At 42.9% G+C, this 72,089-nt stretch overlaps 1 long non-coding RNA gene across 3 annotated transcripts; it reads right to left on the reverse strand.

The window, feature by feature from the left end:
* Positions 1-20,131: 20,131 nt before the first annotated feature.
* On the reverse strand, positions 20,132-33,693 carry LOC103170254. 3 transcript variants are annotated; one of them, XR_003761636.2, is made up of 6 exons: positions 33,527-33,693; positions 32,368-32,501; positions 26,815-26,968; positions 20,945-21,029; positions 20,532-20,639; positions 20,132-20,231 (listed from the first exon to the last, which is right to left on the reverse strand). It is a non-coding gene; the product is annotated as an uncharacterized LOC103170254 (long non-coding RNA). The 3 variants fall into 3 exon arrangements; XR_003761635.2 differs by having other exon boundaries at positions 33,210-33,693; XR_003761637.2 differs by lacking the exon at positions 20,532-20,639 and having other exon boundaries at positions 33,210-33,693.
* Between the last annotated feature and the right edge of the window lie 38,396 nt (positions 33,694-72,089).

Below are 72,089 nucleotides of genomic sequence, written 5' to 3' on the forward strand. Positions count from 1 at the left end.
GACTCATAACCTCTTTTGGGTTTAGTGCCCTGGTGGCTGACTGGGAGGTTTGTTTGAAAAGTTCCAAGTCTGCCAATAATGTCTCAAGCCACCAGTATGAAGTGTGGAAGGATAAAGTACCGGTTGGAATACAGAGTGACCAAAGGTCCAGGTGCTCACTGTTGAGGGGTGATGACATTCTAACCAGGAGAAAAGATTCTAAAAGAATAAGTTGTTCTTTTTCTGTTTCTGTAGACTGTAAGCTCATTATGGGCAGGGAATAAGTCTACCAATTCTATTGTACTCTCCCAAGCATTTAGTACAGTAAGCGCTCAATAAATACGATTGATTTTCTAATCATACATGGTAAAAATTATCTTCTGCCACATCACACACCTTCTCATAGTGCACTCCCCCATCCCCCCAGAAAAGATAAAAATCCATAAAACATTTATTCTTGGGGATCAATATATCCAACCAACTTACAAAAGGACTCGGAAAGAAACTAGTGAACAGGCTTGTGCCACTATGGTCGTGTTTACATGTACTGTGGCATGTTTATGTTTCTTTTAAGTTGGAGGTCAGTGAATGGGTCTTCTTAACATCAGATTGAAATAGTTTTTGTTATTTTACCATGCATATAACCAGGTGAAAGAAAACACTAGGTAGAAACACAGAAGAACTCCCTTTTCAGAATAGAAGGCACATCTTTCTTTTTCTAATCACTTTGGCAATGTGGTATTTATTTGGAAACTTAGACATTTACATAAAAGCCTCACTCAGGAGTCCCTTCACAACTACTTGCACATGCGCAAGCCATGAAAGAGGGCTCATAAAATGCATATCACATCATTATTTTATGTTTAAACATTTTTATTTCTCCAGAGAATTTAAAATATACAAACATGTGACTCCATGAGGAAATGATCCAAAAAAGATTATAAATGCAGCTATAAATGTCAAAGTTCCTAAAACATTTCACTGGCTCTATCTTCAGAAGCAACTGTTTATAGAGAAAGCACACGCCAGTGTGTTTTATTATTGTTATTGTGTGCATTAAATGTTATAAATGCAATCTGTCTGACTAGCACATAAACCATAGTCTCCAAAATTCTTTAAGAATCACCTCTAATACTAAGAGGTTGAGTTGAACGCAGTCACCTCTCTGAGTAGAAAGGAGTGCCAGGCTCCAGTAGACAAGGATTAGTAATCACTGACCCTTTTTTTTAAAAAAAAAAAAATAAACCTTGATGCCCTTTCCAGGTGGAGCCTCTAGTATTGAGCAAGAAGTGGTTTATCAGCACATACATTCTTGTGTCCTACAGGCTGCCCAGTCGGAGGGTTCCCCAGGCCTGGTTCACATTCGCTTGGAAGAATTAAAAGGTCCGTTAAATGTGGGTACCATGGGAAGTCTCACTGTTTGCTTCCTTCGTTCTTGTAGAGATAGTTCACAGAGCTGAGCCAAGCACAATAAATGCTACATTTCCAGTCATCTGCAGACTTCCCTAGTGCTGTGTTGGACTAGTTTTGTTCAGTTTTTGGGCCTCTGGAGATCCTATTTTCCTATATTTTGTGTCCTCCTCTCTATTATATTCAATTAGTATATATACTGGCAGAAACTCTTGACCATTTGCTTTAAGGCCTAGGGCCTTCAGTCAGTCCTCCCTCTCTCATATTTGTCCACTCTCATTTTCCACTATACCCCAGCTCACATGCTTCATTCCTCTCAAGGCCCTATTCACTGTACCTCATTCTTGTCTCTCCTATTACTGACCTCTTGCTCAGTCTCTCCATCTTGCCTGGAATGCTCCCCCCCACCCCGGCTTCCGTATCTGGCGGAACAGTGCTCTTCCCATTTTCAAAGCCTTTCTGAAAACCCACCTCTTCTAGTCTGCCTTCCCTGATATATTTCTCATCTCCTTATGCTTTACTGCTCCTCCTCCCCCACCCCCACAGGGTGCACTCTTGGCATTTTTGCAGCACCTAGCACTCAGATTCTCAACTCCCACCCCCACCATTGCACTTATCTACCTATCTTCATACTGTAGTACCACCTCCTATATATAATTTATTGTAGTGTCTACTTCCTCTTTTAGACTCTAAGCTCCTTGAGGGTGGGGATGATGTTTACTAATTACCAAGCCTTAAGTGCAGTGCTCTGCACACAGTAGGAACTCAAAAAATAGTAAAAATAGTGTTTGTGAAGTAGTTACTATGTGCCTAACACTGTACTAAGTGCTGGGGAAGGTAGGTACAGTGTAATCAGAGACAGTCCCTGGCTCACATGGGGTTCACAGAGTAAGAAGAAGGCAGAACAGATATTTAATCCCCATTTTGCAGGTGAGGGAATTGGCACTGAGGAGTGAAGTGATTTGCTCAAGTTGACAAACAACAGAACTGAGTTCAGAACCTGTGTCTCCTCACTCGCAGACCTACTGCTGTCTCCACGAGGCCTTGCTGCGTCTTGATAAATAGTGTTGATTGATTGGATTGTTAACTCTCTAGGGCAGAAACAATGTCTTCTATTTCTACCGTAGGCCCCCAATAATTTAATACAGTAAATCTGATGATGATTTGGACTACAAACAGGTTCAGTGTAGTAGTTTGCAGATGATTCAGAGAGATATTTAACCATACCTTTTGAAACCGTTAGTATTAAACTGATGTTCTAGGTTGGCTGATGATTCAATTTTACAAATTTAAACCCCAAACCAAATTGTCACCTTAATTAAAGCCATTTGCTAGATTTAGCTTCCTTAATCGCCAGCATCCAAAACATTATTCTGCATCAGAACACAAATGCGCATTAACTTTGGAGGCACTTTTGATCATCTCCTAGACAGCACTGTGGAAGAGAAAAAGGCAAGTGCAGTTTGCTATATTTGAGGGACTATCACTTAACCTGTCAGGTTTCAGTTTTCCCACCTAGTAGCCACATGGATTCATTTATGCCAAACACAGCAGTTTGATGACTGATCCTTTATCCTTTAGCCATCTTCATAATATTACAAGATGAAGATCTTTGTTTAGCAAAACTGATCATAAAACAGTAATGATATTGTTATTTCTAGAATTGTTTACTGTAATTTTACACAGCTTTTAGTCTTCTGGTTCATGTTGTCCACAGCATGAGAAGGTGCTGAACCTTGCCCTCATAGTATTAATAAGGTCCAGGACGTCTGACTATTTTAGGTATTTGGGATTACTTCACAACTTTCACCTGGCCCTCAAGCAGTTTGGGGCCTTGGAGTCACTTGACATCAAGTCCAAATATATTTCATTTTTCACACCTCTGATATCACAATCTATTCCTTTCAAACACCCACATTTTTGTCTGGAAAATCAAATCTCAGTTTTCATATAAAAATTTAGAAGTTATTTTATAGATAACACTTGACTATAGAAAATCATAGACTGGAAGCTGGAAGAGAAATGAGAAGCATCTACCTTTAGTTGGAGGGCATTATAATTGTCATTATTATTACTATATTAATAATAATAAGCATTTAATTTATGCCAGAGCCTGGGTTAGGTACAAGATTATGAGATCAGACACAGTTCCCTCCCCCTGGAGAGTTCATGGTCTTATTCCCATTTTACTGAAAAGACTACTGAGGTTCAGAGAGGTTAAGTGACTTGCAAGGTCACACAGAGGACAATAATGGAGCTGGGACTCAAATCTAGGTCTCCTTACTCTGTCCCTTGCTCTGTCCTCTTGGCTATGCTGCCTCCCTCAGCATTGAAAAATGTTGGAGACCTTTTTGTCTGAACAAGTCTAGCTATTTTACCTTTGCTTAAGCATCTTCTCAAGCAGTTCTGTTTGATCTTTTAAAAAGAAATAACCAAATTTAACGCAGGAGACAAGGTTGTTTTTAAGGGCTACATTTAAAAAAACCAAAAAACCCCTCTCCTTTTTTCTGCTCTGTATTCTCTTCCTAAATGGTTCTAAAATGAATTTCTGAAAAACATTGTCATGATTAGTCAGGGAAAAATCTTGTTTTCCCATTGGTGGGGAATGACAATAACTGTTTCTACCAGACTAGATATGTGACTCCCCCTGTTCTTCGTTTCTAGGCTGATTTTCTCAATAATCAATCAGTGGTATTTATTAAGACTTATCTTAGTACGTTAAGAACTGTCAGCAATGTTTAAATAGGCAGCTTTTAGTATCTTGTTCAATTTGTGGCTTTACTGCAATTTGGGTAAGATTATAGAATAATAATAATAATATTCATTAAATGTTTACTACATGCCAAACACTGTACTAAGTTCTGGGACAGATGCAAGATCACATGAGCTCACATTCTAAAAAACGAGGGGAATGAGTACTTTTTCTCTGTTTTACAGATCAGAAAACTGAGGCAGAGTATTAACTGACTTTCCCCGAGTCACACGGCCAGATGTCCTGACTCCCAGTTCTATCTTTCCTCTAAGCCATTTTGCATAGTGGAAACCCAGGTGCAGAATCTAAATCTAGGGGAGCACAGCTAAAGAGGCAATGTTGAAAAAACACTTGATGGCTTGATTTAGAACAGAATAAGAATCCCAGATCTTCAGCCAAACCTGATCTAAATTGACCCAGTCTAGGAGATCATCCTGAGATATTCAGGTCTTTCCCTGAAATATCTCATAGAAAAAATGGGAAATTTCACAGGGAATAGATTTTCTTTGAGTCACTCTCCATACGTACTCTTTCATACCTGCTGACAACTGCTGATAATCAAGTCTGCCCCCTGATTTGTATCTTCAAATTTTTGATCCTAGTTTGGTCTTGGACCACCATTTGAACAAGTAGGAAAATGGAAAACAGTCATCATAATTGTATTTATTGAGTGATTACTGTGTGCAGAGCACTGCACTAAACTTTGGAGAGTACAATATAGTAGAGTTGATAGGAGATGCCTTCTCTGCTCACAACAAGCCCACATTCTAGAGGGGGAAACAGACAAATAAATAATTTATGTGAATATAAGAAACAGCATGGCCTAGTGAAAAGAATACAGCCTTGGGAATCAGAGAACCTGGTTTCTAATCCTGAATCTTCCACATGCCTCCTGTGTGACCTTGGGAAAATCACTTAACTTTTCTTAACTTTTAAAAAACTGAGACACAGAAGCATCATGGCCTAGTGGCAAGATCATGGGCTTGGGAGTCAGAGGACGTGTGTTCTAATCCTAGCTCTGCCACTTGTCTGCTATGTGACCTTGGGCAAGTCACTTTACTTCTCTGCACCTCAGTTACCTCATCTGTAAAATGGGCATTAAGACCGTGAGCCTGTGTGGGACAACCTGATTATCTCATATCTACCCCAGTGCTTAGAACAGTGCTCAGCACAGAATAAGTGCTTCACAAACACCATTATCATCATCACCATTAACCTGCAAAAGGGGGCTTCAGTATCTGTTCTCCCTTCCTTCCGAGACTGAGAGCCCTTTGAGGGTCAGGGGTTGTTTCCAGTCTGACTTTCTTGTATTTATCTATCCCCGCACTTAGAAGAGTGCTTGGCACATAGTAAGTACTTTACAGATACTATTATTATTATTGCCATTATTATCAGCAATACTACTACTAATTGTTATTGAAGAGACCCTTTCAGAGATAATGGCTCTTAAGCTCTGGTCTACCAAATACGAATAATAATTCTCGGAGATTTTTCCTGTTGACATTCTAAAGGTCCTTAAGGACAGTTGGCTGGATCTTCAGGAAAAAGAAAAAAGAAGTCATTTCATCAGGGAAAAAGGGATCCAATAAAATGCACATCTCTAGGGTGTCCCTTGAGAAGAGAAATAGGAGCAACAGAATATATCAACTGAGGGACTAGAGGTAGGAATAGCAATTTTTTTAAATGGACCAGTGTTTATAGCTTTTACCACATCTCTTTGAGAAAATATTTGCCCACAAGGAAGAGAAACTTAAATATCTCTATTTTATTTTATCCAACTCTAATGTTGAACATATTCCATTTTCTACTCTGTACTTCAATTTGTAAAAATCTGAAATGCGATTTGCAGCAATTATTTTCCTCTCTTCCATTCACGTCTCAAATAGTGTCAAAAACATAATGGATAACTTTATTCATTGAATAAACAACCCACAAATGCAACTTTATAAGGGACATTCCCATGTAACAGATCTATAAACCTGGTAAATGCACAAAGACCCTGTCAGGGATGTTCCAACTAAATCTTAATTTGTCATTCATGAACACTTCACATGCCCCTGTAAATGAGTTACGTCCTGCATCATTGACAGGAAATGTAACAGACTACACATTGGAGATACAAAACAGGGCTTGTGGGATTGTTTTATTGAACAATTTCACAGGTGTTAACAATAGAGAAGGGTTGAAGAGCTTCAACCAGACAAGGTAACTCTGACGTTAAGAGTTGTTCAAACACCTGTTGGCAAGTTTCAAACTTCATATCTTCCTGGCCTATTTAAGAACTGCTGGGCATCAAGTCTTCATCTGTCCTGGTTTCTGAAAACATCCCTGAAAGAGATAGGGCTAGAATATTTGTTGGAATCCTGCAGTGAGCAGACTTTGGGATTATGTTAGCAGATAAGACAGAATTGGGAAGGTAGGGGAGGCCTCAGAAATTATGGAGAAATCACCCCAGGGTTTTTTTTAGGGATGAAGTGGTGAGGGATGTAAATGAGTAGTCTTGCAGACTCTGTTTCGGGCTCCCAGCAAAGCGTAAGCACCTTGTAGAACAGTGGGCCTCCTAGAAAGAGCATGGACTTGGGAATCAATAGATCTGGCCCTTGCCTGCTGTGTGCCCTTGGCAAGTCACTTAATTTTTCTGTGCCTCAGTTTCCTCAACTGTAAAATGGGAATTTATAACTTTTCTCCCTCCTCTCTAGTCTCTGAGCCCCATGTGGGATGGGGACTCTGTCCGATCTGTGTTGCATCTACCCCAGACCTCAGTGCAGGGTTTGATACACAGTAAGGGCTTAGCAAATACCACGACTATTATTACTATTTTTGTGGGCCGGAAATCCATCTCATGCTTCTGTTGTGTTTTCCCAAGCTTGTAGTACTCTGAATTGCAATCGATCGTATTTTTTTTAGCACCTACTGTGTTTAGAGTACAGTACTGAGCACTTAGAAGCCAACAGAATTGCTCTCAAGGAGCTTCCAGTTGCATCCAGTGAATACTCAATAGTTACTCTTACCCCTACCACTATTAATAATAAGGTCAGAGAGAAGGTAGAAATGCTTCTTGTTAATTAAGAAAAACCAAAACTCTGCCATTATGTTAGCTTCAAATAATCTTTTTGACGCATCTCTCGTAGTACATAAGAATCCCTACGCCACCTAAGACCGTTCAGAAGAAGTGGAAAGTTAAGGGGGCTGACCGGGACTCTACCAAGATCAATAGCCTGTTTGTAAGCTTTTTGAGAATCCATAAAGCTCTTCGTAAACATGTTAGAATTGAACAAAAACAAATAATTTACTCAGATGATTGATATTCAGAAGGAAAGCTTAAATAGTCAATTCTCTAGACAAAAATCCAGGCTTGTGTTCTTCTGGGCTCACGGATAACCTTAGTTCATACTACCTTCCCTGAGAAGCATCTAGAATGCGAGGAATTCAAAATTAGATCTTCCTTGACACTATCCATTTATCCCATGGTGGAACCAAGTGTGCATTTAAATGAATGGCCCATTTGGGGAGCCCTGGTACCTGCTGGGATGCCTCTGAGGGTGCTAACTCCCAGGAAGTGGAGAAATCAGAGCCAACATCTGCCAGAAGAGTGAATGAAATTAAAGATTAAAGCACCAGAATTTGGCTTTACTCACACAGTGTGACTAACTCTCTGTAGCTAGCTGGAATACTTACTTTCATAGCTGTACTGAATCCTCAGTCTTCCATGTTTCTGTGGAAGCAACGTGGCCTAGTGGATAGAGCACGGGTCAGGGAGTCAGAAGGACCTGGGTTCTAATCCAGGCTCCTCCACTTGTCTGTTGTGTGACCTTGGGCTAAGTCACTTAACTTTTCTTTGCCTCAGTTACCTCATCTGTAAAATGGGGATTAAGAGTGTGAGCTCTTTGTGAGGCAGGGACTATGTCTAAACTGATTATCTTGAATCTACTCCAAGACTTAGAACAATACATGGCACACAGTAGGGGCTTAACAAATACTGTTATTATTATCATCATTCAAAATAATAATTATGGTATTTATTAAGTGCTTACTATATGCCAGGCACTATACTAAGCGCTGGGGTGGATATAAGCAAATTGGGTTGGACACAGATCCTGTCCCACATGGGGCTCACAGTCTTAACCACCATTTTACAGACAAGGGTACTGAGGCACAGAGAAGTGAAGGTCACACAGCAGGCAAGGGGCATAACCAGGATTCAAACCCAAGACCTTCTGACTCCCAGAGAAAGGGAAGGAGCAAGGGCCTTCGAGTCAGGTTCTGGGCTCTATTGTCAACTTTACCACTTGCCTATTATGTAACCTGGGCAAGTCATTTAACTTCTAATGGCTCTGTTTCCTCATCTGTAAAATGGGTAAGCTTGTTTATTGTTATATTGTATTCTCTCAAGCACTTAGTACAGTGCTCTGCACACAGTAAGTGCTCAAAAAATATGATTGAATGAATGAATGAAATACTGGTTCTTTTTCTCCCTTAATCAGTGAATTCATGCAGGGCAGACTGTGTCGCAAGTGATTATCTTGTATCTAACCTAGCACTTAATACAGTGCTTGGTACATAGTAAGCGCTTACTGAGTACCACAATTATCATTATACTCAAAAATCTAATCACACTCATGCATGCATAGATTCTGCCTCTTTGAGATAGGAAGTCATAAATGGAGAAGCTTCCCAATGAAGGGAAAGAGATCTCTAGATTATATAAATCTCTCTTGGATGGGATTTATGGGTAAAAATTATTGCTCACTCTGGTGGCAGATAGCCTAGAACCTATATACTTCTTTCAGCGTCCCCTATCTCTCTCTTCTTCAGAATATCTCTCTCCAAAAATATTTGGCCCTATCTAACTTGCAATTTTGCAGTTATGTGTGTGTGTGTGTTTAAGAAAAAAAAAACACTCTTCAAGATGCTACTTTGTTTACACCAGTTAATTATTTAAGAGGATTCTTTAAGCCCTCACCACTCAACCTTTACAATTCCACACAGAAACAAAGATAATTTAGTAGGCTAAGAATCTTTATGCAAATCAAGTTTTCTAGTGCGGAAAAGGGCACATCACAGCTTCAGCCTAGTGAGATTTGGACACCAGAGCATAATAGTGTACAGTACTGCACATCGTGAGAGTTAATGGGCAAAAATGGGTAGCAATTTGTTGAACATGTGCAGCAATATTAATAATACAGCATTAATTTATAGCTTCTGCAGATGATTTCTAATAGACATACCAACATGTGTATGTATAATACATAAATACATACATTAAAGTTTAATGCATCCACAGCACTGCATTCACCCACAACACTTCCTGTTGACACGTTTTATTATCTTTAATGCTGATTGTTGTGGTGGTTCATATGCTGCTGAGGTGACAGGACTAAGGATGACAGGGGGTGCTGAAAGAGAAAAATAACTCTGTAATCTTTTTCTGGCTTGTTTACCGCTTTAGACGGTCTTTCCAAAACAGAGGACTAATCACTAATGTCCTTTATATCCCGTTGGAAACAGGATCCCACTGTACTAACATGAGCTGTAAAGAGCCAGTTTTGTTCTTGTGGCTAATTATACTGGATTTATAAATGCCATTATGGAGGTCATCCCCGGTAGGGAAATGTTTTTTCTTCATTTTGTTTTTTTGGTGGGGGTGGGAGGGTATATTTTCATCAGTTTTAAGAAGTGAGACCTGTTTCCAACTTGAATGAACTAAAAGTTCATTAACTAAAATGATATGAGTAGAATCCCTAATTTGAATCTTGGCAGTAGTGTCTGTGGGAAAAATTAATCAGTGAATGGTATTTGAGCACTTAGTGAATGCAGAGCGCTGTACTAGGTGCTTGGCAAAATACAGTTCAGTAGAGTTGGTGGTCATGATCACAGGTCAGCTAGAGACTAGAGGGGGAGACAGACATTAAAATAAATTACAGATGGATATGTACCTAAGTGCTGTGGGGGTGGGGTAAAAATCAAAGTGCATAAGGGCTTCAGACCCAAGTGCATAAGTGACGCAGAAGGGAGGATAGATAGGGGAAGTGAGAAGCAGAGCGGTCTAGCAAAAAAAGAAACGGGCTTGAGAGTCAGAGGAACTGGGTTCTAATCCCGGCTCTGCCGCTTATCTGCTATGTGACCTTGGACAAGTCACTTAACTTCTCTGTGCCTCACTTCCCTCATCTGTTAAATGGGGATTAAGACCGTGAGCCTCATGTGGGACACGGACTGTGTCCAACTTAGTTATTGTATATGTACCCCAGTGCTTACTACAGTGCCTGGCACATAATAAGCACTTAACAAATGCCATTAAAAAAATAGTGGGGCCTTAGTGAAAGAATGGCTCTTAGAGGAGATGTGATTTGAGGGAGATTTGAAGATAGGGAGCATGGTGGTTTGTTGGATTTAAGGGAAGGAATTCTAGGCCAGAGGAAGGATGGGGGAAAGGGTTCAGCCTCAAGAAAGGGCCGTGGGGTGCAGAGTGGAAAAAAGCACAGACCTGGGAATCAGACGATCTGGGTTCTAATTTCAGCTCTATCAGTAGCCTGCCGGGTGACTGGGCAAGTCACTTAACTCATCTGCAAAATGGGGATTTAATACCTGTTCTCCCTCCTCCTTAGACTGGGCTATGTCCAACCAATTAACTACAGTGAGTAGGTTGGTGTCGGTGGAGTGAAATTCGTGGGTTGAGTTATAGGAGATCAGTGAGGTAAGGTAGGAGAGGACAAGCTGATTGAGTGCCTTGAAGCTGATAGACATTTCTGTTTGATGCAGCGATGGATGGGCAATTATTAGAGGTTTTTGAGTAGAGGGAAGATGTGGACTGAAAATGATCTGGGTAGCAGAGTGAAGTATCGATCGAGAGGGAAGAGGAAAGTCGTGGCCAAATCTAAGCGCTTGGGTTGGCGCGGTAGTGAGGGAAGAAGAGATGGATTCTAGAGATGTGAAGGTATATCTAACAAGATTTTGATAACAGACCAAATATGATATGCTGGCTGAGAGAAATGAGTTGGGAGGCTGGCACTGGAGAAATAGATTTGGGAATCATTCATGTAGGGATGTTAGGTGAAGCTTTGGGAGCAAATGAGCATCTGGAGAGCTCTGAATATTTCCCTGAAAGACCATTTTAATGGCTGTAACTGATGGAGCAGGGTGAAAAAATATTAAAAATAATTTCCTCCTTACCTTCTCAGGATCTTGAGGAGCTAGTCCCACCACCTACTTTTTTCTTCTACTTTTATGAGTTTGAAGATTTCTTATTCAGGGTCTTTTTTGTCCATTACAGGGGCAGAAGTTCAAAGTAGAGGTTTCTAACTTCTACCCGGAAATTACAGCTGTTTTTGTTGTTTCTCTTTTTTTAGCCAATGTGCTCAGTTCAACTCTGTCGTCTCTGCTGTGGGCCTGTGGCTTTTTTGATAATGCATATTTGCAGCCTGCCATAGACTTGGCAGCAATAACTATTTCACTATGGGACACAAAAGGGCAACAATATGGACAGAAGATGTGGGATCTCTAGCATAGCAAGGAGCAATAAGATGCCTCCACATATGGCAAGTTGGGGCTTCTGGGATTGCTGGTCTCTTTCCTCTGCAGCAGGACAGAAATAGAGGGAATCATATTTTTATTAAGAGCCAGTCACCCAAGTCTACCCATATCTTGTATCTTCACTATGCATTTTGACTAGAAAGTTGTTTAGGAATTAGAGAGCACTTGTCCACCAATGTAGACCTGTCTGGTTACAACTTGTTTGGTGCCTGAAGAAGTAATGTGTGAGCATGTGAGAAGCACTGGGATGAGTGAGCACTATATTCCATAATGTGGGGTTGGTAGGAATGCAGTCGTTGCATTATGGGATCACTGAGTGTAGCCCAAGGCATATTATAACCATTTGCTCATCCCTAGAGCACATGGAGATAAATTCATACAGGAACCTGTGTCACCTCACCAGCCTGTTCCAGGATCCGTCAGTGTGAGTTCTTTTCCTGCTGTGAGAAAGTTGATACCAAGTGAGATTTCCCTGGGGAGAAACGCCAAATACAACAGTTTTACTGGCCCAGCCATCAACATCACTGGGGAAGGGGTTGGGCTTTTTCAGAGGGAACCTAATCCTGGCCTTTATGTTTGTGCCATGCAGGCAAACTGGCCTCTATAGCCCACTAACTGGTCCCTACTGAAGAAAGACCGGATGGACATATTGTGTTTGCCAGGCAAAAGGAATCGAACGCTTGACTCAGGGCTTTTCTCCAGAGGGCCCTGATGGATTTCTCTCTCTCTCTCTCTCTCTCTCTCTCTCTCTCTCTTTGTTTAGTGGTGTTTATTAAGCACTTACTATGTGTCAGGCACTATACTCAGTGCTGGGGTAGACACAGGATAATCAGGTTAGACACCGTCCCTGTCCCACATGGAGCTCACAGTCTTAATCTCCATTTTACAGATGAGGTAACTGAGACACAGAGAAGTAAAGTGACTTGTTCAAGGTCACACACAGATGAGCGGCAGAGTGGGATTAGGTCCTCTGACTCCCAGGCCTGTGATCTTTCCACTGGACCACACTGCCTCCCTTCTTTGCTTGGGTGGAATAGGCATGGCTCCATTCCACATGGAATTACTGATCTATCATACAGCCTAAACACTTGTCAGTGAGATACTGGGGAGGACCAGACAGGAGCTGAAAGGGTTGCCCTACTCTTCGTTATTGCCATGAATCCGGTTAACCTGGGCTCTGCAGGATTCTCTTGGGAAGGACAACAGTGCTGTGTTCTAGCTTCTGAAGTAACAACTAGGCAGTAAAGAAGGCAAGTGGCTTTTTATCATTTTGTCGACTGTGTTGGAAAGAGATTCTGTTGGATGGAATACAGTGGAATATACTGTGCTACTGTTACTCAAATGGTGAGGGAAGGAAAGGTTTGGAATCACATCATTCATGCAAAGTTCCAGACACTTGTAGATGTGCAAGACATTTCTCCCAGGCTGAGCATGGTCAGCTTAAAAGAAAATTCTGCACACAGTTGAGGCTCAATAAACCCTAAGGATTGCACAGAGCACAGTAGCTTTCCAGAGGAGAACCCCAAATCTCTGGATAGCTCAAATAATAAATACAGATCAAACTTGATGAGTCGTCATACAAAAAAACTAAATAGCCCCTGACAGTGAGAGAGAGTCTGCATTTCTGAGGTTTCTTAAGGTCCTTTAAGCACTTGACTTTCACCCCAGCCTCAACCCCACAGTACTTGTGTGCATGGCCATAATTTATTTTAATTTCTGTTTCCCCTTCTTGCTTATAAGCTTCTTGTGCAGAGGAAACATATCTACCAACTCTAGTATTTTCCCAAGTGCTTAGTACAGTTCTCTGCGCACAGTAAGTGCTCAGCAAGTACCACTGGTACCTTAGTGTACCACTTGTACATACAAACTGAAAGACAATTCAGTATCTGGTTGTTGCCAGCTTTACTCTTATGCTACCTGGTGCCCTTACTAGAAGCTGTGGGATATCAATATCTAGGTAGCAGGCTTTGTACACATCAAAATAAGATTCACTCTAGCAGGCTTATTGTCAGAGAATTAGCTCCCACACTGCTACAGATAGGCTAATTCTGAGAGGAATAGCTTAAAATAAATCCTCACTGGCATGCTGGTTTTAGGTCAGAGCCTTGGGATAACATTTGGCTAAAATCATGTTCCGTACACATGTTCTGGAACCCTGAAATAGTTATCTCAGAAAAAATAGTGTCTGAGAATAAAGCAGAAAGAGGGATTGAAAATTATCTGGAGTGAAAAGCCAACTTTTGGGCTGGTGTTAGATTTCAGAAGACACCAGCATGATGTAACATGCATAGTGTAGATCTGTAATTGTTCTTGTCCTGTAAGTAAATGAAAACTTCTAATGCTTTTAGCTGCTTCTTTGGGAGCCCCAAATTTCACATTCTCTGTATTGGAAGGCGTTGACTAAATGGTCAGGCAATTGCGATTCCTGGCTCTCTTAAATAACCGTAAAAACTACCTATGAATAATCCTTGAGCCTCAATGCCATTTTAACATAATAAACACCTTCTGGGACTACCTTAGTAATTACAGCAAGAAAAATAATTCTCATCTTGTAGCTATGGTGGATTTGAAGCCAGTGCCTAGATTATCCTTAAATACCTCTTACTTCAGGGAAATCTAAATCTAACATTATGACATTGCATTTGCCAGTTTCAAATTATTACCACTATTATTTCAGCATCCACACGAATGGCAGTTAATGGATGGTGATCCAGTAAGGGAGTGGTCCGAGGGCTGGGGAAAGGGCCAGGGCAAGAGCTTGGCTGTCTGAATTGGAAATGTGCAAATGTTAGAATGAACCCAACTGTTCGAATCCAGATCTCAGCCTAGTTTTTTTTCCTTACAGAAAAGACGTTACATAATCATGGCTTTTATTAAGCAGTTACTACATGCCTATGGCACTGAAAGTAACCCGGGATGAGTTGGGACTCAATTTTAGTTAAAAGAAGTTCTGGAGGGGCTGTGGTGACGGTCTTCTCAGTGGCGGGGGTGGGGGGTGGGCAGGGGGGATCCACTCCGCCAGGAGGGCCCGAGCTCGGGGAGCGGTACCGCTCCCTTAGGAAGGAGTTTTAATCTGTGTAACCAGAGCTGATAATCAAATGTATCTCTTAAAACTGGTGACTGGTTTTAGTTTCTCAATAAAACTGAATTAGCTCTGTGTAACCTATGAAAAAACACTTTTCATCCCTATATGCTTTGTTTGGAAATTTCTTACCATTCTTTGATTCTTACAAACCCCCTCATTCTCCTCCCAAGCACTTAGTACTGTGCTCTGCACACAGTAAGTGCTCAATAAATACGATCCAGCCCCATCGTCACTGCAATGTTTATGGTAGCCGCTGCTGCCACAGCACTCCGATGCCTGTTCCTGGGCTCTTGCCGCATCTCTCACTCCCATCTGCGTCTCCCTGACTTGGTCCCTTTATTCATCCCCTCTCCCATCCCCACAGGACTTATGTACGTATCTGTAATCTATTTCTTTATATTAATGTTTTTCTTCCCCTCTAGAGTGTAAATTCATTGTCAGGGCAGGGAAAGTGTCTGTTTATTATTACTTTGTACTCTCCCAAGTGCCTAGTACAGTGCTCTGCACACAGTAAGCGCTCAGTAAATACGATTGATGAATGAATGAGCGAATGGGTTTCCTCCCTAGCCCGCTGCAGTCTTCTCTTGCCAATCCTGGATGATGGTGGTGCTGACGATGTATCCGTGTCACAAGCCAACGGTCGAACCGACTTTTCCAAATCCTTTCCCTCCCCCGACAATTTTCAGCTGGAAGGGCTGCCCTCTGCCATCCCAGCCACAAATAAAAAGACTAGGTTGTGGGATTGGGACAGGCAGTGCTGTTCATCAGAATGCTGTGGACCTGTGTTGTGCTGCCAAACCAAGTAGCTTCCAGAGTGCCAAACGTAAGCTTTCTGCTCTGATGGCCAGTCATTAATGAGCGAGAATAATAATAAAGTAATGACAATAATAATAATTGTGGAATTCGTTAAGCCCTTACTGTGTGCCGGACACTGGGGTGAATGCAAGCAAATTGGATTGGACACAGTCCCTGTCCTGCATAAGGATCACAGCCTTAATCCCCATTTTACAGATGAGGTAACCGAGGCATAGAGAAGTGAAGTGACTTGCCCAAGGCCACACAACAGATGAGTGGCGGAGCCGGAATTAGAACCCACGACCTTTGACTCCCTGACCCGTGCTCCATCCACAAACTGTTCTTGCCGGCTGGAGACGTGGACCTGCGGGGAGGAGAGGGCTGCTCTTGGGGAAGGGCTCTGGGGCTGAACCCGTCACATGTGACTAAGCAATGTGCCAGCTGTTTGCATGGGCAGCGACAACTGGTTGAGCTGCCTGGGAGTCAGGTCCCAGGTTTGGCAATCCAAATGCACCTTTCTGCCACTCAGCAGTATTTCCACACATGGAATTGTTTTTTTCGTACTGTCCATAGGGTCCAAAATGGTTTGAGGTGTTTATTTTTAAAATTTCTAAACATTTCCACGTTTCCAAACTTTAGAATCATAGTTACCACTAGTGTGCTCTGGAGTCTTCTGTGGTTTAGGGGCTCAATTAAAGGCATGTTAACCCAGTTTCTTCGCCACTGTGCTTTCTGGATTTTGACTATTTGCCTCTGTTAACTACTCATTACATCACTTGATATACGTGAATATTAATGCTAAGAATCACGATACGAGGTCTGTGAACTTTGCGTGTTTGAACTAGCCTGAAACAAATGGCTGTTCAAGTTATTTTCTAAGCTGTTGTGTACCACATCATCTCCTTCCACTTACTGGAGTATTGCTAGTTCTTCTTTGTCTTCCTTGTATATGACCCTGGAAAACCTTATGTGGTTGATTTCTCCTACTACTAGGCCCAGATAATAGAATGACTTTTTAGGAGAACCCAAATTATCCCCAGAAGACCTTTTTATCACTAGCTTTTGTTCCCTGTGGATAGAAGAGTTTCAGTTTCAGTCTAATTCAAATATTTAAGAGACAGGGGCAACCTGGATCGAGTGAGGAGTTGGGAAAGCTTGATTATTGGACATAATTCCCAGTACTGAACTCTATTCCACTCTCTCCTGCTTTTCCTTCCCACCATTTCCTAAGTGCCTTACCTTTCTTTTATCAGTTAGACAATCATCGCTATTTGTTTAAAGTGTTATTTATTATTCCTGCGATAGTTGTTTATGATAATTCCTGTAATAACTGAAAGCAAATGAAGCTGTAGTTGCTTTTGTTTGAACAGGGTAGTGACTCTAGTGGATAGAGCCAAGCTGGTGGTACTAGTTAGGAGAAGGATGCCGGGGCAGATTCCTGAGAACCTTTTACCAGCAACAATATTTTACTTGGGTCAAAAGGTTTTGTTTTGGGGGGCCACAGAACTGTCTCAGGACTTAAATCATTCAAAAGAAATGACTCATGGGTGCCATCTCCTGTTCCCTGCCCCTTGTCAAATGAGAATGCCTTTGATGCAGCTGCTGTTGAGTTTGTGTATACACACACACACACATATGCGCACGCACACAAAATCACTTCTGCTTTCTAGGAGCTCACATTCTTCCCAAGCTCACCAAAAACAAGCCCAAATCAAAAAGTAAATGCCAGATTTAAGTGAAATCCTACCAGATTTTAATCCTGCCCCTTTCTTTCTCACAGTAGAGATTCTGTAAAGCATCTTAGGCTCCTTGAGAAAATATATAATTGTTTTCCACAAGTAAACAGCAATTATTCTTACGTTTCCCAAGGCAAACAGCTTTGGCTTCTCCTTCATTTGTCCCTCTGAGGCCCTCCCTACCTCTCTGATGTGCCTGGGTAATTTTTGTATTTCTCACCCTTCCCCCCCTAAAGCATATAGTGAGATAGAATGTTGCTGACTTGTCAGCTTGCTTATCATGAGCAACATTACAACTGCTTTCTATATTTGTGTTTTCCCTTCTGAAGGAAACTATAGGGCCTATATACAAAACACAAGAAGTGGTGGGCTTGTTTCTCCCAATGCAGCACTACAGGCAAAGCTAGGCAGTCTTAGGGCTGTCAGGGAACAGGTTGCCCAAATGTACGCCCCCCTCCCTCCCCCGCCCTTGCCATTCTCCAAGTGAAGCAACCTATGTCACTGGGGAGTCTTCTGAGGTTAGAAATGGAGTGACAATGGGGCATCCGTGCTTGCAAAGTTGGGTACCTCAGGTCATCAGTTGGGTGGGCTGGAGTAGCTGACAATCCCTAAGTGATCCAGGCTGGCCCAGGTGAGGCTCTGATTTGTGGGGAATCCCTTGGAGAGGTTGGGCTGATTCCCCAGAACTAATACCAACTACAGGGCTAGGTTCATTGGAAAGACTATCTGCTGGAGTGCAGGCTGCAAGATCACTTCCCTCACCCAAAAACTGCCCGCTCTGTTCGTCTTCCAGGCTGCCTTCAAGATGGGTGCAGATGCATACTGAGTGGGATGCTGTGTGGCAACCCTAGCCAGGAATCGGGGAAGGAGCACCAATTCCCTTCCTGCCCCCACCCCCATAATCTACAGGTTTTCACTGCATGGAGGTGGGGGGTCAGGGCTCAGGATTTGTAGCTCAAATCCAAACTCAAAATATGAAGTAGAACAAAATAGTTTTCACCATACCAAACACCGTTAAGTAGTTCTGATTTGGAATCTGTATAAAATGGAACTCAAATTTTAAAGATCTGTGTTTTTTCGGAGTGAGGAGGGAGGTTGTTATTAGGCACTTACTATGTGTCAAACACTGTTCTAAGCTCTGGGGTAGATATAAGTAAATTAGGTCACTCACGTCTGTGTGTCACATGTACTTGATGTATGCACAGGTTCCTCAGGAAGAATCCAAATTTGAGGGAAAGAGCAGGAAAACCGAAGTTTTTGTTTACAATTCTGATATTTCAGTTTGTGGTTGCCGAGGGCAGCCATTGGTAGGCTATCAATAGTTTTGCCATTTCTCAGACCTTAATGAGCAAAGCAAGTTGCCTATTAATGCGCTCCTCTGGGATCTCTTTATTCACTATAGGAGTGGAAAAGACTGGACTTTAGAGTCCAACCACTTCTGCAGAAATATTATTCAGCCACCCAGGATTTGATGCTCCTATAGTTGAGAGTTCTGTCATTTGTTCTTATGAGTGTGGAAGGAAAAATAAGTGCAAAAGAAGTTTATCTGAAAATACCAAGGTGCTGCACAGCCATGAACTACTAGTTAAAGTTTGCGACTTGATGATTGTTGAATGTCGTGACCATTTTCCACTTTGGGTGAGTGGTTATACTTACTTATTTCAGGTAATTTGGAGAAGTCTCCTCCAGGCAAGAATTCTGCTCTCCAGGTCATTTTTCTAGTGCGTAGACTTCAGTCTTGCTGCACTGTTCCTAATCTTAGTTAGCCAGATTTCTGTTACCCCAGAACACAAGGGGGTGAGCCTAGCTCCTGGTGGGCATCGAACATCACTATCAATTCCATTCCATTGTACTGTCCCAAGTGCTTAGTATAGTGTTCTGCACTCAGAAAGCCCTTGATAAATACCACTGACTGATAAGATCACAAAAGTTTGTGAAAGCAATACGGAGAGAGGAAAAAAGAGACTGAAAAGGAGAGAGAGACTGAGAAAGAAGGAAAAGGGTGACAGGCAGAAGGGGGAAGAATAGGGAAAAGGAGGAGATGAGTCATTGAGCTATCCTTCACTCAGTCTTTCTTATTTATTGAGCACTTACTGTGAACCGAGCACTGTCCTAAGCACTTGGGAGAGTACATTACAATGGAGTTGGTAGACACGTTCCCTGCCCAGAAAGAGTTTACGGTCTAGATGGGGAGATGGATGTTAAAATACATTACAGGTGTGTACATGAGTGCTGTGGGGCTGGGGGTGGGGTGAATAAATGGTAGGAATCTAAGTGTATAGGCAGTACAGAAAGGAGAGAATGTAGGGGAAATGAGAACTTAGATGACTATTGAATGATTGAGTTGTCATTTAAATAAGGCTTTGAAGGTGGGGAGAGTGGTGGTCTGCTAGGAGGGAGTTCCAGGCCAGAGACGGCGGGCGAGGGGTCAGCGGTGAGATGAACCAGATGGAGGCCCAGCGAGTAGGCACTGGCCTGGTTCATGCTTTCCTGTACTTATCCTGTACCCATCCCCTGCAAGGGGACACTTGCAGCTCTTCTGCCACCAGTCATACCCGAGCCAGAGCATAGCAGCTGTCCTGGCTATTCTGGCCCTTGGGCACTTTCTCGGCATTTTTGGCACGTGCATTTACGCCACATGTCGCAGTTCTGACACAGGCCATTGCCACCAAAGAGCAGTAAGAGAAGGCTTGGTAGCTCTTCTCCTTCCTTCTCCTCCTCCTTGTTGCCATATTGCCATTTCCACCCAGGGTAGCACCCCCTTCCACCACTCCAACCTAAAGTGGGCCTTGCTAGGTCCTGCTAGTGGCCATTTGGGCAACAAGAGAGAACCCTGAAAGCATCTCGATTGTTTGCCTGCCCCAAATTGTTTATTGAGACTCATTTCTTCAATCCCCACCCATTTGGAAACTTGAATGTTGTCACACATTGTCAAACCAGGAGCCTTTAAAAAAAAAAAAAAAAGCGTAAAACCCAGTGAACAGGAGGAGATGGTGCATCAACGAGAAGGTAAGTGAATTCACCCCAGGCAGGTTCTTGCAAGTTTTCCCCTTCCGCATGCTTGCTACCTCCCGAAAGTTTCCCGTACAGATTCTCTGCAAGCATCCACTTGCAGAGTCCTATCGGTAGCACCTTGGATTCGCCGAAGAATTTAGCACATCATGTGCATTTAGGCAGTGACTCTTTTCTCAGCACACTCCTCACCTTTCGGAGCTTTCTGCTAAAACAACAAATTAGCACTCACCTTCGCCAAACCCACAAATATTTGTACAATTAAGTAGCGAGCTTTGTAGTCAGAAAGGGGAAAGAGTTCTCTTGCATTTTGTGGCGCCAAGCAGATTTTTTTTTGGTCCTGCAAGATTAAGTCAGATTAACAGTATCAACTAAATAGGGTAACCCTCAGTGTATTAAATAATGAACTGAAGCACTCTACTTAAGGAATGCATAATTCATTAGCTTTGATATTTGGAGGGGCTCGAAAGCTCCTGGGAAGGTGGCATTTGATAAGTTCATGGCAGCCTATTAGGACAAAAGGTTTTCCTGGATTTCAGAAAGTAACCATAATGAAACGGTGCCGGGACTGTGCCTCTGGGATTGTGGAAACTGAAGACCAGTCCTTCCTACGCATCACTCAATTATCACCCATTGGTTTCTCACCTGCAGTTAGCTGGTCTTCTTCCAGTGGTCTGTGTTCCACTTGGGTCTCCACTGTACCCTCACCGGCCCCGTGCTCTGCTGATTTCTGTCAAATGGAAAGTGATAAGGAGACACAATTCAAATACAAAACAGATCTTGGTAGCTGAGTGTAAAAAGCGCATCCCGAGACAATGCCAGTATAGTTCTCATGGATTGGTAATTCCTTGGTGTAGGGTCTTTTGGGCATTATTGGGCTTCTCATTCATCCTCAGACACATACCATATCTAGAGCCATTAGATTCAGGCAGTCCAGCTGGGCAAGTTAAGCAGGCGATGTGTAAATGGGAGGGAGTTGCAAGTACCAGGGGCCAGAATTTAATTTCAAATAACTGGTGACGGAGAAGCAGCGTGGCTCAGTGGAAAGAGCACGGGCTTTGGAGTCAGGGCTCATGAGTTCGAATCCCAGCTCTGCCACTTGTCGGCTGTGTGACTGTGGGCGAGTCACTTAACTTCTCTGTGCCTCAGTTCCCTCAACTGTAAAATGGGGATTAAGACTGTGAGCCCCACGTGGGACAACCCGATTCCCCTATGTCTACCCCAGCGCTTAGAACGGTGCTCGGCACATAGTAAGCGCTTAACAAATACCAACATTATTATTATGTCTGGGATGGAAATCACATTTTATCCCCTTGAGGTCATGAAAAAAATACAAATTCTACAATTCCTTCTGGAAGGAAAACGGGTTTCAGGGAAATATCAACTCAGGTCCTTTCCAGTTCTTCAACCACCCTTTTGCTGTGCTCTTTTTTTTGGCCAGGTCCATCAATATTGTCATCTTCCATGCATAATATTGAACAGGTGGAGGTTGTGCCCTCAGGAATCAACCCTCCAATAGGGAAGATAGAACAGATTTACATAAAATCAACTTAAGTAACTTACTGGTACTAAAACCGAGGCACAGGTTTTTTCTGTATTTATATCAATACCCAGTTCTATAATATGAGAGTGGTGTTCGTGGAAATCTCTGCATTAAAGAAAACTTGTGCTATAACCCCCATTCTGAACCCATGCATATGCAGACAAACCACATTTTTGGAAGAGCACTTCCTTATTCCCTAACAGATTTCTCACCTAAATGTGTTGGTGAAAGCATATATTATGGCAGAACTGAGTGTTTCTAGGTAACTGTACTGCAGAATCAAAGGGGATGTGACTGGTGGTGAACTTTTAAACCAGGATCTTTGAGCGTGGCTGAGAATCCAAGCGTGACAAACAATCCCTTCCCCAGTGGGCGCTTACAAAGATTTCCCCTTGTTGCACTTGTTGCACAATGCCTGAGGCTGTTTCAGTCTCTGCTTTAGAGTCCCAGCCTTTGCCTAGCTTCTGCTCAGAAGCAGTCACCCCGCTTCTGTTGGCTGCACACCTGGTTGATCTGCTGCTGCTTCTGCTGCTCTGTCTTACATCAAATCATTTGAGATCTTTAAAGTGTATCTTCTGTCTACTCCATTAATTGCTTGCCCATTTTAACTTCTATTAGGTCAGCTGTTAGGGTAGTCTCCTGTCCTCGCAATCCCTAATGGCTAATGCTTCAATGCTAATTTTTTCCCTGTCAGATGTTTTTGCTGGGGATGCTGTCTAGTTAAGGTGACATTATCTATTGTCCATAAACATCATTGGTAGAACTTTTCTAGAAACTGGATGCAGTATCTGTGACAGGGCCCGGTCTCCCAGCCCTAAAGAAGGCTGCATGGTGCGATTGCTTTCTAGACCTTTCATCTGTCTGAATCTTGGCAATGCTTTCTTATCAGCTTAAAAGTTTTAGCAGAGGAAGAGAAGCCTTGGATAAAGTACAGAAACTAACTCATTGCCCTATTTCCCACTGTGGACAGCGTTTGTCTCTCTTTACTGCTGTATTGTACTTTCCAAGCGCTTAATACAGTGCTCTGCACGCAGTAAGCGCTCAATAAATATGATTGAATGAGTGAATGAAGTAACTTTGCCTTTATATCACCCTTATTTTGTCTCTGCTGATTTTACTCCATTCTGCTTTGGATTAAGCATGTCACTGAACTGAGTTGTTTACTGGTGTTGTTTTACTGATTAACGTGGTTTGTTACTGCCATATTGACTGCTAAACTTTGACCCTTGTGCGTTATCGCAATGACTGCTCCATGGTTCTGGCCCATCATGTTGCTCAAGGTTGTGAGACTGGAACATCGAGAGTGTTTTTGGCAGGGCTTGAGGACTGCTGAGGTCCTGTGGATTTAGGACAGCCTTCTAAGTTTGACAGAACCTTTGACAGTTATTTCTCCTGTATATACATAGGATCATTTCTCAGATTTCATTGTTTCTGAAGAAACAGAAGAATAGTGCTTGGACTACCAGATGACAAAAGTAACACAGTGGTAATGTCATCAAAAGACCGACTGCCCAGTCTCCTGCTGCCTTCTCTTCTGCCTCTCATCCCCTAAATGTGTTGTCCGTCAAGGCTCTTTTCTGGGTCCTCTATTCTTGTCACTTTACGTTCACTCCTTCAGCGACCTCATCCACTTCCAAGGCTTGAACTACCACCTCAAAGGAAATGATCCTAAGGGTATGTTGCTAGCCCCAGCCTCTCTCTGCTATATCTGCCTACTTGCATTTCCCCTTGCCTACTAGACATCTCCATAGGGATGTCTTGCCAGACCCTCAGGGTAGTATGTCAAAAATTGAACTCTTCTTTCTTCCTAAATCCTCTCCACTACTTAACTTTGTTTTCCATCCCAGTTGACCCTCTTCCCTTTTCCAAAGTCTACAGAGAAGCAGTGTGGCCTAATAAAATGGGTATAAGACACCTGTTCTCCCTTCCCTGTAAACTGCCAGGCCTTTGTGGGACAGGGAGTGTGTCTGACCTGGTTATCTTGTATCTACCCTAACACTTAGTAAAGTACCTAACAAGCACCACTACTCTAATAGTAATAATAATAATGATAATAATAGTAACCTTTACATTGTTATTGATTCTTCACTCTCTTTCAACTCACATGTGCAAACTGCTGCTAAATAATATCAAAATCCTTCTACAACATCTCCTTTCTATTGTATCTAACCTGGTTTGGCGCTCATCATCTCCCACATTGACCGCTCCTGGCCCTCAGCTTCTCCCCTCTCCAGTCTGTACTTCACTCATATCATCTTCATGAAACATCATTGTACACTTTTCTCCACTTCTTTAAAATCTCCATTTATTTTTGTGTTAAACAGAAACTCCAGTTCATCAGCTCTCTTCATCATACCCTGCTACATACACTCCAGCTCACACTCTTCATTCCTCATCTAACTGTGCCTCATTCTTAACTCTTCTACCCTGGTTCATGCCCTTCATCTTTCCTGGAACTCTTTCCCCCTTCTACTTCCATCAATGAGTGGTAGTTACTGAGATCTTACTGTGTTAGCCCGACCACACCTCTTCCCATCATTAGAATCCATCTGAAATCCCACCTCTTTTCCCCAATTAATTTTTCTTCTCCCCAGGTCACCTTCTCCCTTCTATCATCTCAGCACTTTCTTGCACTACCCTAGTACTTTAAGTTCCACCATGAAATCAGTTCTTCATTTGAATTAGAAATTGAAGGCAGAATTTCCAACTTGGAAGACCTTCTAATAAGAATTCTGATGGTATCTTTGGAACCATCAGAGAAAACTATCCATACCAGCTAGTGTCTGAATGGAAAATCCTAACATCTACCAGCTCAAAACTTCCAGTTGTAAATATTTTGGGACTGCCTCCCCTACTAGAGGTTAAGCTCCTTGAGGGCAGAGAATATTCCACTTCTCTATGTCATCCTTTCTCACTTCCTCAAGTTTTCTTTCAAGTGCTTAGAAGAGTGCCTTGCATCCCCTGCAGCGGGTGCTCAATATGCACTCTAGCTAATCCTACTGGATTAATGAAAAAATGGCCTGCATGCCCAGTGAAAGATGAAGGTTCAAGATGCTTCTGACCCCACATCAACACCTTGAATGGGCCATAGGAGCCACCTTGAGCAATGATTCCTTTGCAACTACTGAAGAATAAATTCAGTGACACCATGCATGAAAACACGTAAGTCAGCAGGACAAAACCCAAATTTGTCAACCTGAAAATAGTGACCCTTGAACCTTATAACAATGCAAACGGTTGCTTGACCTACACCAACATCAAAGAGCTAACGGCACTACGCTGAGGCTTTCCATCCTCCAGATTCATCCTGAAAACTCATTAAGTTTGGAAGAGACTTCAGTGGAGGGGCTTCATACAAAGTAATGCATAATTTGTGTATGGTATCAAAATTACAATACCCTTTCTTCCCCATCACTTTCCCTTCCCTCTTTATGGAATTCATGGATCATGGATTGTGCTTGTCTGAATTAAGTGAATTTGCAAACATTTCCTGGAGGAAGTGGATCTTAAACTATAATTTTAAGACAGGAGAATGAAGTAGTCCATTGTGGGCAAGAATTGTCTCTGTTTATTGCTCTATTGTACTTTCCAAGCACTTAGTACAGTGCTCTGCACACAGTAAGAGCTCAGTAAATACAATTGAATGAATGAAAATGTTATGAAACAGCACAAAGAGAGAGGCAGTGTTGCCTAGTGGATAAAGCAAGGCCTGGGAGTCAGAGGACCTGGGTTCTAGTTCTGGCTCTGCACTTGTCTGATGTGTGACCTTGGGCAAGTCACTAAACTTCTCTTTTTCTGTTACCTAATCTTTAAATGGGGATTAAGACTGTGAGCCCCATGTGACACATGGACTGTGTCCAACCTGCTTATCTCCTATCTACCCTAGTGCTTAGTACAGTGCCTGGCATATAGTAAGTGGTTAACAAATACTAAAAAAAGGTAAGGCAGTTGTTCCATAGATGTGGGTGAATATGGGCAAGGAGCCACTTTCTTTGGACATTTAAAGCGGGGCAGCAGCCCCAGCAGTTAAAGTGAAGACCAGGAGGAAGGGTATAACACATTCACACCCAGCCAGAACTAATTCCAAAACTCAATAACTAAACAATTCTGTTAAGTCTTCATTAACCCTATCCATAATTGTGCTTTCTCTCTGTCTCTCTCTCTGTGCCTCTCTCTGTCTCTCTCTCTCTGCCATCCCACCTGTACTGCAAAGCATTAAACCAGTGAATTTGTGTCTTCCTGCAGCAAATACCCATTGCTCCAAAGCCACACATTTCCAGATAATCCTAGAAAAGTAGAGTAGAGAGAGATTCATAATGTAATCAGAGAAACATACTGTTATCACCAAGAAAGTTTTGTTTTGACTGTTTTTAGAATTTGAGTTGCCAGTCATTTTGTTGTGTCTTATGGACTTTTTTTTCTGAAGTTGGTCTTCTCCCTCTCCCTTCTCTCCATTGATTGTGAGTTTCTGGATTACCAGGTCTATTAATTTTTCTTTTTTGGCTGACCATCAATAATAAAATTAATAGCATAGCTGTGATTTTCACCCATTACAATGTAAAATATATTTTGCTATCCATTCTCACCCAGTTTCATTTTGGTCCTGGATCATATGGGCCAGAGACTATTTTAATGGTCCTCATAAGTGTTTCTTTAAAAAGGACACTCCACTTAATATTAAGGGAAGAAAAAAGGGGAATGTCAGCAAGTTGTCCAATGTGTTTTTTTTAGCCTTAGGCTTCTTCATGAAACTTGTTATAGCTGTCTGTCAGTTTAGTGACCCTGAATATGCTGCTGGGCTTTTCTGTGCTTTTACTTCTGTCCCTGTAAAATGGCAATACTCTTTCTAACAAGGATATTGGGAAGAATGATTAAATAAAATTGATAATTCAATGTGCCTTCAGCTAAGTCAGCCCACTGTATTATATAAAACCCACACTCTATACCTAGTCTCTATTCACATCTCTCCAACCTTGTTTGACCCAGTAGAGTTTTCCCAATGTCTTTGATGTAGTGTGATTCAGTTTTCTTTTTTGATGAAACTTTCCAAAACCAGAAATACTATGTATATTGCTCTCCTGAATTCCCACTGTCAACATCTTCTTCTGTACAGTGTTCTCAGTCCCCTGGAAAATGAAAGCAGAAGTTATCTTTCTGGGCATTTTTCAGTCTTCAAAGAAATCTTCTATCTACATCTGGGAAGGAGGTACTAGGAAAAGTCTCTTATGTTGTTAGAACCATGTTGAGACCTCACTCTACATTGTCACTGGTTGTGGAGTCATGGCAAGGAGAACTGAGTCGTTTGACCATTTTTTTAGTCCTTGGTTATTTTTCCCATGAATGGTAATCTTCCATTTGTCTGCTCAACCAGATGAAGAATGCACCTGAGCAAAGCTTGACACCCTTCATAAACACATTTCTTTGCTTACCCTTGAGGGTCAACAGGCATAATTGTATTGCAGCTTTAATGTAGCCTAAAGCAGCCATTCTATTTTTTTAGACTTTCAGTGCCCTAAAATAAATTTAGACAGGAGATCATGCATTTGACTCACACCTCTCAAATATCTTCTATAAATGGCCAGGCCAATAGCATGTGTACACTTATTGTAGAAAAACATTTCATTAATTTTTACTTACTACTGCCTGATGGTTTAGATTAACGCTAGAAGAGGAGATGATTGGTTGTGAAAGGGAAAATGATCATTTTGGACATGAAGCACCAGGAAACTCAGAAATAACTTTCTTTAAACTATAAATTTGGAGGCCAAGGCACTGCAAGCATAGCTTAGTGGATAGAGCACAGGCCTGGGAGTCAGAAGGACCTGGGTTCTAATCCCAGCTCTGCCATGTGTCTGCTTTGTGACTTTGAGAGAGTCGCTTCACTTTTCTGTGACTGTTATCTCTTCTGTAAAGTGAGAATTAAGACTGTAAGCTCCATGTGGGATATGGATGGTGTTCAACTTGATTAGCTTGAATCTGCCCCAGCACTTACTACAGTGCTTGGCACATAGTAAGTCCTTAACAAATATTTTATAAAGTAATTCTGTTTAAGTATTCTCCACACACACTCTTGATTAAATGTGCATGTAATTTGAACATAATGTTGTAAATTTGCATGCTGTAGCAGTTACCACATAGTTTAGGAAACTTACTTGTGCCACCTGAAGATATCAAGCCAATTTTCTCACCTACTCATAAATTCAGAATTCCCTCAGCAAGTGTCTATTGAAGGAGGAGATAACATACTGAGGCTAAAAAGGGAGACCAAAGGGTATTAGAGAACTTTTCTGTTTTTAATAACTTTAATAGTTAAAGTTTGAAGATGTTTTCCTAGGATTATGCATCATTGGATGTATTCATTCTTTTCTATTCTTTATTACCACTATAGTAGTACTTCTGCTTATTTGTAAGGCACTTTCCACTATAAAACTCAAAACATTTCTCCAACATTATCTCATTCATCTTCTCAACATTCACAGACACACTATATGCTTCAGTTGCTTTTATCTTATGTTCCCAAGGCAAATCAATCAATCAAAGGTATTTATTGAGCACTTACAGTGTGTAGAGCACTATATTAAATGCTTGGGAAAGTACAGTACAATAGAATTGTGTGACACATTCCCAGTTTCTGGGCAATAAATTTTGGATATGTACATAAGTGATCTGGAGCTAAGGTGAGGTGACTATTAAATACTGGAAGACTACACATCCAAGTACTTCTTAGGTGACACAGGAGGGCCAGGGAGTAGAGGAAGTGAGGGCTTAGTGAGGAAAAGGGGTTTAATGGGGGTTTGAAAGTGCGTGAAGTGGTGGTCTATTGGTTTTGAAGGGGAAAGGAATTCCTAGTTAAAGGGAAGATGGTGGGAAAGGGCTTACACATGTAAAGGTAAATGTCTAAAAGACAACCATAATATGGCCCACACAACTGAAGGTGGGCCCAGAGTTGATTAGGCAGATGGTAGTCAAAATGTTGAACCTATAGGAGCTGAAACAGGTGGTTTCTGACAAAATATTTCCAGATTTCTAGACTAACTCCCTTGTTTATGGGATCATGAATCATATTTTTTCAGGAAAACTCTCTGCATATCTACTAGCTTCTCTGAGGTTTTACAGAGCAGGGCTTAATAAAAGGGAAAGGACAGGAGGGGAAAATTGTTAATAGGGAAAGTTTATTAGAGATGATGCTGGTAATAAAGATGAAAAGATGTACCAAGATGAATTCAGGATTTGGAAGGAAACATTTAGGAAAACAATCCCATGGGTCAGATGTCTGAGTAAGTATGACTTCTATACCTAGGTGGATCTCTCACAGTATCCACTACTCCAGTCAGGTTCTTACTGTATCCAGTTCTGGGCTTCACAGTTTCAAAGAGATGTGGAAAACTTTGAGGTCAGAGGAGGGAACAGAGAGGGTAACTAAGCTTTAGAAAAAGAACTAGAGGAATTGGAATTATTCAGCCTTAAATCAGAGGGGATCATATCTCCAAACTGTGACCATCCTATCTCCATTTTTGCTGGGCAGATGAAGTGATTGTAATTGCAATAGAAAGGTTTTAAATTGCATTTAAGAACAGACTTCTGAAAGTAAGGATTATTATTGATTGCTTCAAATATCTTTCATCCCTGTGTTTTGGGGATGTGTTAAATTTCTGAAGGAATACAGCCTAATGGAATTTCAAGAGATTCCATCAGCGTAGGTGGGGTGCCCATCAAATAATAGTCAACAGGGACTGTTTAGCCTATTTTGGGTAAAGAACACTGTTTTAGGCCTTGGAGGTTCACTTTAAAAGAATCCTAAAGGTTTTACGATTTAATAGTTAACAGTATCATCACCATCATCATCAGTGGCATTTATTGAGCACTTACTATGCACTGAGCACTGTACTAAATGCTTGGGAGAGTACAACAGATGTGAGAAGAGGATTTGTAGTAATAATAGCATTGGAATTTACTGAGCACCTCATGGGTGCAGTGAACTGTCCTGAATGCATGATACACGGAGTGAAGAGAAGCATTCCTTGCCCACCAAGCACCTACAGTCTAATGGAGGAGACAGACATAAAATTAATTGAAGGTACAATTGAATATTCATACATAGACAAATTCTATTGGTGGGACTAAAGTACAAGAGTGCAAGCACTGGCTGGTGATATAATCTGTGGGTTGGGAATTAATCATAGAAGGCTTGTTGGAAGAGGTGGACTTTTAGGAGGACTTTGAATGTGAGAAGAGCTGTGGCATGTTGAATTTGACAGGAGAGACAGATCCAAGCCAGGGGAGATGGCATGAGTGAGAGGACAAAGCAGTAGAGTTGAGAGCAGTTAGGACTCAGATATACAACAGTGTGCATTTGGTAGTAGAAATAAAACCAACTCATACAAGAAAAAGCTCCCCCTCAGACAGACTAGGGAAAAATACAGCTATCAACACTTAAGCCTGAATAGGTCTGAGCGATTGCAGGTGGTCACAAGCTGAACATGGATTCAATTATTGTTAAAAAGGACGACATGTTTTGGAATAATAGTACTAGGAATATTCATTGAGGGCCCACTGGGTGCAGCACACTTTATGTTATTGTACCAAGTGCTTGAAAAGGTGCAACCAAGAGAAAAGAAAAGGTGCAACCAAGAGAAAAGACATATTCTATGCCTACCAGGAGCTTATGCTTTAATGAAAGTGATAGACATAACATATTTACCAAAATAGTAAATGAAGTAAATAACTGAATGTACCATCGAGTAAACATGCAGGGGGGCTATGGATGGGTATATGGATGGGTGAGTGGCGAGAATGGGTATAAATAAGTTCCTACATGCTAATATGGAGGGTAGTGAAGAATTTTGACACTAGACTTCTGGAACCAGAAGGAGATTGGGTCTATCAACAGTGGTGGGAAAGTCACAGGAGGACTCAGTTTAGGAGGACGGTTGAGTCGTTGTTCAGTTTGATGTGTTAAGTTTGAGGTCTCAGTGGGACATTCAAGTTGAAAGGTTTTGGAGGCAAGAGAAGATGGAGGGTTATAGAATAGAGGAGAGAGAGGTCAGGGCTGGTTTGGTAGGCTTGGAAGAATGGATGAGCTCCCTGAGAAAGTGGGTATAGAATGAGAAAAGTCGGAGGCCTAGAACAGGGCTTGTCTGGCTTCCACCAAGGATGAGAGACAGAAGAGGATCCAGGGTATGATACAGAGAAGGAGCGGTCAGAGAAGTAGGAGGAGAATCAGGTGTGTTCAGTGTCAGCAAGCTCAGCCAAAACCTGATAATGGTTCAAGATGGATGGAGTGATCCATGGTGTACAAGGCATGTTAGAGGGCAAAGAGAACTAGGAAAGATTGCAGCTCCTTGGCCTAGCTTATAAGAAGGGCATTGGTGACCTTAAAGAGTGAGGTCTTGGTTGAGTGACTCTTTCCAAATCCTGGAGTGTGTAACTCTGAGTCTAGTGTATGAGTTGGGGTAATTTTACCATTCTCCTGAGCATTGGTCAGAACAGAAAGTTAGGTGCCTATGAAGAACCCCACAATCTGAGAGAGGCATGAAAAATTTAGAAGAAATCTAAAGGAGAGCAACAAAAAAAAATTAAATAGTTTGGAAACAGGTTTGCCATATACAAACCAGAAAATGTTTTTTCTCTTGCTTTTAAACCCATATTTCCAATATGCAGATAATATTCCCTTCAAGAGCATTTACGGGACATTTCCATCTCTGGAGAGTTTGTTTAAAATTCAGTTTCCTCCGATTTTAAGCAAGAAGCCAGGCAATCAACTCTTTATGATTGAATGTGAGGGTAATATTGATTAATGGCTTGTGATACAGGTAAAGATATGTCAGTAGGTGCTGCTGAGGAGCTCTGTGACAGATAGTCAGTGCCATAACAGTGCTTGGCACATAGTAAGAGCTTAACAAATACCATCATTAATTTTTTTATAACTATAGATGATCCTACCCCTGCCAGTGACCTCACAATTCCTGATGCTGTCCAGAGGGGGACTGAATGAGAAAGTGCATGTTCTCACCACTAAACACTATCACCACTCCAGAAAAAATAAGAAAGCAAATTAAGACCATGTGTCATGTGAGCAAGTGTAATTTATCGTACCTAGAGAAAATGAATCCAGATTACAGTTGCATGATATTGGACTCAGAGCCATAAACTGTGACTCAGGAAAATGATCTCGGAGTCATTGTTGACCTTTCTTTTAAATGATTGGCCCAATTTGTAGTAGAATCCCAAAGGAGGAATCGAGTGGTGGGCATCATCAGGAAGGGACAGAAAATAAATTGAAACATAGGTTTGGCACAATATTAAACCCTGCACAGGGTCTGGTTGCCCCCATCATAGCAAGCTGGCAAAGGTAACATAAATGCCAGCCAGAGTTATCAGGAAGAATAGACAAGCCACCACTGAAGGGTGGATGGAAGAGTTGGGACACTTCAGCCAGGGTGGGAGAAGGTGGGGGTGGTTGGGAGGAACTGAACTATACCCAGGAAAAGAATAAAAAGGGGGAAAGTTGGAAGGGAATACTCACCGTCCACCATGAACACCATCTGTGCAAAACTGGGGGTGGAGGCTTGGTGGCCCAGCACTGGTACAAAACAGGAAGAGCCCCACCTCCGACCCCAGACTAACTTATCCCTCCAGATCATGCATGAGAAGGAGTTTCTGTCATGGCAAGAGACATGTAGTTTGGGTTGGACCAGGAATTTCCATCATGCAAAATTCCAGGATTAGCCAGAACCACTGTGGCAGTTATAGTGATGGCAGCCGTAGCCAAAGAGAAGAAGAGAAGCCTGGACAGTTGGTTCACTTCTGCCTCCCTACTGATCAGCCACTGCCATCACAACTCAGACTGGGGCCCACAACAGTGGCCAAAGACAAGACCCACAGGCCTATTTAGGTGACAGGATAGACAGGCACTTAACAAGACCATCCCACCTAATGGGCCAAGGCTATCCTACTGCGGGATACGGTAGCTGGGAAGGGTGAGAAATTTCCTTGTCAGGGATCCAAAGCATAGCCTAAGCAGCTAAGGGAAGGCAGCATAGCCTAATAGATAGAGAATGGGCCTGGGAGTCAACAGACAAGTGGAGAAGCCAGTATTAGAAGGCAGGTCCTCCTGTGTGACCCTGGGCAACTTCTCAGTGCCTCAGTTACCCATCTATAAAATGGGAATTAAGCTCCATGTAGGACAGGGACTTTATCAGCCCGATTACCTTGTATATATCCCAGTGCTTAGAACAGTGCCTGGCACACAGTAAGTGTTTAGCAAATGCCATTGAAAAAAACAATAGATGCAGGGGGTAGAGAGTCAATCAAAATGAGATCTTTGCTTCCCACAGTGCTCTCTTTGCAAGTTATATCACCATTCACCTGGATGCTTGTGAAGTCACAGGAATTAGAGCAGTAAGAAGGAGTAAATTATTTTTCACTAACGTTGTCCTTTTTTAGGAGAGGACAGTGGCTTTTTTAGTTGCTGTTTACTTGTGTGTTCCTCAGCAATGCCCTGGGACGGCGGTAATAATACATCTCACTTGTGACATTGACCACTTTGAAACTATCTCTTCTCAAATGTTTCATTTAATGTTAGGCTGGAGTGGGAGCTGGAAAGTAACTTCTTCCACTCGCGTCTCTAAAAAAGGGAAACATAATGGCCATTAGCTACTTTTTGAAGCAAGAAAGATACTGACTGAAAAAATTCTCATTTTTCTCCCCATTCAAGTTTGTTTCAGCTCAAGAACAAAAAGCGTGGTGAAAGCTAAAGACTTGGAAAGAGTTGTTTTTTTTCTTTTTTTAGTTTACAAGAAAGTCAAAGCTGAACAACAACAGATGTCCTAGCAGTGAACGTGAGGCCGTCATTCTCTCTCAAGGTTCTGCTGCTGTTCATAAACTGCTCAAGCGCTTTATGACATCAGCAGAGACTCTCAAGTGAATTACAGCCTTCTACCCACTTTGGGGCCATACATTATCGTATGTAACCAGCAGCCAAGATACAGTTGGCTCATCTCACCAAATGTTTTCATAAGCAGATTTATAATGAGAGAGAAATGCAGTTTTATTGATACCAAGTGGGGAGGTGTAAATAACTCCCCCGAATTATTAGGGGTTAGTTTCAGGGGCAGAAGTGACTTGCCAGGTCTACTGAATCACTTTGGAAAATTTCTAACAGATAGGTAAACAGAACACAAACCCTGCTAGCTTTTTAAATTTACAGAACAATATGAAGCCTGAGCTTCATTCTTTCTGGCTGTAGATGGTATAAATGTACATCACCCAGTGTGAAGTAATATGGGAAACAGGTGTTTTATTCCCAAGCAGGTAAAAATGGGTTTGATTCCTGTGAGAGATAGGCATTTCACAGCTACCAGCAAGAGGTCCAGATGGTGGATATTTTGATATCTGATATTATATAAAAGATTTCAAATGTAGCCCGACTCTTAAAACCATGAATTCAAAGCCTGACTGCTATGCTGAATAGCTATGGTAGATGCTAATTAGTGTTATTGTTTACTCTTTTTGAAACTAGAGATCATTAACATATCTGATCTCTTTTATATTTAGCTTCGGCTAAAATGACTCAAATTCCAATCTTGAGCCTAATCTAATCATTGGACCAGTTTCACAATAAGAAATTTGTACCAAGGGAAAATAAGGGATATCATTTCCAACTCTTTTAGTTGTCAGCTCTTTTTCAAGGAGGGGTTTTGAGAATTTTGGGGGGATCCGTTGCACTCCATTTCCCCCTTTTTGTTATTGGATTATCAGAATATTAGTCATGGCTTTTGCTTCTGAAGAACTCAGAGACAGACTTCACCATTTTAATCCTGACCATGCTCCAGAGTGGGCAGGCACATATGTGACGATGCATTAGTGTTTGAGGTTCAGAGAGGGGAAGTGAAGCCACTTGTATCTGTAGGAAAACCAGGTCTTCCGCCTCCCATTTTCAGGCTCTGGTAAATTTAACATACTGCAGGTGACTTTGTTCTTTTTTCCCTTCCTCAAAGTCCCTAGGGTAGCTAGACTATAAACTCACTGTGGGTGGGGAATGTGTCTGTTTATTGTTACATTGTACTCTACCAAGTGCTTAGTACAGTGCTCTGTACACAGTGAGTGTTCAATAAATATGATTGAATGATTGATGAATTTAGAGGAAGTATCAGAGTCATGGGTCTATAGTTCAGGTTAAACTTGGTCATCCTACACTGCCCTTCATATGAAAATATCCCTTCCAACCCATGTTTTTGTTGTTTTTTAATAGAAGAAGGCCTTCAACAGAACAATAACCTATTTGTATTCCTGTTTCCCATTCCAGTGGTGAATATTAGAAATGAAGTTTCTAAAATACATATTTCTAGAGGCAAAGCCAAAAAATGTAAGTGTTGACTTATAAAGGAATCTGGAATAAGGACAACTGTATTAGCACAGACTATCACAACATGGTGTAGCTGTGATAGAACTCGGGACTAGGAGTCTGAAGGTCATGGGTTCTAAACCCGGCTCTGCCACTTGTATGTTGTGTGACCTTGGATAAATCACTTCACTTCTCTGTGCCTCAGTTACCTTATCTGTAAAATGGGGATTGAGACTGTGAACACTGTAGGGGACAGGGACTGTCAAACCTAATTAGCTTGTATCCACCCCAGCACTTTAGTACAGTGCCTGGCACATAATAAGCACTTAAAAAATACCATAATAATTAATTGTACATTCCAAGCGCTTAGTACAGCACTCTGCACACAGTAAGTGCTCAATAAATATGATCGAATGAATGAATGAATATTATCATTATAATACTTAGTATAAGCATAGTGGAAAAGGGATAGGACTTTTCATTTGAAATATATGTTATGCAAGTGTTTTATTCTGTTTTTATCCTAATAATGGCTTTCTCTACCTGGGGCAAGTGTTTTGGATTTTTGGCGAGGCATTATGTAATATGAAATGATTTTTGTATGTCCCCCATCTGTGAGAGGTGAAATGAACTTTAATATTAAGCTAATGATCCTGGGAACTTCACTGTGCAGACAAAGCTCATGATTTGGGGTCCATGGATCACTCCTGCTACCAGAGTTGGCTCAGGAAACCTGACTTGAGCCTATCTATTTGGACTCCTCCAGTCTCCAGCCATGGGACAGGTCTCAGAAGCTGGACATGGGTGTGGGGAGCAGTTTAGAATGGTCATCACCTGCATGTGATAGCCGCCAATTTGGCAGGTTCCTGAGCCCATTAGGGACGCAAGGTTGCAATCTTACAGTAACCATGACTAGTCATCAAAAGTAGCAGTAATTATTGAGCACTTCCTCTCTGTGAAGCACTGATTTAGCACTAACATCAGCATTATGCCTTAACATGTCTCAGTATTGTGTAAAGTTGGGTAAAAAGATCCAGCTCCTGGCCCTTAAGGAACTTGGAATATAGTTGGGGTGGGAACAAACAAATAGGAGGCCCTGGACATATGCGATCAGTTCTTCCCACCCCAGCGCCCATGGCTTAGTGAGAAACAGTGTGGCTTAGCAGAAGAAGCACGGGCTTGGGAGTCAGAGGTCATGGGTTCTAATCCCGGCTCCGCCGCTTATCACTTGTGTGACTGGGCAAGTTACTTGACTTCTCTGTGCCTCAGTTACCTCATCTGTAAAATGGGGATTAAGACTGCGAGGCCCACATGGAACAACCTGATTACCTTGTGTCTACCCTAGTACTTACAGCAGTGCTTGGCACATAGTAAGCACTTAACAAATACTATCATCATCATCATTATTATTATTAGTCCAAGAGTGGCTGGAAGAAGGGAATGATGTAGAAATGGAGCAGAAGCAAGTCTCCACCACATTAGTTAGTTGGTGAGGCAGATTTTATTAGGTCTATTAAGAGACATATGGATTCGGTACCTTTTCCAACACGTGTGATGTGTGGTTTGTCCCGTGCAGTCTCAGCAACTGAAGCTAGAGACAAATTTTGAATGACCTGGCTTTTCTCTATCAGCCTCTGGTCACCTGCAGCAGCCCATATTGTGCTTGAATGACTCTTTCCTCATCTGTGCCAGAATGAGTGTGGAAAGAATTTAGTCTCTTCCTTTTCCTGCTGCAACAGATGGCCCTTTATGGGTGGAAAGGTACTTGAGGCCTGTTAGGTGCAAAAGTTTGCTTTCTCTTGCTGGGAAAAAATGGATATTTCAAATCTACTCTGATAGAATCCAGTTGGCTACCTGAGGGTGTTCCTTCCATTTCTCCCTGACTAGAAGGCGGCCCAGGCTGCACTTTCCTTTATTTTCTGCATTCTCATGCTTATGAATTTTTTTAATGCCTGAGCAATTTTCAACCCTCAGATCTAACTCATCCCTAGATCGGCATCCTAAAGCACTGCTGTTCCCTATCAGTCCTTCCCAGGCAAATGTGCCAAGATGTCCACAGAGTCCTCGCCGTCAATCCAGTCCAGCAATAAAGGGTTTTCCCAGGTGCCTCCATTACATAGTCCCTGTGTTGATCTGTGCCTGGTTGGCATGCCTTTGGGAAGAATTTGTATTGCTTTTTCATCTCAGAAAAGATACCCTAGTCACAAACCAGTCATCTGCCTGTTAAGCTGTATTTAGAACAAATCACTCTAAAGCAAAACAACAACAACAACAAAAGAGCTATACTTATTTTTTCTAGATTTTTAACAAAATGTTTGATGTTGTGGAGATTTCCAAACAATTAATGTGAAATTGGGGATTGTTGTTCCCATGATTTATTTACCATATATAGAGAACTCAGCTGGAGTGCTGCTGCTCATGATTCCCCCACTGAAATTTTTCCAGAGTCGGAAAATTGGTAAACTCTCAAGAGGTTACATTTTCCAAGGATGAAAGTCAGTGGAAAGCCTAGAGCCAAAACAGCACCTGACACTGTCAAGTTCACACATACACCGCTTGAAAGAAAAAAAAGCGAGAGAATCTCTCTTCGTTATAAACTTACATTAGCATGCGGATACTTTAATCTGAGAGAATTGCTCTTTCTTTAACAAATGTCCTGATGTGATATGAAGCAAGCCAGGAGGAAATGAAGGAGATCTAAAAGGGAAGAACATTTTATTCATTCATTCAATCATCCTATTGAAGTGATTTCCCAGATTGGAAAATCCCAAGCTTCCTTATCATCTGCAGCAAAAAAAAAAAAGTTTTTGGATGTTTGCTGAAACTGTCTGAATGTTTGTTTTTAGTATCGTTATTACAAAAGCAAATGCTCAGACAGTAGCTGGCTGGGAAAGAGGAATGTCTGCTGATAATCTCTTCCATACTGCCTGCTTGTTAAGGTAGTCCACTTATTTTTTAATTTGCTTCTTGGAATCCTGATGTTCCTGAATTCTCTGCTTGGAGAGAGCAACCACTACTCCTCTCCTGATTGCCTCGAGCCAAGCTAGTCTTCTCGCTGCTCTTGTCTCCCTACAGCATGTTGCAGTAGCATGTTGTTTGACACTGTGCCTCAGTGAGTTTTTATAACATTTGGTCTGTCCCCCCCGTTGGACTATCTTCTAGTTCAGATCTACCGCTTTACAGGACCTCAGTAAGGAAGATGCTCCTCCATGTGATAAGTATGACATGTAGGTGATCAATAGTATTTATTGAGCACTTACTATGTGCAGAGCACTGTACTAAGCGCTTGGAATGTACAAATCGGTAACAGAGGCAGTCCCCCAATAAAGAGTTGAGAAACCGGATGTACCTTCTTTGGGAAGCCCAGAACATGGAGCCATATAGAAGACTGAACATTACTCTTGCTTCGTGGGCTTATAATTTATTACTGGGTACTCAAATAGTAGCCCAGGTCTAAAGAACCCCTGATAGGGTACAAAAGAGTAAAAATGAAATAGAGAAGGTGTGAAGTTAGGGGTTTGATTTATGTGCCCAAAACAAGAGCCAAGAATATTGTTATGGGTCTGGCTCCTAGAGGCAAGATTTGTTAGCAGAAACTGTCTCTAAATATTTATGCTCAGCTAAATAATTGCTAAATAATTCCAGTTCTCAGCTGGAAATCCAAGATCAGTCCTAGCCTAAATTAGTAGATATGTAAGATGGTATATTGGTATTTTAAACAGCAGTACTCTTGCTCAATGACATTTGTAACTTTCAGGATATAATTAATATCTTTTTATAAAGTGCTCTTCATGGCCTGACATAGGAATGCTTCTTTTGGAAATATTTCCTTAAAATAAATGAACCACTTAAAGCAGCATATTCAATAGTATTTATTTTAGAATTATTAAAGTAATACATGCTTTGGGATTTGATTTTTATGTTCTGCCTTTTAGCACAGGCTTTTCATTTGACAGTTCCTACTATTTTTCTTCTTCTGAGTGTATATGCTAAATACCACCATTATTTAGATATCAGCTTTTGTGGGACCAGGTTTCTTTAAACCCTGATGGTTATTTTGTTCATTTTTTAAATTTTTTTTTAACCTTGGTGCATAGTAGTCTTATAGGGAGAAATTCTAGAAATGATTTTGAACCAACGGTTAAGAAAGCGCCTCATCACTCAATTTGTCCAAGGAAAGCTACTACAACATCCTTGTATTTTCTTCAGTTAGGAGCAATGGCATGAGGAAACTGCGAAGGTGGTTATTATGAATTTGTGATAAAAGAATGGAGAACTACTATCAAGATCAATATGGAGGCCTCCATTTTAACTGCCCTTCAGTTTGGAGCCTTGAATTTGTTCACCCAAAATGAGTTCTGGGAGCTTGGGTTTCTTGAGCCAGCTTATAAACATTAGTCCAAGAGAGACAGAGAGAGAAGACCCCCGAAGGGAAACCAAACTCTGAATGTTTGAGGGATTCCAATATGAATCCCCGAGACTGGGTTTATTTCTAATTTCTAAAGAAATTCAAACCTTGAAATGATTTAAATTTTTTTGTTGTTGTTTTTTTCTGTTGCTCTAAGACAACTCTGATGAAGTAAAAAGGTATTTTTGATTTCAGAAATAGCCAGTTGCAAGAGTATTGATGGAAATTAGTTTTAACCAGAGCAAGCAATAAAAGCAGGTGGTGTCCTGTGTCTTGAGGAATTTCTAAAAGATTCTAGAGTTTACACCCAAGTTTACACCCATGGGAAGCAGCATGGCTCAGTGGAAAGAGCCTGGGCTTCGGAGTCAGAGGTCATGGGTTCGACTCCCAGCTCTGCCACTTAGCTGTGTGACTGTGGGCAAGTCACTTCTCTGTACCTCAGTTACCTCATCTGTAAAATGGGGATTAACTGTGAGCCTCACGGGGGACAACCTGATTACCCTGTATCTACCCCAGCGCTTAGAACAGTGCTCTGCACATAGTAAGCGCTTAACAAATACCAACATTATTATTATTTGCATCATATATGAGTGCACCTAGTCTTCTGAAGCAGATCTGTTTTGTGTATTATACAGAACTGACTCCGTGTGCCTTTTCAAAAGCACTAGGTTTGGCTTAATTAAACCAACATTAATGCATTTGACTATCTCAGTGCTCTCTTAACAATATAATTCTCCAATGTTTTATTTTCAAGCTCAGGGTGATGAAATAGGTTCATTTACTCTATTACATCTTATAATTGTGGCTTAAATATTTTTTAAAATAATTTTTGAAGCCACAAGAAGACTTTATGTGGCTCGAAAACTGCGGTTGGTTTTCCTGCCACAATTCTCTAGGGCTCCTCTCTCCTTCAGGCTGCTATTGTTTTGCAATCCGGAGATAAAGGCACTCCTGATAAAAACTCTTTTAATGATGCTAATATTAATACTTTGGTAGAATACTTTATCCTCTAGTAATAGCTTTAAAGAGTTTGTGGAGATTTTGTCATCTCATACATTTTAATAGAAAATTAGGTTTGTAATTAACAAGGAAGATACAGTACATCTACCTAGCGTTTCAATCCCTTTCCTGTGATGATTGCCAGTGGAATATTGCAGTTTTGTACCCTTCGTAGACCAATCAATATTTTGGTGAATGGTGAAGTTTGAGGCACAGAATTGAAGTGTAAACTAATTATAAACATTAAAAGTATGCTAAATATTATAGCCAGTTGATTATGTAAATTTAAACAGAGTAGGGGAAAGGAATTGCTTATTAAATTAGTCTGTTTTTAGTTTACTATGGCATTGTTTATTGCATGCAGTAGCCAGATATTTCATAAATATTCTCTTTTCACAACCTGGAGACTTCAATACTGCCAGATGATTAAGCCAGTCAGTCAATCCATCAGTTGACGGCACTTATCGATTCCCCACAATACACAGAGCCCTGGAAAGGCTGGATGGTGATAAGGCCAGCGGTAACTGGACTTGTCATAGACAACTCCCCTCCCCCTCCCCATTTCTATGGCATCCTGGATGGAGTAGGGAAACAAACCAATGCGTGGTGGCCCTGATGAGAAAATGCTTGACTCTGGAAATGACAGTTCATTGTATTGGCCGAGTAAGGAAAACCTCTAGCATTTGGAACATAGGGCTCATGCTGGTGGTCTCTGGAGCAAGATGCTACGGAGCTCCATGCCAACTGAATGAGCCAGTAAAGGAGCTGATTAAAAACCCAGCAGTGGAAAGCAAACCAGGTTTTAAATGTCCCTGTTCTTCTACTCTCAGATTGGGAAATAAAACTAACTATATAATGAGTGCGATTTTCCTTCTGCGTGCAGGGACACGGGCTTTTATAAGGATGCCTTTTATGCTCTTAGGTACGCAGACACCAGTGGTCCAAGTGAGCTGTGTCGAGGCAGCCTAGAAAGGAGGTGGCTCATTGGGGGTTGGGGGAGGTAGCAATGTTACTGTTTGAAGTGCTACAGGAGTCAGTCAACCTGGATTTCGGGCAGTGTGACAATGTGTAGGACCCACACTGAACGGCAGTCTTCCCAAACCTGAACCTAGCATCTTGAAAACTTTTAAGCAGTCCCTTTTTGGCCTGAGAGGTTTATTTAGTTATTCACCTGTGATTAGTCAGAGGACTGAACAAGATGGACTCAGGCTGTTCCCTCCACTATGTGATTCTTCTCTCCCTGGAAATGAATTAAAGTCACTTCGGACACCGTGCACTAGTTGTGGTTTTGAAAAACCTTGTCTATGGGAGAATCATATTATAGTCACCACTGATTCAGTGGGGGCCCTTGGGTTGGTGAGTGATTGACTCGAAGGTATGACCATGATGCATTTTTCAGGACAAATTTCTATGTTTCTGTTGTTATGGCCACTACTAGCAGAATGCTTTATCCCTTTGCCACTCTTGGTTGTTTTACTGTTTGACATACATTTACATTTACTGTGTGCTCTGCACACAGTAAGTGGTCAATAAATATGATTAAATGAATGAATGAACAAAAATACAAATGAACACAAAGTACTCTATGGTACAGAAAGATTGAAATGGATGCTGGGAAGGGTAGCAGCATACGCTTTACCCGCTGCTTCTTCCATGCCTATACCTGAATCTACTCGTGCCAATTTGTGGACTGTATTACACCTAGAACAGATTAGTGTTGTCAAAGAACATTCCCTAACATTTACACTGTGCATATCAAGTTATGAAATGAAAACACATGCTATAGCAAACTGATTAATGAGTTTTTCCCTTTGCCACACTTCACAATGAAAAACAGTGCTGAGTGAGTTCCCAGTTGCAGCTCAGGATTATCAGTTTGTCTTGCCACAAAAAAGACCCAAGAGAATTCTCTCCTTCGATTCAGGAGATTTTCTTCTCGCTAGGTTATCTCAGGCAGTCTTCAGACTTCTCTGCCCAGAGCATACTGGGAGGTGCCTTGTGGAGAAGGTTAGTTTTTCTGTCTTCCTTTACTCCAAACGTTGACAGGATTTGTAAATACTAACTACTACAGGCGATGTTATATGCGAGATCCTACACAATGTTATGCTTCCATAACAGTGTTAAAAAATTCCTAAGTTTCCTTATTGAGTGTTCAGTGCAAATCCACTGGGCAGTCCTCAAAGCACCATATTGTGCCCAGGATCTCTCCAATATGCCACACATTTGTACATTTGTGCTCACACGCTCAAATTTACCTTTCATAAATCCAGATTTTATGGACGTGTCGAGAGGGATGTTCATGTTTTTGTTTTTTTCATTGTGAACTCGAGCCTCATGATATCCAGAATTTGGGATTCCCTTTAGGATTCTTGCTGAAAGCCAGATGCCTCTGGGAAAAGTTTTGACTGTATTGAAAACAGGCTTCAGTGCTTTTTCATATTTTTATGAAGTGATGATACAATTATGGATTTACAATCCAGGAAATTATCACTTGCAATTAATGAATTAATCAATTTACTTAATTCCCAGACATAATGATGCTCTGTCTTCTAGTGTGTTCTAATTGTGCAGTAAATCGAGACTTAGGAAAATTCCAACAGCCAATCATTTTTGACGAAGTCAATCTTTCTGTGACTTTCTTCTCCAAGGGTGAGCAAATAATGAAAATATAGACCCCAAAGGCCGGTGCTTACAAAGTTGTGTAGTCTGAATACCAAGACTATCTAGAATATGTGACTGAATATAGTATTAGCTACAATTTTAGTGTCTAGGATGGTGTGTTTGTGTCAGGGAGTGCAGACAAGTTTTTGGCAGCAGCAAACATTTTGTATTTAAGACCAGAATTTTGAGTGGCCGGCTCCCCTTTTCTGGGTGCAATTGAATCAGTCAGTCAATAGCATTTATTGAGTGCTTATTGTGTGCAGAAGAATGTACCATGTCTAAATCTGATACAGTAGAATTGTGCATTTTTTTTCCTCTGATTCATGCAGGCACTTAATTACAAGAAACATGTGGTTGGCCCTGGAGGGATAAAGATTGAGCTGCTCTGTCTAGTTCTCTAAGCATATTTACCCCCAACTCCAGGACTCTTAGATAAGCCAGGCAGATACCTTTGAGTTATTCTTGTCTGGTAGACATAATGCATTGGCACTGACATGGTTTGGGGGAATCTGGAAAATGTTGCCAGGCTGAGTCTGTTGTACCTGAAAGTTTTCTAAAGGGTGAAAGGGAGACTCAGTTGGAGAATTCAGCCAAAGCTGATGGTCTCTTGAAAAGCAGTGAGTTCAAGGACTCTCTCTGGTCTATATGCCTTTGTATCTCTTGGAATGAATCCCAGAACATTTGGGTAAACTGGAGTTTATATGCAGTCTTTATAAATACAGAAGAGAGTAGTAAGGTAATAAGAATTATGGCCTTTGTTGAGCAATTAGAACAAGTACAAGGCTATGGGATCGGGCACAGTTCCTGTCTCACATGGAGCTCACAGTCTCTTTTATCCCAATTTTACAGATGTGGAAACTGAGGGTCAGAGAGATTAAGTGACTTGCCCAAGATGGCAGAGTAGGACATTGGCAGAGCTGGGAATTGGACCCAGGACTCCTGATTCTTATTCCTGTATTTTTCCACTAAGCAACATAGAGCATAAAATAGCATAGGATTTCTAGACCAGATTAAAATAAACTTGACAAGTACTAGCCACCGTGACTAAATAGAAGCGGACATCCATCTAAGCCTGCAAAGAGCAGAAACCCAGTGGGATGACTGAGACAATAAATACAATCAAAAAGACTCAATCAAACACAAAAATACAACACATCAAAGGTAAAACCATTACCTATTATTAATAGTGACAGTAATTTCTATCTCATAACGTTTCACATAGCAACCGTTACCAAGAACATCTGCATTTTAAACTGAAGGTGCCTCTTCACATACCTAAAGTGAAATTTGCCAGTGCCAAATGATGCATAATGCCCTGGTAGAAAACCTCCTCCTTGTTTATACATACACCAGTCTTTTATGTCAATTACTGCACTTGCCCACACTCCTATGCATGCTTGCCTTTGAAGACGACCTTGTTATTGATTTGTGGGTGAGGCCTCGTAGACATTTCTCTCTCTCCCCTCTGGGCTAAGGTAAAGCCAATTTTCCATTTGTGACTGTTGGAAGCCCTCTGGCCTTTTCAATTAATGGGCTATGGGAGCCTTTGGCTCTACCTCTGATTGGTGGATGCCAAGCTGGCCGCAGTTACTAATTCCCCCCAAATCTCCAACTCTGCCATGTTTGTTCAGTCAATTGTATTTACTGAGTACTTACTGTGTGCAGAGCACTGAACTAAGAGCTTGGGAGAGCATAGCGCAACAGAGTCGGTAGACACATTCTCTGCTCAGTAATTGCCGCCCGCCTGCTATCCCTCCTCGACTCTGCCGACCTCCTCCTCCACCATACCGCGCCCACTCACCGACTCGGTCACACCCTCGATCTCGTCATCTCCTACCGCTGCACTACTTCCTCCCTCACCAACTCTGAAATCCCTCTCTCTGACCATAACCTTCTCACCTGCCTCATCTCTCACACTCCCTCCCCCTGCAAATCTTCGCTACTGCCCCACAGAGACCTCCGCTCTCTCGATCCCATCCGTCTTTCCAATAGCATCTCTCCTCACCTTGCCGCCCTGTCCTCTCTTCCCACTCTCGACGATCAGGTCTCCGCTCTCAACTCCACCCTCTCTACTCATCTCCACTCTCTCGCCCCCCTTTCCCTCCGCCGCTCTCGCGCCACTAACCCACAGCCCTGGATCACCTCCTCCGTCCGCCTCCTACGCTCCTATGCTCGAGCTGCTGAGCGCCGCTGGCGAAAGTCCAAGCACCAAGCCGACCTCACACACTTCAAATTTATCCTTTCCTGCCTTAACTCTGCCCTCTCCTCCGCCAGGCAAAGCTTCTTCTCCTCCCTCATCGACACCCATGCCCATCACCCCCGCCGATTGTTCCGGACCTTTAACTCTCTCCTTAGGCCCCCTGTTCCTCCCCCTCCCCCATCTCTCACCCCCAATGATCTGGCCACCTATTTCCTCACGAAAATCAACACGATCAGGTCTGAGCTCCCCAAAGTCACCCCTCCGCCTCTCCCCTCCCCCCCACCAACCCCCTCCCCTACTTTCCCATCCTTCCCTGCAGTATCCTCAGAGGAGATCTCCCTCCTCGCAAGTGCCACCCCCTCCACCTGCGCCTCGGACCCCATTCCCTCTCACCTTCTTAAAACCATCGCCCCTGCCCTCCTACCTTCTTTAGCTTCTATTTTTAACCACTCAATCTCCAAGGGCTCCTTCCCCTCTGCCTTCAAACATGCCCACGTCTCCCCCATCCTAAAAAAACCCGCTCTTGACCCCACTTCCCCCTCCAGTTATCGTCCTATCTCCCTACTACCGTTCCTTTCCAAAATCCTAGAACGAGTCGTCTACAGTCGATGCTTAGAATTCCTTAACTCCCATTCTCTCCTAGACCCCCTCCAATCTGGCTTCCGTCCCCTCCACTCTACCGAGACTGCTCTCTCTAAGGTCACCCATGACCTCCTTCTTGCCAAATCCAATGGCTCCTAGTCCATTCTGATCCTCCTTGACCTCTCTGCTGCCTTTGACACTGTCGACCATCCCCTCCTCCTCCATACCTTATCTCACCTTGGCTTCATGGACTCTGTCCTCTCCCGGTTCTCCTCTTACCTCTCTGGCCGGTCATTCTCGGTCTCCTTCGCTGGAGCCTCCTCCCCCTCCCATCCTTTAACTGTTGGAGTTCCTCAAGGGTCAGTTCTTGGCCCTCTTCTGTTCTCCATTTACACTCACTCCCTCGGTGAACTCATCCGCTCTCACGGCTTTGACTACCATCTCTACGCAGATGACACGCAGATCTACATCTCCGCCCCTGTCCTCTCCCCCTCCCTTCAGGCTCGCATCTCCTCCTGCCTCCAGGATGTCTCCACCTGGATGTCAGCCCGCCACCTAAAACTCAACATGAGCAAGACTGAGCTCCTCATCTTCCCTCCCAAACCCGGTCCTCTCCCAGACTTCTGTATCACCGTGGATGGCACGACCATCCTTCCCGTCTCTCAGGCCCGCAATCTCGGTGTTATCCTTGACTCGTCCCTCTCGTTCACCCCACACATCCTATCTGTTACCAAGACCTGCCGGTTTCACCTCTACAATATCGCCAAGATCCGCCCTTTCCTCTCCACCCAAACGGCTACCTTACTATTACGGGCTCTCATTATATCCCGGCTAGACTACCGTGTCAGCCTTCTCTCTGACCTCCCTTCCTCCTCTCTCGCCCCGCTCCGGTCTATTCTTCACTCCGCTGCCCGGCTCATCTTCCTGCAGAAACGATCTGGGCATGTCACTCCCCTTCTTAAACAACTCCAGTGGTTGCCTATCGACCTCCGCTCCAAACAAAAACTCCTCACTCTAGGCTTCGAGGCTCTCTATCACCTTGCCCCTTCCTACCTCTCCTCCCTTCTCTCTTTCTACCGCCCACCCCGCACGCTCCGCTCCTCTGCCGCCCACCTCCTCACCGTCCCTCGGTCTCGCCTATCCCGCCGTCGACCCCTGGGTCACGTCCTCCCGCGGTCCTGGAACGCCCTCCCTCCTCACCTCCGCCAAACTGATTCTCTTTCCCTCTTCAAAACCTTACTTAAAAATCACCTCCTCCAAGAGGCGTTCCCAGACTGAGCTCCTCTTCCCCCTCTACTCCCTCTGCCATCCCCCCTTTACCTCTCCGCAGCTAAAGCCTCATTTTCCCCTTTTCCCTCCGCTCCTCCACCTCTCCCTTCCCATCCCCACAGCACTGTACTCGTCCGCTCAACTGCATATATTTTCGTTACCCTATTTATTTTGTTAATGAATTGTACATCGCCTCGATTCTATTTAGTTGCCATTGTTTTTATGAGATGTTCTACCCCTTGACGCTGTTTACTGCCATTGTTCTTGTCTGTCCGTCTCCCCCGATTAGACTGTAAGCCCGTCAAACGGCAGGGACTGTCTCTATCTGTTGCCGACTTGTTCATCCCAAGCGCTTAGTACAGTGCTCTGCACATAGTAAGCGCTCAATAAATACTATTGAATGAATGAATGAATAATAATAATAATTGTGGTATTTGTTAAGTGCTTACTATGTGCCAAGCACTGTTCTAAGCACTAGGGTAGATACAAGGTCATCAGGTTGCCCCACATGGGGCGCACAGTCTTAATCCCCATTTTAAAGATGAGGGAATTGAGGCCCAGAGAAATGAAATGACTTGCCCAAGGTCACACAGCAGGCAAATGGCAGAGCTGGGATTAGAACCTTCCGACTCCCAGGCCCATGCTCTATCCACTACACCATGCTTCTTCCCAGTGAGCCAATGCCCACAATGAGTTTATAGTCTAGAGTTTGTTTAAATCTACACTGCTGTATTTTACCTATCTTGCTTGTGGTGGCCATCTTCAATTTTTTTAATCCAGTAGTTGTGTTCATATCCTATTTCCTTGCGGTCAGTGCCCACGCCCCATCTCAGGAAACTATATGGTAAAAAGTTTTGCTCCTCTGACTTCTGTGTTGGTGGATTGACTGCATGCCAGTACCTATAGATGCTCTTGTTGGTGTAATAAGTGGCATTAATTGCAGACTTATTGGGGGCAGATGCACGGCACTAATGCTTGGGAAAATACAACAGAAGCACATGACCAGTTCCAAGCTCACAATAAGCTTGTCCTCTAATGGAGGTCACAGTCATAAAAATATTTACAAATAGAATAGTCAGAAACAATCACTGTAAAATTCATTATAAATGTACACCCACATGCTGACGAAGGGTATAAATAAGTGCACAGGTGCAGGAGGTGGCTTTTGAGTTGATTTGGCAGCTTTGTGTGTGGCTCTAGAGAATAAACATCGTATAGTGGATAAAGCCCGGGCCTGGGAGTCAGAAGGTCATGGGTTCTAATCCTGGCTCTGCCACTTATCTGCTGTGTGACCTTGGGCAAGTACTTCACTTCTCTGTGCCTCAGTTACCTCATCTGTAAAATAGGGACTGAGACTGTGAGTCCCATGTGGGACAAGGGACTATGTCAACTCCGATTTGCTTGTATCCACCTTAGCACTTAGGACAGTGCCTGGCACATAGTAAGAGCTTAACAAATTCCATTATTATTATTCTCATTATTTCCAGGCCAAGGATTACTTGCCTTTTTTAATGGTTTGGTTGTATCACTTTGAATCCTACAGCATTAGCCAAAAATGGTGGCTGGATTGTTCTTGGTAGACAGGGATGAGCCTGCCCGGTGTGGGCAGGGATTGTCTCTGTTGCTGAATTGTACTTTCCAAGCACTTAGTACAGAGCTCTGCACACAGTAAGTGCTCAATAAATCCGATTGAATGAGTGGAATAAGACATGGGCTAGGTTGTCCAGATAGGGTCACCCCACTGTAATTCTGAGCCCCCAAACCGGGTGACCTGCAGCTACTAGGTTAGCACTGGGGACCTCATAGGGGCAGAAGCTCACAACACAGTCAAGATGGTGGCTGGTGATGGCCACTTTCTGCCTCAAGAACTGAGGTTTGTGGTACCTGCTGGAGATGATGCTATATTCAGTGGGTAATGAATGAAGCAGGGGTGCAAGCCCGTTCCTGCCCCAGAGGTCTTCTGTCATACCTATTGCAAATAACAGAGTGAGAGTGGTGAATGAATTATGATTTCCTGGAAAGAACTTTTATGAAGCAAGAATATATGCAGATGGGATCAAGGCAAAAGTGACTGGAAAGAGGCAGTTGTGAAAAAGCCAGCAGGAAGGCCCAAGAAGAAATGGGGAATAGGACTGCAGGGTGGTTTGTCCTTGTGAAAGTGAATGAGGTAAAAATAAAATGTGGATCCAAGTAGAGAGAGAAGAGGGCAAAGAATAAGGTAGGAGAAATGGACACCAAACACAGAGTTTGGGCCACCGAAACAAAGCATAGGAGTAAAGTAGGAGAATTGTTTGAGAAGGAATGTGTACCTAGATTTCCTGCACCTTCCCATGAGACTAAGGAAAGGAGGAGGATTTTCACTTGAAAGACCTTAAATGACAGAGATGAGGAAAATCAAAGAAAGAGGAGAGCTCAAGATGACTGTAGAGGGTTGGGGGTGGGGAATCTAACTTCCTGCTATGATAAAATGAGATAGAACATCTCTTTATTACATTTTGCCTTTGAGCGGGCACTTTTATATTTCAAGGGCACTTAATAAGAGATTACTTGATGGAGTGAGAATTAGTGAAAAGACAAGACTGTAGATATCTTTTACTTCTCCCAAAACTACTTTTCCCCTTTCAATAAATAAATCAAAAGGAGAGCAGTCCTCAAAGGTGCAGTTCCTTCACTGATAGATTTAGCTTTATTCCTGTCCCTGGTGGATAGACCATGAGCATCAGGAGTCAGCGGACTTGGATTCTAATTCCAACTCCCCAGCTTGCCTGCTTTTTGACCTTAGACAATTCCCTGATTTTTTTTCTGTGCTGTGGTTTCTTAATCTGTAAAATGGGAATTTGATACTTTCTCTCTCTCTCTCTTAGATTGGGAGTCCCATGTGGGAGAGGTACTGTGTCTGATCTAATTATATAACATCAAACCCAGTGCTTAGTTGAGTGTTTGGCTCATAGTAAGCACTTAACACATACAATTATTGTTATTTTTTAAAAATCCAATGGTGCTCTTAAGCACTCTGAGCCAGGCACTGACTTAACCACTGGAATAGATACAAAATAATTGGGTTATGCATAGTCATGTTCCATGTGGGGCTCACATTCTTAATCCCCAGTTTACAGATGAGGTAACTGAGGCCCAGAGAAATTAATTGATTTGCCCAAGGTCACACAGCGCACAAGTTGCGAAGCCAGGCATAGATTATTATTACCTCAGTGTCCCATGCCTTTCTCAGAGAATGGCAGCATTCTCTCTCTGTGTCTCTTTCCTTTTCCTGGCAGGAACTGAAGAAACATTTGTTCTCCTCTGCCCCCTCCTCCTTCCCTTATGCCCAGAATGCCAAGTCCTGGATTACTGGGTGACTCATGCCTCATTAGGGTCTGTGACCATTTCTCTCAATTACCTCAGGTTTGAGAAAGACAGATGCAAGAATTCTTACAAAATGAATGATATTTGTTTGTAAACCTATGTTCCATACCCATTCAGCATGACAGGATGTTCTCTAGTCTGTAGTTCTTAAAACAGCTTTGGCTAAGGGAGCCTTAAAAACATTCCCTTAGTATTTGCCCTGGCCTTCTCACTCACTTTTGAATTATCTGTGTCTTGGCCTGTGCCCTCTGGTTCTGTGCTTTTTTGGCCAATCACTCACCTCATGCCTCCAAATGGCCTTAAGTAACTCCAGCTATCCTCTAGCAGGCATATAGGACAGCCCCAACTGCTCTGCCCAAAATACGTGTCCAGACTACTCAGTTCTCTTCTTCTTGGGCTTCCTCTCTCACCACAGATAAGACTCTCCTTTCTAAGGTCAGCATTTCGGGACTCCTGTAAAAGGAACTGGATAACCCTCTCTCAAGGGCAGTCCTCAGAGGTTATAAGAACATCCTGGGTCAGATCAGTGTGTCTGCCAACTCTGATTGTGCAAAGGTTTAGTGCAGTGTTATGCACACAGTATGAGCTCAATAAACACAGTTGAATGATTGACCCATCCAGTCCAGTGCTCTGTCTCAAACCATGATGATGAAGGAACAGAGTAATGATTTCCATACTCTATGCTCATAGATGGGATTGCACCTTTTCCCTACAATAACCATTTATGAATTTATCCAAATCCCTCTTGGATCTTGATATTTTCTTCCTTCACAACTCCTTATGGTAATAAATTCCTCCTACACTATGAAGTGTTTTCTTTTGTTCTCCATCTTTCAATGAGTTACCACTAATCCTGTTATTGTTCAGTCTTGTGAAAGACAATTCTGTGTTCATCCTGACAATATCTTCATGACTTTGTCGACTTAGATCAATAAGCAAACATTAGTTGTTCCAGATTCTGAATGTTGTTTGGTAAATTCTGCTGTCCTGAAAAATCATTAAGTTTCTGAGCCTTCTTCAGGATGATTTGGCTGGTCATGTCCAAGCTGGGGGGTGCCCTCTCTGATCCATTATCCATCACCAGGGTTTTGAAGTAGGCCCAGACCTGCTCAGTTTATCCAACCTACCATGCCAGAGGAAGTTACGAGGGTCTGGGACTTTAGAATGCAAGCTGATGCACTTCTGCTTCTCCAGGAAATTCCTCCAACTCATCCAGTTTCAAAGCATTATCCAAGGGGCTTAGAGACAGTGATTCTTGAGGTACCAATTTGATCAATGGTATTTATTCAGTGCTTACTTTATGCAGAACACTGTACTAAGCGCTTGGGAGAGTACAATGCAACAGAGTCGGCGGGCACATTCCCTGCCCACAATGAGGTTTCAGTCTACATGAAAGAATTGACAAGGAAATAGGAAAACAATAACATACTTTCATGGCATTTATTTATTGATTAATTAATTAATTAATTTATCTATTTATTTATATTAATTTCTGTCTCCCCTTTCTAGATTGTGAGCTCGTTGTGAGTAGGAATGTACCTGTTTGTTGTTATATTGTACTCTCCCAAGTGCTCAGTTCAGTGGTTTGCACACAGTAGGCGCTCAATAAATATGATTGAATGGCAATCAGTGGATGGCAGCAACGTGGTATTGGCCTTCAGATTAAACTTAAATTAATAATGGTAATAATTTTGGAATTTGTAAAGCATTTATGATGTGCTGAGCACTGTATTAAGCCCTGGGGAGGTACAATATAAAAAGATTGGACATAATCCCTGTTCCCCATGGAACTCACAATCTGTGAGGAAGGGAAAACAAGTATTTAATCCCCATTTTACAGGTGAGGAAACTGAAGCCCAAAGAAATTAAGTGACTTGCCCTAGGCACATAGGCAATGGGCTGAGTTGGGATTAGAAAACAAGTTCCCTGAATACCAGGCAGGCCCGTGCTTTTCCCACTAGACTACAGAACTGTGGTTCTGTCTGACATTCTTTATGATTGCTACACATGAAATTCTCCCTCACCCTTACCCAGACAAAAATGATCACTTCTTACTCCTTGAGCAGCTCTGTCACCCCCCTTATTAGCCAGCCTCAACATTAAATGGTAAAGCAGTAACATAAACAACAAAGATCTGGGACAAAGACAGCCTAGTAACATAGATGCTTTGCTCACTTCATCACAGCTTCACTGGGTGGGACCCAGGAGGAGAATGGCTGACCTTAGAGTACCCAAATATGAGGAGCTGAAAACAGAGAGACACTTTAAGAGGAAAATAAGACAATGGTTCAGCTCAGCTGAAAGCTGAGCTACTAGAAAAGCAGCATGGTCTAGTGGGTAGAGCACAGTCAGAGGGCCTGGGTTCTAATCCTGGTTCCACACTTGTTTGCTGTGTGACCTTGGGCAAGTCACTTAACTTCTCTGTACCTCAGTTACCTCATCTGTAACTGATGAGGATTAAGACTGTGAGTCCCATGTTGGACATGGACTCTGTCCAATCTGATTAGCCTATATCTCCCCCAGGGCTTAGTACAGTGCCTGGCACATAACATTTAATAAACACCATAAAAAATGAATATAAATAATTTATGGTATACAATTTATAGATGTGCACATAAGTGCTGTGGGGTTGAGGGTGGGACAAGTACCAAATGCCCGAAGGCCACAGATCAAAGTGCAGAGATGATAGAGAAGGGAGAGAGAATCAGGGAATGGAGGGCTTAATCATGGAAGGCTTCCGGAAGGAGATGTGGCTTTAATAAAGCCCTGATGGTAGGGAGAGTAGTGGTCTGGCATATATAGTAATAATGATGGCATTTGTTAAGCGCCTACTATGTGCAAAGCCCTGTTCTAAGCGCTGGGGAGGATACAAGTCGATCAGGTTGTCCCACGTGGGGCTCACAGTCTTAATCCCCATTTTACAGTTGAGGAAACTGAGGCCCAGAGAAGTTAAGTGACTTGCCCAAAGTCATACAGCTGACAAGCGCAGAGCCTGGATTTGAACCCATGACCATATATGGAGGAGAGGGATTTCCAGGCCAGAGTTCATGTACCCTCTGACCTGGAACTCCCTCTCCTCCATATATGCCAGACCATTTAAGTACCTGCCATTGTAAGTACCGATAATACTCATTATGGCATTTATTAAGTGATTACTTTGTGTTAAGCTTTGGGATAGATGGCAGGTGTTGAGACTGAGCATAGTCCCTATCCCACACAGGCTCACAATCTTATCCCCATTTTTTCAAAATAAGATAAATGAGGCCCAGTGAGGTTAAGCAACTTGCCCAGTGTCACATAGTAGTCCAGTGGTGGACTCTAACCTGGGTTTCGTGACTCCCAGTCCCATGCTGTTTCTACTTGGCCATAAAGCGTGGTTCACTGAGACATCCAAAGACATCCCTCTGTCTTAAAATTGATGCTTCAGCAGGGGCCCCTTCCTTGAAGTGGTGATTGTAGGATAAGAAAATTCTCTGGTGTCACTAGAGTGGTGGCTGGGGATATTCTTTTTCCCTTTTTTTCTGGATTTTCTCCTCAACTTGAAGCCTACCATGGTGGAGATAGGACTGCCCAGTGGTATTTTTAAAAAGCCTGTTATTCAACTTGTCTGCCTCCCTCAGCCTCAGTTCATCCTCATTTTCCTGCTTCCGGAGGGCTAGAGTTCCTTGTCCCAGTTGCACCCCCAAATGAAATCTGCTCTGGGTCATATTCTCAAGTGTACTGTATATGGAGATTAAGACTGTGAGTCGTATATGGAACAGGGACTGTGTCCAACCTGATTAACTTGTATCTATCTCAGCACTTAGAACAGTGCTTGGCACATAATAAGCACTTAACAAGTATGATAATTATTATTATGATCTTTACGAACCACTTCAGAAGAATTTTAGCTACAATTTTGCCAGCATCGAAGAGCAGAGTGATTCCATGACAGTTTGATGGCAATTTTGAAATCCTGGGCCATTTCCTTGGTGTTCCATAAGTTGAGGAAGAGATTGTAAGCTTCTTCAGGCAGGGAACACATCTTACATTCCTTCGGTATCTTTCAATACACTCTTTTAGTGCTCAGCACACGGTAGGTGCTCAATAAGTATTGTTGCTCACTGTGGGCCGGGAACGTGTCTGTTATATTGTTGTGTTGTACTCTTCCAAGCACTTAGTACAGTGTTCTACGCACAGTAAATGCTCAATTAATTTGATTGATTGATCGTTGCTAGTGACAAGGGCTCAGGCAGTGACTGAGAAGTACAGAATATCAGCTCAGAGTTGGTTATTTCCTTACAAGTTGGACCAACCACCATGCCTGCACATATTGGTAGGATCACCTTTTTCAAGAGTTTTATCAGTAGAAGAGATAGTGTTAACAAGATTATTGAAGTGCATTTCCGTCTCTGCCAATGATGAGAGAGGAATGGTTTATCACTCTTCCGTGGTGCTGTGGATTATCGACTACTCTGGGATGCATTTGGCCAGAGCTAATGTCAGTGGTCTCTTGTTCCAACAGGTGCTTTTAGACTGGGTTTTGGATTATTTCTATGGGATTTTAAATCCAGTTTCCTTATGTTTTCTGTTCTTTTTTTTAGATTATAAAAATTTTGTTTGAGATTTGACTAGTTTTTGTGTTCTGTTTTCAAAATATGAATAGGCAAATGTGTCTTGGTTTTCTAAAAATCTATTTTAGTTCATGTGGTGTGTAGTTCTTTGTGTTGGAATGCTTCTGTTGCCCTTGGTTGCTCCCGTAGTTATTAGACACTTAATGGGACTTTGCAAAGCTAAAATTTCCATAATTTTCATTTGAACCGAACTCTCAATATTAATGTTTAGCAAAATCTCATTCATGGTGCTTAAATGTACAGTTCTTCAGAGGAAAGGGCCTTCCAACAGTCTATTTTAAAAGTAAAAATACAAGTTTGTACCCTCCACAAGACAAATCAACACTAACCAAGAAAGCAGTTTCTTCCCTTGGAGGAGAGCACACCTTGGCTTTTCAGGACAGAGAACTAAAGGTCACAAAATCAGAGGGGGGTGAAAGTGACAAGACTAATGACCACCAAAATATTAGGTCAGGGAAAGGAGAGATTTGCTTCTGCTGCTGAAAGATTACTACATCCTTCTCCTGTTCTCCTGCAGTTTTCTGCCCACTGAATTTGTAAGAGGGTTTCCTGGAGCGATGGCTGTATGGTTTCTCAGTGTTAGAAAATTTGCCCTGACACTCTCCATAAATCTTCTCTTTAATTACGGAAGTTATGATTAAAAACACTATTTTTGCATCATTTTATTCAGAAGCCACCTGGCTTTTTCCTGGTGTTGGATGAAGGGGCCCAGAACATTTTGGGTGCTTAATAAATGTTATTATTGCAATAATGATAATTAATATTTCTTGGGCTGGAAAATTTCTGGCATAGCCTCAGCTCTATTCCCATTATTATAATCATTTAGCATTTGCTTTTCACCAACAGTAAGCTTAGACACTGAGTAGAATTTTCCTCACTTCCTCTCATGGGTTGCCTTTTTCACAGCTCCTGGGAAGTATCCTGGCCGAGACTAAAATTGGAACTCTGTGAGGGTGAAGAGTTGGCCCGGGCAAGGGGTCTCAAATCAGGGACGCTGCTGTCAATGAATAACTCTCCCTCTCTCTCATGTTTAGTGAATATGGAAGAATTAGGTTTTAAATGCAAAAACAAAATAAAACGAACAAACCAAAAAAGACCAAAAGCTAGATGAAGAAGTTCAGGCTCAGTGTGTATTTGGGGCAAAGGTTAACCCTGAGGTTTTCTAACTGAGGAACTATTTCACATCTCCTGGACCCGAATTTGCACTGGATATACCTTATCCTAACCAATCAGCCAGCATTGTCAAAAAATGTTTAAGGCAAGAAGGGTCTCAAAACTACTACACTACTATTCGTTAAGCACTTGCTATGTGCCAAACACTGTAACTAAGCACTGGAGGAGATACAAGATAATCAGATTAGATTCAGTCTCACAGGCTCACAGTTAAAGGAGCAGGGACAGCAGCTATTGAATTCCCATGTTACAGATGACAAAACTGAGGCACAGAGAAGTTGAGTGACTTGCCCAGGGTCACACAGCAAACAAGTGGCAGAGATGGGATTGTAACCTAAACCCATGCTCTTTCCACTAGGCCATTACTTCTCATCTCACAGAACATAGACAAGTAACCCCTGTAAGTGGTGCCGAAATTTACCCAATTAATTCCTTGAAATAACACCAGGTTTGTGTGATGCTTTACCATAAATAGAACAACCCAAAGGAAGTGGACTTGTCCACATGCACATTACACTTTACTATGGTATGATCCACGAATAACCGATGCTAAAATATATTTGGTATAAAGTAGATTTTATACAAGAAGTTTTAACAATATGCTGGTGGGGTGACTAACAAACCCTAAGGATAGTTAAATGTTCAGCTACCAAAACCTAAAATCTTTATCCAAGTCAAAATCTCAAGGGTGGGGCTTCTAGAGGTTAGAGGGCTCCAGGCTTTCTTTTCCCACTTCCTTCCATCCTTCCCTGGCAGAAGTAGTGTCTCCTCAATATGGCCTAGCTTGGGTGGCAGCTCTGATGAGTTCTTTATAGAGTCAGGGAATAGAATATTGCTCCGGATCCCTTCTCTTCCTCCTTCCCGTCTGAGGAGATTAGAGATGAACTTATCCTGCCTCAGATCCCTGTTCCTACTCAATTCAGGACCTCTTATCCTCCAAACATGACTTCATTAGGTCTGAGCCCTTGATCCCCCTCTGCAGCCTGCCCAGCTCAGCTGGTGCACTGAGAGGAGCGAGTATCCAGGCTTGGTAGGGGAGGAAGAGAAAAGGAAGAGGCATAGTAAAGGGAGCAATTTGGCCCAGAACAAAAATTCTGAGAGTTGGGTTTCTGAAAACATCCAGACATACCATGCACTTCCCAGTCTGGCCATTGCTGCTGCTTTCAATCCCTTCTCCGTAGTAACTCATCCCAGTGGCCTCATATCTAGGTCAGGGTTGCCATAGCTGTGACTGCATTGCCTACTGCAGCTTGTTGAATTTGCTTTTCTCTTCTCTCTCACCCCACCCCAGCTAATACACACATCAACCCACATAGACACACAAACACATGCGTGCATACCCCACACCACTTTCTAAGGTGCACACGCCATTTCCACCTCCTAAACCTGGCTGTTGAGAGGAGTGAACCAAGCCATGGCCAAAAGTAGAATCTTTTGGTACCTGGCAAATCTTCCTGGAGGGGATGGGTTAAGTAGATCAAAATGGGGCAGTTCCACTACTGGTCATAGTATAGTAGCCACAAGCAGTGTTCTGGGCAAATATCATGTGGTTGTCTCCCTTCCTCTCTAAGACCGACGGATTCAAATATGCAGAGCCAGGGCTAAGCTAGCATTTTATAGCATGCCACTAAAGGAGAAGACAAATCAGAATGCCAATCTTCCACAGTATAAGGGATCTCCCACCCAGGAATCAAAAGAGAGAACAGATTAACATGGGTGCTCAGTAACTGGAGATGGTAGAGACAGAAATTGTGAGAGTGATGAGTTGGGGTGATGGGAGAGAGCTGGCATTGAGGAGCTTTAGGGAAAAGTACTATGGGAACCAGGGGAGAACTGGACCCATGACCACCCCTGTCTGGATTTTGGGGTTACTATAGTCATCTTTAAGCCAAAATGGTTGACAGTCTATTTAAAAAAAAAAATTCTAAAAACTGAAAGCTTTGGTTCTTTTTTTTTGCGGGGGGGAGGGGATGTTGTCACATCACATGAAACATATTGGTGAGATAAAGGGGTCATCGATATCTTAACAGAACTTGGTCGCTTCTGTTCATCTAGCCCTCACCAATTCCTTTAGGCAAATTAGCCCAGCTCCGTCAGAATACATTCTTAATTCATAAGCAGATAATACTTAGGGCTGGCAAGTCTTTAGCAGTGTACAGCGCTGGCAGCAGTTCTTTATCCGAGACACCAGCAATCGTTCCGGGGCCAAATCCCCTGTTAAGTCCATCTCCACACTCTGTTTATGTCTCTTGTAGGGTCTCCAGAATTCTTTTTTGTGTAGATTGTGTTCAGCAGACAGTTATTTAAAAACTATCAATATGTAGTGTAGCTGCAGCGAAGGTTAGAGTTTGTTATTTTGCTTCAGCGTTTTTCACATTTCTCCTAAAATTTCCAACCCCAGCCCTTTCCCTTGCTACTAATGTGTAAATGTTTGTTGGGTGAGTCTCAAGTCATTTGTGTAATCATGAAGTCATAGTCCCAGGGTGTCCCCTGGTTCCTCTCTCACATTTTTGACCACTTTGGAAGTTCCCCTACCTCTGATACTTGGACAGATTGTTATTTCTGGAGTTTTGGATGGGTCAAGTATCATTTAGGACTTGGGGCTTGTGAGTAGAGGTCCAAGACTAGAAATTTGAAGCCCAGATATGGTAGAATGTAGAGCTTCATAGTGATAATTTTTTTCCCTGTTTTGATTGGAACCTGGTAAATTATTTGCTTGGGTTTTCTGGGCATTTCTTGGGTTTGTGAGAGCCAGTTGATGAGCTGGCTTTGTATTGAGTCCAGATCGATAAGCCATGCCTTCAGTTCCCAAATCCTCAGGGAAGAGAGAAAGCCTTTAATCGCCTTGCCTTGCATTTGGATCTATTCTTCCACTTATGACCTCCAAACAAACACTGAATAACAATTGGAAATGTGGAGAACCAGGAGAACAAAATTGGGAATTCAAAGAAAATAAGAGACCTCTCCTGACTCTTGTCCCTTTACGTAGCTATCTGCCACCCTTTGACTGTCTTTGACCTTTGTATACAGTCAGTATCACCCTGTTGTAATTTTAAACCCAAACACTAGCATTAACCTCTTTTGTCAAGCACCCATAATCACTGAGAGCTATGTTAGCTGTGGAGCTTGGAGACCCAGACCTTATGGTTCCTATATTTATATTCACTTTCTAAACTAGAGAAGTTCTGCTGTGTGGGAACTTCTGGTTCACTCTCATTTTTCTACACTGGAAGCTACAGCAACTGCTAGCGGTGTCTCCAACTGAGGAAAGAGGATTTGCCGTTTTCAATTTTCAGCAGGCACTGGGCATTCTGTAATTTACCTATTTCATGTCATTATGTTGGTTACTATAACAAATGATACAATCAGCACCATAGAAGATTTAAAGTGGTGTACACCTGTTCTCACCTGGGAAAGCAGCAATAGCTCACACCCAGCTTCCCCAGCTGAAAAGCGACAGAATACAAAAGCAGCATCTTAGGAAGCTGCATTTCCCAATTGACCAGTCGGTCCCATTGACTCATATTGAAATACTTTCTTAACCTTATTTGTTGTGCCCTAAGACTTGTATTTTGTATCTGATTACCAAAGTTGTGTGTTTTTTTAAAAGCACCATTCTTTCCCGGCAGAGCTACCTCCCAAGCCTCCATTTTAGTGGGACCCACCAGCACTCTGGCTGTGAGTCACTTTTGACTTTTCTGATCCTCCAGCTAACTAGTGGCTACTTTTCAGTCAATCAGTGGTATGTAATTGAGTTCTTACTGGCTGTAGTGTACTGTGCTAAGGGCTTGGGAGAGTACAGTAGAGGTTAATACTCAAGGAGTTTACAATCTATCAGGAACTACAGGCTCTAGAAATTAAATTACAGGTAGGGTGAAGCTGCAGAGTAATAATCACATGGCATGAAATGGCTGACCCACATATGCCTGCTGCATCCAAGTCCTATTCTCCACTCAGAATTAGATCCAATAAGTTACCTTTCTTTTTCATCCGAAATGCTTTCTTCTATTTCTTGTCCTGTTCGATAAATCAATCAATGATATTGAGTGCTACCATTCTTTATAGTATTTGTCAAGTGCTTACTCTGTGCCAGGCATTGTACTAAGTGCTGAGTGGACATAAGCAAATTAGGTTGAACACAGTCTCGTCCCCTATGAGGTTCACAGTCTTAATCCCCATTTTGCAGATGAGTAACTGAGGCCCAGAGAAGTGAAGAGACTAGCTTGTGGTCACACAGCAGACAAGGGGTGGAGCTGGGATTAGAACCCGGGTCCTTCTGACTCCCAGGCCCATGATCTATCCACTAGGCCATGCTGCTATCTAAAAGGAATCCAGTTTTCAAGGAACTGCAGGTTTCACTGGCGCAAGCTCTCCATTCTGGAAGCCAGCTCCCCGAGCCAATTGTCAGTCCCTTCACCAAATGGCAGTCAGCCACACCCTGTGGCATAGACCCAGCATTTATCCCCAGTCTGTCCTTAGTCCTGCCCAGCATTCTGATGGGAACAAGAACGCAGGCATCAGCACTTGGTGTTTTCACCTGGTGCGGATGGTCCTGGGCCTTTCTTCTGCATGTAAGGGCCTAATCATTGTCATACTTTTCCTTTATCGGCTTCCGTGCAGAACATCGTGGGCTCTTCCCAGGTCCTAAGTGGAGGGCCTGTTGGCCTTTCTGCAGTTGCTTCTTAATGATTGAGCCTTTATCTTCCTGATAACTCCTATCTGTTCTTGACCTTGCTCTTTAGGACTCCCAGGACCCTCCCTGAACCCTGAGCCTCCTCTTCCGAGCTTTCCTAGGCGGTCGCCAAGACTTTTCTGGGTGCCTTGTGCTCTGTTTCAGGGTCCTTAGGTATTCAGGTTGAAATTCATCAAAGATCATATTTCCCCTTAGACGTCTGCTCTTCCAAAAATGCATACACACACACACACACACACACCCCCTTCCCACCCCACTCCCCACCCCCACCCCCTCCCAACCACCTCCTCTTCACACCTCTCAGGCCAGCCGCCTTTTACTCCAGGCTTGGCTTTCTCTGTCCTGCATCTTCAACTGTAGAAAGTGGTTTCCAGTATGGACACTCTGTTGCCTGATGGAGAGCTGGAAAGAGGAGGGCGAATGCTTTTTGATCAGCTATTTTGGCAGAAAAGGCTCCCTGGAGAGCTGACAGAATGGAGTTGAAAACTGTTTGAGCCAGGGCTCTTTCTAAGGGTTACCCTGTCATCTCGGACCTAAAATTCTGAGGAAAGGAGTGTGATCTTGGTGCTACCAGGAAGGGGTGTGGGCAGGAGGGGTTGGAAGGCTGTTCTATTGTCCCGGATCAGCCCACAACACCAAGACCACAAGAGAGTCCGTAAGGCCTAGAACTGACCGAGCCATTTCAAGGGCCCTGGCCTATGACGGCCTGCCTGGACCTTCCCCGGAAGTGTGTATCCACTCCCTGGCAATGACTGTATTTTCAGGATGGGAAATGGAAGCCAGTGATGACATCTGCCTCCCTGCCGTGCAAGTCAGTATGGCACCTCAACCCGTGTTCGTAAGAAATCAGTGTAATTGTTATTTGGACCTTTGTTCACTCTGTGAGTTGAGCAGGAACGTATATTGAACCAGATTCTTCCAAGATTTGAAGGAAATGGCAGTTCAGGCATGTGACCTCAGTAAGGATTTGTTTAGGATTAAAATGCCTTGCCCCAAGGAGTCATCTGGAGTTAAATTTGCCTTATAAATATATGGGTGACCCAAGCTTAATTCCATCCACTTGCTATAGCACATTCTCTGTCTCTCTGCTATACAAAGCGCAGGTCTTTATAACTCCCCCACGCCTTGCTACGTGTGGGCTATAGATATCCTGCCCCATTCCCCGGGGTATGCTTGTGTTCCTGATGTCAGCCACTATAAATTTAACATTAATACCTGGGGCAATTAGTACTTTTACAAATCAATTGTGCGCTGCCATTCTGAACTGATTTTAACGAGTAAAGAACACTGTCACTGCAAAATGTAAGCAAGGTTTAGAACAGCACTCTCTAATGAGAAGGGAGGGAGTTGGGAAAAACAGATCGAGGCCGCTGCTGAGTGGCTTGCATTGTGATAGAAAGAAAACAAGTTGTTTCCTGGCAGTGGAAGATCAATTTTCTAGCTAGGCAGAGTGCAGGAGAAAACCCCCTAGGTTTATAATTCTTTTTAACACACAGTGAGTTTGCAAAAGAATTATGGGTTTGTGTGAATTAGGATGAATAACCTTGCTCAACCAGACTTAGCTGTATTGAGAACCAAAGCGTATCCTGTAGCTGTCTTTATATAGCACTGCTACACTGGTGCTGCCCAAATAAATGCCATAGGCTTTTACTCAAGTGTGGAAATAAATCAGAATGTTTGAGAGAGTTTCTAAAAAGACACATCCCTCTCCCCACTGGCATGCACTTATCCCCCACAAATAAATCTGGGCAGAAAGAGCCGGGTATTTCCCCTTTCTTTATCTGAAAAGACTTTCTAGTGCAAAGATCTTACTTGAAGCACACGACAGTATATTGGATCCCTCCCATCTTCTTCCCCTGAGTCATTTATGGCCTCCAGCAGCTTTGCGGGGATGGAGGAGCTAACCCAAGATCTGTGCTGCCTCTTTGATTCTCTGTTTGCTGTGTGTTCACCCAGTAGTGAAAATAAAATATTTCTTTTACCGGAATGGAGAGTGGGCATTGTCAGGAGCGGTGAGGGGTAGGAATCAATTGCTGGGGAGCAGGTGTCTGTCAGGGGATGGAGAGTGGCGGTAAGCAAGGGGCAGCTGGGACAAGGACTTAAAATGGACCTGGGCGCCTCAGCCCCTCCGCATTTTGGCCCGAGTGGGCCACCGCTGGAAGGGCTCATATCGCGACCCACCACAGCAGCCCCATAGCACTTATATATATATCTGAAATTTTATTTATTTCTATTCACACCTGTCTCCCCCCATCTAGAGTGTCAGCTTGTCATGGACAGGGGATGTCGGTTTACTGTTATATTGTCCTCTTCCAAGCCCTTAGTACAGTGCTCTGCATGCAGAAGCACTCAATAAACACACTTGAATTAATGAATGAATGAAGGGCTGGTGCAATGGCCCACCGAAGCTTGCCACTTTGGCAAAATAATTCTCACACCAGAATGGCCTTTCTGGCGATTTTGTTTTTGGCCAGAAGCAAGTTCTGACCTTACTGGATAAATTAAGTAGAAGAAAATCACTTTTAGTGTTCAGGTTCATATTGTTATTTTGAATAGTTTTACCTTAACTGCTTAGGGCTTGAAGCAGTGAGACCTAGTGGAAAGAGCAGAGGTTTAGGTGTCCTGTGTTCTAATCTCAGCTCTGCTTCTTGTCTGCTGAGTGACCTTGGACGAGTTACTTAACTTCTCTGTGCATCAAGTACCTCATCTATAAAATGGGAATTAAGACTGTGAGCCCAGTATGGGCTGCATCTAACCTGATTAGCTTGTAACTGCCCCGGCGCTTATTTCAGTGTCTGGCACTTAACAAATACCATTAAAAAATACCTTAGTTATTATTCATTGTTAAGGCTAGTCTTTTCTCCTTCTAAAGTGATGTCACTGAATGGCCGCAAAGAGATTTGTTGGCACCCGGGCTGATGCGGCTATTGAAGAGAGTACATTGCTTACTTTTTGGGATCGTTATCACTGTCGTTTCCTCAAGTGTCCCAGGTCCTGTTCTGATCCCTGGCTCTGCCGCCACAGACAAGGACAATGAAGATGTGGACTCATGTAGAGTAGGCAGGGTCACCCAGGGTGCGGTCATCTGGGACATCCTGTTAGTCTGTAAGCTCCTTGTGGGAAAGGAACATGTCTACCAACTCTATTGTATTGTACTCTCTGAACACTTAGTACAGTGGACAATGAAGATGTGGACCCATATAGAGTAGGCAGGGTGACCCAGGGTGCGGTCATCTGGGGCCATTCCACTAGTCTAAGCTCCTTGAGGGAAAGGAACATGTATACCTACTCTGTTGTATTGCACTCTCCTAGAACTCAATACAGTGCTCAGTAAATACCACTGATTGGTTGCAGGGAGAGGAAATGGGTCAGCCCACTCCAGGGACCCCGATGTGCCACCTAGCCTTATCTGAAATAGAGACGGGATGCCTTGGAGCAGGAAATGGGCAGAGGAGAGAGGAAGACACACCGCCCACTGTAGTGGGACCGACCGGAGCACCTCATGAGTGGCCGCATAAACTAGAGCTCAAGTGCAGACCACCTGCCAACTGTCATCACAACCAAGGTTGGGCCTCGCCCACGTTGGGTGTAGGAACCAGACACGGCAAGGTCTCTTTGGAGAGCCAGGCTGAGGGAGGATATAAGGATCAATTTGTCATGAGGCCTTTTAAAAGTGCACTAAAACCTACCAGGATTGATAAGCTCCAGCATGGCTCAGTGGAAAGAGCACGGGCTTGGGAGTCAGAGGTCATGAGTTCGAATCCCTGCTCTGCCACTTGTCAGCTGTGTGACTGTGGGCAAGTCACTTAACTTCTCTGTGCCTCAGTTACCTCATCTGTAAAATGGGGATTAACTGTGAGCTCACGTGGGACAACCTGAGTACCCTGTATCTACCCCAGCGCTTAGAACAGTGCTTGGCACATAGTAAGCGCTTAACAAATACCAGCATTATTATTATTATAAGCTTTACTTCCTGGAGTTGTTCTTCTAGAGGAGTTTGCTATAAAGAGGCTTCTTCACCCATAGAAAATCTGTCCCTCATTTGGTACCCATTAGTGGAAAAGTCATTTCCTTAAGGGACCCCAGCAAGAACTGGGTCCCCTTTGGGACAGAAGACGTCTGCCCTATGTGCCTGGTCAATGGGCATGCCCAATCTGAGGGCTCTTCCCATCCTTGCCAGTGCACCTGGGTCCTTGGATTTTGATACATGAGTGCACCTCCTCACCTCACTGTAACAGAGTTTAAGAGAATGAATGCTGGGGAGGAGAGCTGAATCAGAGCAAGGGTCTACTTAGCCAGAAAATGGGTGGCCCAGAGGTCAGATTGAGACGGCTTGAATGAGAATGCTTCTTTTTCTGAAGGTTATTCTGAGTACTGACTCAGTCTGGCACATGGCATATGAAAAGCAGAAACCCTTCTCAACCAGAAGAGACTGTTGCAGTTCTGGGAAAGCGGGTTCCTCATACATAGCTTCATCGACTTGCTCTGGGATCTTGGTCCAGTCACCTAGCTGCTCTATGCCTGTCTCCATCATTATGGTCGATAAATCAATGGCACTGATTAAGGACTTCCTGTGTGCAGAGCACTGTACTGAGTTATACTTGCTACAATAGACGTGTCGCCGGCCCACAAGGAGCTTACAGCCTAAGGGGGTCATAGTGATGGAGGGCACAGTCCTGGTCGACAAACTGCTGGAAGGTCTGAAGACAAACGGTGCTTTCAGGTTTGAGACTGAGCCCCACATGGGGCAGGGACTGTGTCCAACCCGATTTGCTTGTATCCACCCCAGTGCTTAGTACACTGCCCGGCACACAGTAAGCGCTTAACAGATATCATTATTTTTATTATTATTTCTGGGGGTAAAGGGCTTGGTTTAGAAATAGTGAAGTTCCAAGTACCTTACCTTCCTCCACTGAGGACAGTAGCCGATGTAAAGTGGTTGGATGGGTTCAGTTCCTTGATGCGATGATCTACCTCAACTGTTTTTCTTCCGGTTACGAGCCCGAGTTGTCATTAAAAGGAAGTCCTGAATTTCTTTAATCTTGCCTGTTAAGTATGGGTCAAGCAGGGCTGTCACTGCTGGCAGTAAATACCTTTCCCTACAAAACATTTCTCTTATCCTGCAGACTTTGGACAGCTTAAGAGCCTTGCCTTCTGCCAGTGTCACTGCAGCAGTTTGCCCTTCATTTTTCAAACTGGGATTGAGCTCATTCCAGAATTACATGTACAAGTCAGATTTATGGCTTTGGCTAGTTGATTGCATATGTTTTCATCAAACTTGACTTCAAATACTTCCAGGGTGTCTGCCAAAGTCACTTTCGGGTTTCCCGATGTGCGGGTGGCAAGCCGGCTCTTCTTACGAGGGGCTTAAGGGATGGGGTGCTGAGGGTGCAAGTGACTCTGCATTTCAAGGAGGTGAAGGTTCTATTATGAGTTGCTCCCTAGCCGACGGAACGGACAAGGAATGGTTCCTATCCAGGTCTGGGGAGCATTTTGGTGGCTTCCAGTGCAAGATGACTCACAATTACATACCTCACCCATGCTCTGGCCTTGCTCCTTGAAGACTACCGCGTCAGGCCTAGGGCAGGGTTGCTTTCGGCCCCGGGGAATCTCAGGTGAGTATGGTTTGTTAGTGTTGTGTCCCCAGGAGTCCTCGATAATCGGAGAGCCTAAGACAGCATTATGAGAGTGAGAGTTTAGCAGTGTGAATGGCGTGGTTGGGAGGACCAGTATCTGAGCAGAAACTCCTTCCACATGTTACGAGTTTCTTGGTTTTTTAGATATTGATAAAGCTAATGCAGATGGAGATGATGATTCTAACGATTTCAGATTTACACATTTTCCAGAGTCTTTTAATGGCATTTAAGAAATATTGGTTTCTCAGGGTAATCGAGGGAGGAACCTGAAAAGATTCCATGGTACCTGCAAATTCAAGACATAATAATAATAATAATGTTGGTATTTGTTAAGCGCTTACTATGTGCAGAGCACTGTTCTAAGTGCTGGGGTAGACACAGGGGAATCAGGTTGTCTCACTTGGGGCTCACAGTCTTAATCCCCATTTTACAGATGAGATAACTGAGACACAGAAGTTAAGTGACTTGCCCACAGTCACACAGCTGACAAGTGGCAGAGCTGGGATTTGAACTCATGACCTCTGACTCCAAAGCCCGTGCTCTTTCCACTGAGCCACGCTACTTCTCTAGATATCTTAGTAGATATCTTAGTATGGGAAAAGTAAGATCTCCAGAGATTATCAGAAATGTGTGAGTTTAGATAACCGGGCAATAACTATCCAAAGTCCTGAGCACATGTACTCACTAATCAACAAGGTGTATCATAGTGTGTTCAACTGACAGGGAGATAGAAGGCCAGGTCCCTTGCAGAATTTAAAAGGCTCCTGTTGGCTTGCTGATCGGATTTTTTTTCCCCCAGAAAAGTCTGGGAAATATAGGGTTCTGTCTTCTGGGAAGTGTAGTTCCCAGTTAAAAGTGCTACAAGAATTAGTTTCCTTTCTACTCTTCAAAACCTTAACCTCAGTTGTGTCTCAAACCAAAGCTTTCAAATGGGCACAACCATGTAGATTAAAGTATGAAAATGCATCTATCTAAAAGGTAGCATAAACCTCTGGGAAGAGTACACCAGGTTGCAAAGTGGTCACCGCCACCATGCCATTGTTCAGAATGAGGTCATTTAGCCAGGCCCCGGGAAAAAATTTCTGTACAGTTTGTGGGATTTACTCACATAATTGTTCACTCTGCCACATAGGTTTTCCATAAATATGTAGGCAATTTCTGTGGTTGGGTTAGTACATGTGGAAAAAATTTACCTTAAGAATCTTCTTATTGCTGTGGCATTGGTTCTAGACTTTTCTGCCTGATATTCAGTGGCTTAGAGAATTTCAGGAAGAAATGCCCAGTGATTTTCATGAACCTGAACTGAAAACAAATAATCATCACTTTGCAATTCACAATGCACCTAAAAGGCAACTAAGAATGAGGAATGTCTACCCCTTGAGCTTGTTGCAGGCATTCAGCTTTAAATGTACTAAATATGTGTGTTTAAGACAAGCCCAGCTCAAGTGCATGCAAAGCTGTGACTTAATAAAGACCCACCAAATTGCAGTGTTCCACATGTTTGAGATGCAGGATTGTAGCTACGTGGATTTAAGCCTTTGATGACTCTACGAGCTAGCAGTCATTTGCTTTTCTCAGATTGGGATGGAATTACTCTTCCTTGCTGGAGGGTGGCCATGGGGCTTTAAGCAACGTGAGCCATTCTTAGGATCAGGTGAGCAGTCATCTGGAATGAAGGGTCAGAGCTGCCGAATGCCATCGGAGCAAATGAATTCTTGTGTGGATTCAAATCAGGCCCCAGAAAAGGGTCATCTCCTAGAAGATGTTTGCCTATAGAATGAATAAAGTAAATGATGAAAGATAGATTTTTAGAACAATATTTAAAGAACTGAGGGTATGTAGTCAACTGAAGAAAGATTGAGGGGACATCTGTTTTCACATGAGTGGTTGGGATTTCGGGGGTCAACCCTGATCAGCTTTTCTACTTGTACAGCCCTTGAATGAGAGGAAATATGTTTAAACTGCACAGGTGGGAGTTCAACTGGAGAGGGAAAGATTGTGGCAAGGCGGGGAGGGGAAAGCAGCATAGGGAGGGGGAGGATCGAGTTCAACACCTGTTCCAGGAGCCACAAGCATTAATGGAAAATACCAGTCTTGCCAAATCCTATAGCAGCTGAGTTGTCAATCATATTGATTGAGCTCTTACGGTGTGCAGAGCACTGTGCTAAGCACTTGGAAGAGTACAATAAAGCATATTCCCTGCTTACAGCGAGCTTACAGTCTAGAGGACTGTGACAGCAGTGGCCGTGATACATAAAAAATGCTAGATCTAAGTTCAGTTCTCTCGCTGTCCCCCTCATTAGCAGGGCAGGGCAAATGTTAGTCTTCCTCAATTCGCCTGCCCTCACCTCACCCTGCTTCTCTTACCAACACTAATTGATTCATTCATTCAATAGTATTTATTGAGCACCTACTATGTGCAGAGCACTGTACTAAGCGCTTGGAATGTACAAATCGGCAACAGATAGAGACAGTCCCTGCCCATTGACGGGCTTACAGCCTAATCGGGGGAGACAGACAGACAAAAACAATAGCAATAAATAGAATCATGCATGCTCGGGCTGGCCAAGAGCCAGAGCAGAACACGACCCTCTGCCAGCCTTGTTCCCTCCTTCCCTCCTGTCTCAGCAGCCTTTTGGAGCTGGGGTAAGCAGGGAGTTGCATGTCAGCGACCGGAGTTCCCATAGCCTCACTTCCCCATCCCCGCTGCCAGCCACAGGTGCTCCTATAAAGTAGCCATATCATGTACTGTTAGCACAGTACACTGTACAAAGAGTACTGTGATGACATCACATGGGCGGTGAGGAGGGTGGAGGCATAAATTGTATGGTTCTTTGCCCAGCAACTACTCAAAGGTTTCATTTTGTTTGCTGCATTAAAACCTTGCTGAAATAATAATGATGATGATGAGATGGTATTCGTTAAGTGCTTACTATGTGCCAGACCCTGTTCTAAGAATTAGGGTAGATACAAGGTTGTACACAGTACCTGTCCCAGATGGGCTCATGATCTTTACAGTTGAGGTAAGTGAGGCCCAGAGAAGTGAAGTTATTAACCCAAGGTCACCCAGCAGACAAGTGGAGGAGCCAGGATTAGAACCCGTGATCATCTGACTCCCAGGCCTGTGCTCTATCCATGCTCCTTTTCAATCCTGATCTCATGTGGTGACCAGGCCCAGCAGGATTCCTGAATGGGACAATGTTATAATGGGAGCAATGCTGGCACCCCCTGGTCAATAGTGCGTTGGCTGGCACAACATCGGCATTGTGTTGAGGTCACTTTATCTGCAAATGGGTTTTGAACAGAAAGGTTTGGCAGGTGCTTCACAATGTACTGCGCTGCTGCTTGTCTACCTGCTCACTGCACTCTGTGCTCCAGAGGAACACAGTTGAGAGGGTGAGGAAGTAGGAGGGGCGTCGCGGTAGGCTTTGCCATGAGAATCACTTTCTGCATGTAGGACCGAGTTTCGGAGAGTTCAACTAATAACAGGCTGTGAGCACCAGTGCTTCATTATACACCCGGTATATCGGTGTTCTATGTCTAGTCATCCTTTACGTCAGAAACTTTTCTTCAGTTGTCCTCAGTCTTCTCTTCTTCAAGATGAATTCTAAATTCTTCCTTCTCTAGACTCTAAGCTCGTTGTGGGCAGGGAATGTCTACCAACTCTTTTATAATGTACTCTCCCAAGTGCTTAGTCCAGTGCTCTGCACAGTAAGCACTCAATAAATACCATCGATTGATAACGTTTCAGTTTTTTTTAAAGGCACTTGTTAAGCACATACTATGTACCAGGCACTATACTAAGTGCTGGAGTAGAAACAAAATAATCAGGTTGGACACAGTCCCAGTCGCACGTGGGGCTTAAAATCTAAGTCAAAAGGAGAAGGATTCAGGCTCCATTTTACAAATGAGATAACGGAGTCCTGGAGAAGTTAAGTGACTTGACCAAGGTCCCACCACACACAAGTGGATGAACTGTGATTAGAATCCAGATCTTTTGACTCCCAAACCTGTGCTCTTTCCACTAGGCCATGCTGCTTCCCGAAAAATGAATGTGACGATCTGGGTCATTGTTATCTTAGTGACGGTCTAGTGGTTTGAGTTGAGAACTGTGGAAAAGGTTCTGCTGCTGACATCCTCCAGATTTTGTTTTGGTTGAAGTAGCAGAAAAATAATTATAATGTGGGACCACCCTGGACTGGACAAAGCCAGCTAGCTGACTCTGCACAGATGCTAACACCAGCGAGATCTTGGCTCCTGGATGTTTGTAGAGTATCGAGGCAGAAGCAGAATGAAGACTGAGATGTGCTGTGGTGTGGTAGTGGTGGTGGAGGAGGAGGAGGAGGAGGAGGTTTGTTTGTTTTGGACAATTTATTGTGAGTCCTTTTTTTTTTTGTACATGCGCCCAGAGGCTGTTGTGATGGGTGCATTTTTTAGCAAAGGGAAAATAAATAAATAAAATAAAAATAAATATTGGGCTTCGTCCAGCTAGAATTAGGCTCTGCAGCTGCTTACCACAGAAGTGCCACAAGCGTTCAGCCTTTTCAGGTCCAGGAGGCAGAGAGTTAATATGCGAGGGGCCTCTTTTTCTGGCTCCCATTATAGCTTGCTCTCCTTTGGCAATTTCTATTTCAGCCACAATGGCAAGCTGACTCTCCAGTTCAGGTCAACCTGCCACAGTTTCAATGTGTGACCTTTTTAGCCTTTCAGGCATCCTGTTTCTAAGTTGTGGAGTCTGATGGCACCGAAGAAGGGGGTTTCTCCCATACTGAGTCATTTCCTAACATACATTGGATCCAAGCACCCATTTTCAGTGGAATCCTTCAAGAAACTGGTTGGGCCGTACCCACCGATCCCAGCACAAGGTAGCAAGAGGTGGGCCTGACGGTGTTGTGCTAGGAAGGATACAGCCTAATCAATCATATGGAGTAAATGGATTCAGCAATTAGTACAAAAAATTTTGCCAGGAATATTAACACTTCTACCGTTCATCAGAAAATGTGTGTGTGTGTGTGTAAAGTCATTTCTCAACAATTTTCAGCCTCGTGCAAAAATTTTAAATGTAGGTTATATGGAAAAATCTCCTGACTCCGGATCATCTTCTTTTCCCAATGTCTTCCAAGTAAAAAATTCATGTACGAGTTCTAAACATTCACCTTATATCTGGAACTACTATAAGATACCCATTTATCTCCATAATTAAGAGGAATAATACCTCTGGAGTGGTGCATAACTGTTTTAGGCTTCCAAACAGACTCTTCAGTAGAGTTCACAGGAGAGCATGAAAGATGCTCTGCTTTTGTAA

This window comes from Ornithorhynchus anatinus, chromosome 8, assembly GCF_004115215.2.
Source record: "Ornithorhynchus anatinus isolate Pmale09 chromosome 8, mOrnAna1.pri.v4, whole genome shotgun sequence".
In the NCBI taxonomy this organism is placed as follows: domain Eukaryota; kingdom Metazoa; phylum Chordata; class Mammalia; order Monotremata; family Ornithorhynchidae; genus Ornithorhynchus; species Ornithorhynchus anatinus.